At 42.0% G+C, this 68,418-nt stretch overlaps 1 protein-coding gene across 1 annotated transcript; it reads right to left on the minus strand.

The window, feature by feature from the left end:
• Positions 1–515: 515 nt before the first annotated feature.
• Positions 516–39,357, minus strand: LOC149063745 (inactive pancreatic lipase-related protein 1-like; the record flags this gene model as incomplete). Its single annotated transcript, XM_089255613.1, is given in 5 exon segments — positions 516–752; positions 854–1,078; positions 1,191–1,422; positions 2,223–2,821; positions 38,556–39,357. Coding segments are annotated over 5 exon segments (1,375 nt in total), but the record flags the coding sequence as incomplete, so codon positions are not given.
• Positions 39,358–68,418: the final 29,061 nt, after the last annotated feature.

Raw genomic sequence — 68,418 nt, forward strand, 5'->3', positions numbered from 1 at the left:
GCCCGCGGGGGGCCAGTATGAAGGTAAAGTGCAAGGGAGCAGCATTGTATGTGTTTTATGAAATGCTAAAAACTATTCTCTCTCTTCTGTTATGAAACTTGGAACAAAAACTGACTCCGCCCACTAGCATTTGATCTGATAGGTTGGAAGGGAGTGGAGAACACATGTTGGCGAAAAACGCCTGCTTTTACAGAGATCTCTGGGCTCGTCATTGTCGAAATAAGAGGGTTTTTATGGAGACGAGATATCAGATATACTGTCATTGCCGGTTTAAGGGTTAACACACGATTTGTTACTTCTCTCTCAGCTGCATTTTTTTCAGCTGCGATGTAAGATGTCTATAAAATAGTATGGGAATGCAGAAAAATAAAATAAATTCATTCCTTGTCTCCAGGCTGAAGCCCCTGCTAAGCCTTCTCTCCACGTGGACTTTGGGGGGGGGGGGTTCTGGTATTGGATATAGAATTGAAAAAAGTGAGGGGTGGGGGGGTTAAAAGTTAATGAAAGACTATTACCGCAAAAAGGTTCATTGTCCCTCGTCACGAGGTAATGTTTACCCCTCGCCGTCTTCGTCTTGTCGGCATAGTATCCCATGTTGGCGCACGTTTGTCCCGGGCAGTTGAAGCATTTTCCCTGAAGGAAACTGTCGTAGTTGTCGCAAGGGAACGCCTTGAACGTGCAGCTCGGGAAGATTGAATCGATGAAGAATCGGAAGGCCCTCCGGTGGTTGCATAGACTTTGCCACTTGCCATCTGTATCAAAGGTAAGAATGAAACGGATTATATTAATGCTCATTAATTTCCTGGGCCATTGGGTTACACCATTACACGTCCCCGCACAAGCACCCACTTACATATTATGTCGGTGAAAGCGCCGATGAAGACGTTATTGCACCCTATTTGGACTCTGCCACCATTCGGATAGAAATCGACGTGGCCCAGGGCCTCGTACATGCCCAGCCCGCCTTTGAGGAAACTGTTGCCGTTCGAGTGTATGACGTCGACGAAATCCGCATCCGTCGGGTCCAATCGGAACTTGGTGTCGTAACCTTCGAAGAGTGGTGAAGCCGGGTCCAGACCTTTGGGATATAAAACGATTGGGTAAAATACGGTATCACGAATATTTCAAAATCATTTTTTGGCTTTTCCTACAAAGTGAAGCCATTTTTTTTTCTTCATAAGTTCCATTACCTGTGATCCTGCTGATGTTGGCGCATTCCGTGCCGGCGAAACCGGCAACGTGAGCCCCCAACGAGAACCCGATCATGTGGAAGTCCTGGTTAGTGGTTCCCCTCTCGTAGTTTATCATCTTGATCAGAGCCGCGGTCTGCTTCCCGACGAGCTGGGTGTTGGCCGCTGCCTGCACGTAGTTCGGCAATGCTGAGCCTTTCTCCCAGTCAACTACGATGACGTTGACGTCGTCCTAGAAACAGAAAGTATAAGAGAGCTTCAATCGAGATCTATGGCAAATGGTACTGAAATATTTGAAGGGACCACCTATAAAAATCAAGCGGAAAGGTAGCCATAACAGGGGGTTAAGGGGACCACAATGACCTGTTACAAAAAGATTTATATATGAAAAAACTAAAGCTTTCTCAAGTGAAATATGGTCGGGCAAAAATGGGGCTACTTTAAGAATTCGGCAGAACCACCAAGAGAACTAGAGTCATTTTCTAAACATTAGGCCTATCTAATCTAGCCACATCCCAAGTAACATCGTGTCTATAAGAGGCCTACATGATGACATCTTATAGGGCCTACCTACTATGATTTAAAAAAAAAGCGTTTTCTTCACTATAAATTTGCTGGACAATATCAAATTATTAATTGAAAGGGCCTCACTCCTAAAGGGAGAGGGGGGGGCGCTGCTTAAGATAGGGGGCAGAGCCGTCTTCAAAGAATCATGAGCCCCCGGGAAATGTGTTTTCTAGGATTCGAACGCCTATCTGACTAAACTACCTGTTTAACTACTTACACACTTAATTTCGAAAATCATAGTGTATGTACCAAATCTCATGACTAGGAGGCCCCCCAGGGAGTGCCCGTGTGAAGCTTATGTGTTAAGACGGCTTTGACGGGGCCCACGGGTGAGAAAATTTAAGTGGCACTTTTCTATGGTTTCCTTGAACTGTAGAGTATGTTAACGCCGAATTGCATATCAATCAATTATAGTACCAGGTCACTTTTTCCTGTATTAAAAATATAATGATGCATGACACCTACCATATAGAGTAGAGCTTCGGTCATCTGGAGGACCCAGGCTCTTCTCCCGCTGCTTCCGAAGCCGTGGATGATGACCTTCACCGGGTTGCTGCCGTTGAAATGCGAGAAGTATAGAGTGGAGCTGTTGTCGTACCAAAGGACGTCGCCGTCCATGGGGTTCTTCCTGGTGTAGAGGACGAATTTGGTTCCGATTGCCTCCGGTGCTGCCGGTAGCGTGTCCAGGTAGTCGAAGGCGCCCTCGTCCCGGAAGCAACCGAACCCGCGGTAGCAGACCACTTCCTCGGCCCTCTTCCGGACGTGCGACTTGTGGACCTTCCGTTTCCTCATCTCTTCCCACCTGGCCATCGAAGTGACGATGGCCGACCACACTTCGAAGTCGCTGGGTTCCTCGAGACCGGTCTGTGGCCTCCGGTAGAACGCGGTGGTGGTGGTGGTTGTTGTTGATGATGATGGCTGATTTATCGATGACGACGACGACGTCGGTGAGGGCGACGATGACGGTTGTGGCGGCGGCGATGGTGGCACGTTTGTCTGATGATCGATGAAGCTCTTGGTCGTCGTCGTCGTGACTTTCACGGCGAACGTATTGAGAAATAAACCTGATCGGGGGAAAATAATAATTTTGTCAAAATTTGAATTGAATTTTACTGGAGACACGAATGGATGAAGTCGGTCGCGCTTAATCGGATAAACGGGTACCCCGCATAAGGAGCCATTCAAGTATTACGTGAGCAGACTTTCAGCCATTTTTGACAACTTCCTCCCCTTGTGAGTAAAACACTGACCCCCCCCCCCCTCCCGTCACCAAAATTTCGTCAACAGCTTGGAATATTTCATATCTTCAACAAAGGATGGTTGATGACGTGAGTAACCTTCAAGCCACCCTCCCCCACTTGTCATCAAAAGTCAGCAAATCCGAACCCCCCCCCCCCTCGATGCTGACGTAATACTTGAATGATCCCTAAACGGATAAAATCTAGCGTCAATTTCCTCCACATAGACAATGTTAAAGTTCCCCGTTAAAAATGGTAATTTCAACGACTTTTCCCCGCTTAATAGTCACACGTCACCTTTTAATGCACAACAATCGCTATACACATAATTTTGTTTTGTTGGAGGAGATCGTTGCATATATACCAGGATTCAGAGGGGCAGAGCTGATGACGAAATTTTGCTGACGGGGGGGGGGGGGGGTCAAAAATGGCTAAAAATTTGCTTACGTAATACTTGAACGGCCCCTAAATGCAGCGGCTGACTGCGACGCAAATTTTATGTTTCGTTTCCAAGTGAATCTATTCTCATTATCAACCAATAACTAAGAAATGGTTTGGCTCCCTGCGGTCACATCCCTACGGGAGGGGGAGAGGGGGTACGAGAACGAAGGACGCGTGCTCTGAAAACATACGCTCTCTTTTGTTCAATGCATTTTTTATTCTACCTGAACCTTTCATTTTACATGAAATGGTTTAAAGCGGGGGGGTTCTCGAACTCTTCCCCCCATCCCCCTGTGCCCCCCCCCCCATTTTTCCTATTCAATGGTTATCCGCGAGCTCCCCGGCTCCCCAGAGCTGTTTAACAAAACATATTTTCGAAAAATATTTGTCATGGTCGGCGATCCTGACAAAGGTTGGAGGCGCACTGTTTGAGAACCACTGGTTTAAAGAATTTCAGAAAGAGAAGAGTGTAGGTATACAGTCAAACCTCGTTAGTGCGTCACCCGGTTAACACGTCACTCCGCTTACCGGATCACTTTTTGGAAGTCTCAATTATCCTCAACCAGGAATTGGCACAGCTATGGCTTACTCCGTTTAACGAGTCACTCCGCTTATCAAGTCATATTTTTGCTCTCCCAAAAGTGACTCATTAACGAGGTTTGACTGTACTTGGGAAAAAAGATTCCGAGGTGGGCTCGAGTGACAGGTACTGCTGATGATTGGCGCTAAAACTCAGCTCAAGACGAGGCGGTTTTAATGTTAGCACGTGCATCCATATCAACGAGAATATTCGTTAGCCGAGGCAGAAAAATCACGAAGAAGAATCTTCGTTAGCCGAGGCATCATCGTACAGTACGGTGATACTCATCGGCTTACGAACATTTTATTCGTGATTTTTCTGCCTCAACTAACGAATACGGATTCCTTGATATGGATGCATAGTTGGATGCGTTGATATGACGTAAAACAGCCGCATCGTAAGCTGAATCGATGTTGCCCACACTTGTCTATCTAAAAGTTTTTGAGCAATTTCATGTAAAATAAAAGATTCAGCTGATAGAAAATGCATTGGAAAAAGAAAGAAAGAAAGAAAATGGGAGAGCCTTTGCTTTTTCAGAGCATGCTTTCTTTCATTCCAAGACTCCGAGCATCAAACTGAAATAGTCTGGTTATTCTAGGAGCTTATCTTTCCAATCTACATGTATCAGACATAGAAATGTGCTGGCCAAATCATCAATGGATAGGGCACCTAAGAATTCGGATTGGGTTGTGTCAATACAAGCTCCAGTAAACTAAGGCTGCGTGCTCATAGTGGAGCAAAGAGGTACGAATTGCGACTAGAAAGAAAAAAAAAAGCGTAGAGATATGCGCACGTGATAAAAGAGGAGCACGGATAGAGAAAATTATGATGATGATAATCCCTCCGCAGAAGAGAGAAAGAGAAAGAAAGGTAAAACAGACCAATAAGCAGATAGAGAAAATCAGCAGATCGAGGTGAAAACAAACATGCTTGTTCAACTCCCGCACCTCGTCGAATGGCCTCTTTCTTTTTTTCGCTTCGTTTCTCGAGTGTGTGCGGTGTAGTCAATCATCGTCGCTAGTCTCTATTACGCACTCCCGTACCTCTCGGTCGCCTCACTATATGTGCACGGCCTGAAGCTGGTGTTGGTTGTGAGTGTGCTTACATTAGGGGCCATTCAAGTATTACTTAAGCAGATTTTCAGCCCTTTTTGACACCACCCCCCCCCCCCCGGACAGCAAAATTTCGTCAGCAGCTTAGAATATTTCATATCTTCAAAAAGGGGTGGTTGATGACGTAAGCAACCTTCAAACCCCCCTCCCCCCCTGTCAGCAAATCCGAACCCCCCCCCCCGATGCTGACGTAATACTTGAATGATCCCTTAGCCTAAAATAACAAAGATCTTCAATATCTCATCTCATCTCTCCATTTAGTTGTTCGTTCGATTTTTAAGCTGCCTTCAGTCAGTTCTTTGCCTTTTTTATAGCGTTACTCGGTGTTTTAAAAAAACTTGTCTTTAAATTTTGGGCAGGACCTGGAACCATCGTCTATAGCAGCGTTTCCCAACCTATGGTCCGCGGATCAGAGCTGGTCCATGCGTCGATAGCATAGGTGGTCCGCAGGCAGAGTTGATAAAATTATTCTTTCATTGTAATTAATATTTGTAATATCCATATGGGTTTGAATAAAATTATACTTTCGTACTTTTGGTTCATTCTACATCATCGAAGAAAACGCAACAAATTGCAATCCTGAATAAGGTACATGACTATATTTTTTTTTGCAAAAAATTTCAATTCATTTGCTTTAAATGCAATTTGCTAATTACTGCTAAAATTGCTGAAGGTGTGGATTCATTTATCCTGCGATCCAACCATTCAACTTGTGACTAAAAATAATTTCATCATCCGTGCGAAACTCACAATACACATTAACAAAAAAAAAATGAAAGCGGACGGGCACTGCCCGCTCAAGAAAAAGCCTCAACCGTATCTCATATACCGCCCTCCAGAAATAATTAACTTCACCCTAATTTCTATAGAAGACCTTTTTCTTTCTTAAGTGCAGCAACGGTATTAGAGGGCGCTTTTTGCGTGTGTGTTTGTGCGTGTGAAAGCGCTGTAGTCACGCGTCGGCATCGAAAACATAACATTATAGAGGAAAATAAAACAAGAAGGTGGAAGAACACCAGCGATTGTTTATTTTCACGGTCGGGCAACGGCAGCTGGTGAACGTACCCTGCCTCTGCCCGAGTTCAGCAGGTCGCGCTGCCAAAACACTCTTTATTCAATAGCAACCAAAAACCTGCTCTTTTTTTTTCCGTATAAGAACCAGTCTCTTATGCAACGACAGAAGAACACGGAGCTTCCTTGGTGTGTTTGTAATTAAAGTGTCACTTCTCTCCGATAAGCTTATCTGGGAACGCCAAGCAAACCACGGTTTTAAACATTTCTGTTGTTGCATACATATAGCCAGTTTTATGAAACCGTGGTTGTTATGATTTGGGAGGGGGCCGACAGTAGATGCCGGTCGCTTAACGTCGCGTTGGAATGTAAACAAATCGGTGGCGTAAACATCTGGGGGAGCAGCAGGGCCCATCACCTGCCAGAAGGGTTTCCAAGAGGACTGTCGTAACTTGAACTGAAAAAACACTTTGATGCTTCAAATACTGCTGGGAATGTGTAGGGAGATTGTATACTCTCGATTTCTCTTGGCCCGTGCTTGGGTCTAGAGGGGCGCCATCGCCCATCCCAAGAGCCATAAAATGTGGAGGGAAAAAATTGTCCTGCGAAATACGGGATTGATTCAACGCACCCAATTGTGTCCGTCTCCATTGCATTCGCAGATAATGATGTCTGCGTCCACTACATTCGCATCTGGGCGCGGTAGCCTAGTTCGATAAGATACTCGCCTTAAGTACCAAAGGATGTTTAGAGGTGTCGATACCCGGGGTTCGTCCTTGTCAGAAATTTTCCCGACGCAAGTGTACAACAGAAACGGCGACATGATCACAGAAAGAGATTGCTACAGCAGGGATTCCCACACCCAGAGGTTAGCGCACCAACCTCTCTGTGAGTGTGTTCGGAATCGGCAATAAACTGTAGGTCCCGGTCTAATTAGTTCTCGTGTGCAGAAAATGGCCGTGGTGCGACACAAATGATCGCAGTTGATGGTGCCTGCCTCGGCTTCATTCACAGCCAATGATGTCAGCCTCCACTCAATTCGAAGCTGAATATATCCGTCTCAGCACCATTTGAAGCTGGAGGTAGCTGCCTCGGCTTTATTTGTAGCTAAAGGTGTGTGTCTCGGCTTTATTTGTAGCTAAAAGTGTCTGCCTCTGCTTCATTTGCAGCTGAAGTTGCTCGCCACTGCCCCATTCGCAGCTGAAGGCGTCTGGCTCCACCTCATTCCTAGCTGAAGGTGTCTGCCTCCACCTCATTCCTAGCTGAAGGTGTCTGCCTCTGCTTCGACAATAAACTGTAGGTCCCGGTCTAATTAGTTCTCGTGTGCAGAAAATGGCCGTGGTGCGACACAAATGATCGCAGTTGATGGTGCCTGCCTCGGCTTCATTCACAGCCGATGGTTTCAGCCTCTACTCAATTCTAAGCCGAATATATCTGCCTCAGCCCCTCATTCGAAGCTTAAGATGTCTGCCTCGGCTTCATTCACAGCCAATGATGTCAGCCTCCACTCAATTCGAAGCTGAATATATCCGTCTCAGCACCATTTGAAGCTGGAGGTAGCTGCCTCGGCTTTATTTGTAGCTAAAGGTGTGTGTCTCGGCTTTATTTGTAGCTAAAAGTGTCTGCCTCTGCTTCATTTGCAGCTGAAGTTGCTCGCCACTGCCCCATTCGCAGCTGAAGGCGTCTGGCTCCACCTCATTCCTAGCTGAAGGTGTCTGCCTCTGCTTCATTTGCAGCTGAAGGTGTCTGCCTCTGCTTCATTTGCAGCTGAAGTTGCTTACCACTGCTCCATTCCTAGCGGAAGATGTCTGCCTCCACCTCATTCCTCCTATCTGAAGGTGTCTGCCTCAGTTGCATTCGTAGTTGAAAATATCTGCCTAGGCTTTATTCGCAGCTGAAGATGTCTGCCTCGGTTCATGCGTGTATCCGAGGGAGGGGGGGGATGCGATAGGACAATTTCCTTTCTCCCGAGATCTAAAATAAGAAAAGAAATTGTCCCGTAAATCGGGGGCCGATTCAATGAACCTACACAAGAAATCGCCGCTCCCTTCTAACACGTCGCCCCTAGATCCGCGCCTGCCCTGCAGCCCTGAACTAAATGTTACGTACTTTTTATTTATTTAATTACGGTCTGTGTGCCCTTGAATGGCCTCTCGAGGAGTACGCCCTGTCGTAGGTCGGGAACCAGTGGTTTTGAAGGCCGGTCCCTGATTGTGTCTTGGGGATTTTAAATGGTGGGATTGTTATCAGTCCGTTTAGTTGGAAAGCCCCAAAATCGATACACACGCACACACACTCACCCGAGGGGAAGAAATAACGGTTTTGTCTATTTCCTATTTACGGGGGTTCCGTCCCAGATATGATAACGATTACCCCGTAATTAAACGAGTGATATATCTCGTTTCGGTAATTATGCAATTGAGCATGAACCGTGATTGATATACAGAACTAGTAACGGGTTATTTATTTTTTCTGTTGGAAATGGGAATCGGCCTCCGACGGACTACGTACGCATCAATATGCACCCATTTGAGATCCGGTCCCCGTTCCAGAGAAATTATCGATTGAGATGATGAACACGCGTAGCCGGTTGAGCATGTTTTGACCTTTTCGGAGGAAATCCGACACCACACAAAAAAGAAAAGAGAAGCAAGCGACCTCTTGAATCCAAATGAGGAATGAATAAACATTAATCTTAATGTATGCGTATCTATCCAATATGCGAGTCATTCATCAGTGTAATTAGCGCATTCAGAAATTGGTTTCGTATTATGTGTAAAAAAAAAGGCCAGAATCGAATTGATGTGCGGGAGGATGGCCCGATTTCTATTTTTATGTGTTTGGTATATCTTTTACGGTGAAAATGTGATAAATCTCGGTTATTATGCATAATCGCTGACCATATTTTGGTTTGATAAATTTCTATGAAGTTTTATCACTTTTACCTGCGGTTATGTGAAATACCCACGCGTCGTTGTTGAATTTGATAAATACTGAAAAATTATCATTTTTTTTTTAATTATCACTTTTATAATGACCCCCCCCCCAAGCGTCGATGGAAACATAATAATCGTGCTAAATTTATCACATTTGCCGGTTATTATGCGTAATTGCTATTTCGTATCTGTAAATATGTTTTATCGCTCTCATTGCCGTAATAAAATTTATTATTTAGATGACAGGAGTCCGAACCGGATTTAATGAACTGTTATTTAACGAATTTTTCTGAACATCCCTGAAATAGCTCATAACTCGTGTTTGATGAATTTTGAAATCGGACCTCGATATAATGAACTGTCATTTAACAAATCCTTTAAATAAATTTTTAAAATTTTTTCACGTATACAATAGGACCCCAATATAACAAACTCCTATTTAACGAATTCTCCAATCGGAGCCCGATATACCGTCGGACCTCGATATAACGAAATCAGATTTAACGAATTCCCCGATTCCCCAAATTTTTTTAAAAGTTTCTGTATACATTTAATCGCTACTCTGATGTAACAATTTTTCTGAGTTTAACGAAGAAAAGTTTCGGTTTTATCCCATTCGTTAAATCGGAGTTCGACTGTAATTGACTCTCGGGGGCCGTTCAAGTGTTACGTCAGCAGATTTTTAGCAATTTTTTACCCCCCCCCCCCCCACCCTTGTCAGCAAAAGTCAGCCTCCTCACCCCTCTTGTCAGCAAACTTTCGTCTGGGCCAAATCTTCCTGGCCTTTAATACACAAATTACACATATTATAAATAATAATTGCTTCCCGTAAAAGGGGGGGGGGATAAAACAGTGTAATTGTTTGTATAAAATGTAGTAGAGGCCCACAAGTTGTGGAAGATTATTAGTTGTAGAAAGATATTCTTTAAAAAGCTATATGATTGCACTAAATATGTAATTGATATGGGTACTTAAGTAAATATATGTATATAAATTATTTTATTATGATTATTATTATCAATTAATAGCAAGATATTGGGCCGTATTCACCGACATGGTTTAAAGTGTAGTCACAATTTTCGGATAAGAGATCAACTTAGATTGGTTTAAAACCTGAATTTAACCAATCCGTGTCGATCTCTCATCAAAAGATTGGGACTATAGTTTAAACCAGTGGTTCTCAACCTGGGGCCTATGACCCCTTGCGGTCCTGGGATATTCTAGGGGGGGGGGAGCCACGGGAGAAAATCAGAAGAAAGGTGACTCACGACAGGTGGTCGAGGGAGTCATAGAGAGCTGTGAAGAGAAGCTTTAAAAGTGAAACATGGTTGAATAATATTACTACTTTCAGAATCCATCAGATCCATCCATAGAGCCATGGGCATCTTAACCCTTGTAGGCATGACCTGGGTCTATAATGGAGGGAAGGGACTGCACTGTATGGGATCTGGTACTATTATTTTCATACGTAAGCTGTTCTTTCCAGATAAGTATGGGAGGGCCACCAGAGCAACGGTTGATGTGTTGGGAGGGTTGATTTATCGTGCAGGTACGTTGGATCGTTCCCGTAATTTACACAGACCGTTTTTTACCATAGTTTGACTCCTGGGAGAGATGATAATCCACCATTTGAATCCGTGCCTAGCCAGGATTCCAGAGATTGATCTGATTTATTAAAATTTCATTCATAATAAAAAATAGAAAGTATCTCACTCTTGGATGATGGTAGAGGTAGGCCGTGGATAGGGCAGAGGGCCACGAGAAAAAATGTGAACCATAGGGGGCCATGAGCTGAAAAAGGTTCAGAAACACTAGTTTAAACCATGTCGGTCGGTCAATACCGCCCATTGTATATAATATTTAAAAAATTAGGGATATGTATATAAATATGTTATGGCAATTTGCGAATTGGCCCTGATAAGATTCCTTTTTTTTTTAATATGGCAACTCATTTCTTCCTTTTCGGTTTTCCTTGGGGGAAAATGGAGGGCATGTCAATGATCCTGGGGTTTTGATTCTCGTATGTGTGTGAGTTAAACATCTAAAAAATAGTGACATAAATTCGAATACTGAATTTATAGCATTTAATAAACAAAATAAATCGAATTTAATGAGACGTACAATGTTTTTGTAGAAATAGTGACCGGAAAGGCGCGATCCCACCGTTGCCATGGCTGTATTCGTGCACCTTTGACTTTTTAATTTGCCCTTTTGGTGAGAGCTTTGAAAAATGGAAGCAAACTTAATAAATCTACGCAAAAGTCATGGCTTTAAAATACGCTTGCACCTGTAGATGGTGTAGGCTAGATAGGGAGGGTATGTAGTGCGATCATCGCATTTTGGTGTCTCAACACACCAAGGATGGGTTCAAGATAATTGCTGGCCAGAAACGTGAATGTAATAAACGTAACCCCACCCCCTATTTTTCATTCTGTTCCTTCATCTGACGTCATACACGTGTGTTATGTTCAATCATTTCCTCTTGCATAGCATCAGGCACATATCTTCGCTCATTCGCATAAAACTGCGGGCTTACTTTTGAAATAATCAAATAACATGAAATAATTAAAATACCAATTTGTGTAAAATCCCTCATCATCCAGGTCCTCTCAGCCGGTAACCTGAATTACAGCCTCGAAATCGCGCGTATACCTTCCTGAATTTTCACGACATTCAACTGGAATTTTTTATATAAGTTGCACTGCATATCAGGCAACCAAATTATGAGAAAATAAAATAGATATTTCTGCGCATGCGCGAAAGATAAAAAAAAAAAATCATCATCCACTAAAAATGCTCATATGTCATTGAAGAAGAAATTGTCACATATTCTAAATTCCTACACAGGGTGTCTCATATGCAGTGCCAATATTTTCTGCTGATTTCATAAAAATTGGTTGAAGACTCAGCATGTTATAAGCAAAATAACATGTAATGGAAATTAGAATTTTTATATAAAGCATTTATGTCTTTGTGAATATACTTGCTACAGTGGAACCTCCCCAAACGAACACTCCCCGTTAACGGACACCTTCATAGGCGGAGATAGACTTGGAAGTCTGGGGGGGGGGGCAAGATGATGATGATGACAATTCTCATATATGCATATATACATTAGATCAGTCGACTCCACCCTTGACGCCCTCCCCCCGTATCTCCGCCCATGGACACCTTTCTAATCCCGGTCTCGTGGAATAGGGCGTTAATGTATTTCACTCCCCGTTAGCGGACAGTAAAGTGAGGTAAACCGTAATTTTTTCCAAACGTTGATTTGTAAATTTTTGGTCAAACACCAAGAATTTATCATATTCAGCTGAGATTATGTTTATACGTATTCAATTAATTATTTAATTTATTGAATAGTGAACTCGAATGTTAATGTTGGTCTGTTGTTTGTTCATAACGAGTGAAGAAAGCCAGCAGTTTAAGACTGATAATGTTATCATGAGACTGTTCTTATCTTCACACTTATTTTAATTTCATTTTTATTGCATAATATGTGTAATGCAAGCATCATGTACAGGTAAAGATAATTAATTGCTTCAGTGAAGAGAAGAAAGGTTATAAATTTTTCCATATTTATCACACTTTCGAACTTTATTTGGGAATTATGCGTAATATCGCCCGTAAAAGTGATAAATGTAGTGAAACTTGATCAAACTGCCTTTATCGAGAGGATTGGAGATTATGCATAACCACCGGTGTATCACTTTTACAGTGTGTAACAACACATGTACATTTTAATGTTAAAATGTATATAGTAACCGATTTCGACCGAAGCCAAATGTCGTAAAAATGCGAAAGTCGTATAAACGAGGTTCCATCAGCGGACTCTCCCCCCCCCCCCATCAGCGGACAAAATTTTTTGATCCCATGGGTATCCGCTATCGAGAGGTTCTATTGTATTCCCACGAGAATGCGCACAAGTATTGCGCAATGGTAGTACAATATTTTGTGAAAGTTACAAATCATTTGCGGTTTTTTATCAGAAAGGGTTGATTAATAAGCTTTTCTTCTTATTTAATTTTTTGTCGGTCCTTTAAGAATCACTCGTGACTAAATTTTCACTGGAAATAATGAGTTCCTTCCCATAGGGTTCACTTGACCGAAATTCCAGAATTATCAGTATTTTTCTACAAATTCGAGAAAATGTCTAAACTCCACAAAGGACACAGACTTTTGGAAACATAGTGTATATGTCATTCTTGTCATGTCAGTCTGGCCCCTTCGTGAAGTGGCCAGCCCAAATATCCGAAATTCGAGCTTTTCGCCCGCCCTATATATATATATATATATATATATCGATCCCCTATGATGCGGGGTCGTCGTCGCGTTGGCGTATTTTTTGTGTGATAATTATGGCCATGTATAATTAGCCAAAGCTAACCATCATTATTACTGTTAGTTATGGCAACCCTAATGATCAAGGGAATCTGAATAGCGTTATCTTAGTGATACATATGTACAAGGGTCGGCGAAAGCCCGAATTTCGGACATTGTCCGGGTCAACTAGGCTGGCCACTTCGTGAATTCGCGAAGTAGCCAACTTCACACTTTGGCAGTAATATATATATAAACATCCAAACGAAATTTCTCAAGTTCTTGAAATTTTGAACATTCACGTCTCTGGCATGAAGGAGACGATGCATACGATCGTCGCGTTTCTCGATGTTGACGTCATTGGGGGGGGGGGGGGACCCACAAAGCCCTATCCGGTTGCAGTGGCCCAAAGATTTAGGCCAGTGACATCTTCAATAAAAATAAAATATTATTAAAAGAGAAATATATATATATAATGTTTTTATACCCGAAATTAGCGTGTGCCCTTGTTAGTAACGTGAACCGCAGATAGAGGATGAGAGAGAGGAAAAAAGAAATAAAAAGGGGCTGCCAACACACATTCGTTAATATTAAATAATAATAATAATACCTGGAGATTTTTTGATTCTGAGGTTTTCTTTTCGTTTCTTCATCCTCCTTCTTTGCAATTTATAGCGTAATTTTTCTTTTTTTTCCCCCGCTCGTGCTCTTTTGAATTGAGCTCGATTCGTGCAGCTTTCTCTGTTTTTCTTAACAAGTCGCCTTGTCTTTCTGTATCTGTGTGTACTTCTTTTTTTTATATATATATAATACTTGCACAATAAAAAGGAGGGAAAAAAAAGAGGTCAGACTCGCCCTTGAGATGATTTTTCTACTAGCGAATGGATGGATTGGACCACGACGTATGGGAATCGTCCGATTTGCCTCTCGTGATCGGTAGGTAATGGTCACGGAATGGTGTTCGGGAATTAACCACGCGAATCTCTCGGAAATTTTTTCTTTTTACTGCGGATATTTACGATTCTAAAAGCAGGTTCGGTACCTGATTGTACAAAAGAAGTCGCGAATTGCCAGTGAGAATGGGAGGGAGATATTTACTACAACTTTTTTTTCCCCCCCCCCCACAAATCAAATAAAAAAAATAATCACTAAATACACTCAATAATCACTAAATACACTCACTTCCAAAAGTTAAGCACGCGACGGCTTATATAACATAACGACACCACTTTAACCGTGTCGTTCTGGATTGGACTGTGAATGGAACACAAACGCGTGGTACTCGGGCGCGTAGTCCCTTCTTGTGGAGCTTTCGGTGCCCAGTACTGGCAAATATTGTCTTACCAAGTGATGCTGAAACAATGTATGTATGTATGTAACCATGGCCCCCACAAGGGGGGGGGGGGGCTGACAGGGATCTAGACCTGGGGCCCGGGACAGTTCTCATCATTTTTTGCTTTTTCACCCTATAATTTAACTGCGGAAGGGGGCCCCGTGAAAAGTCTGACGGGGGCCCGCAAAAGATTCCAGCCTGGGGGCCCCGCTCCAGCATGTGGGGGGCCATGTATGTAACAGTGGTGAAAGTCACTCGTGGATTCCGCTCGGGCACTATAGCAATATACCGATCATCAGATAGGTGTGGTAACCCTGGTTGACTGGACCCATGTATCCGGTCAGCTGTTTGACTTGCTTGGGAATTGTTTATTGTAGCTATAGTAGCTAAGCAGAATCGACGAACGACTTCCAGAACTGTTACTTCCAAGGTCGCAATATCACTTGGTAAGATATATCTGCTGGTACTGAGTGCCGACGGCTCCACGTGAAGGGACTGTACCACGCGTTTGCGTTCCACTAACCGTGCAATCTAGTGGGGCAAGATTAAAATGGTGTCATAATGTTATAGAAGCCGTCGAATGCTTAACTTTTGGAAGTGAGTGTGATTTGATGTTATAACTCCTTGATATCCAAAGATAATCTTTACCGCGATAAATCCATCTATAACAGTGTTTCTCAACCTGGACATTATGCACCCCTGTGGTTCCAAGATGTTTCAGGGGGCCCACGGGTAAAAATGGAGTTAAAGGGGAGCCATAACAGTCTGCTAAGAGGGGCCACAAACAGTTGCGAAAATAAATCCAGTTGTAAAGAAATAAAAGGATTCTAAATGAAAATGCCGCTGTGGTGGTCGAGTGGTTACAATGCCGGACTCGTGATGCGAGGATCCGGGTTCGAACCCCACAGTGGTGGTCGGCTGAAGTTGGTTTTCTGTGGTTCCCAACTTCAAGGCGCAAATGCGAGCCGATCTCCCCGTTAAAAAGTCTCGCCACAGAGAGCAACAGTCCTACAACGATAAATCATTCAACCATAACACTTCACTCATAGTTAGAAAAACTGGGGGCAGATGACAGCACTACACATAACAAGCATTACACCGAAACAAACTTTACGTCAGGTTGCACTACACGTACACTCACATTCCCGCATGTACCGATTCGTTGGGGGGTTCCGCGGGGGGGGGGTGCATGTGTGGTGTAGCAGTGGTAGGTAGGGACTAAAATGGCTCGGGGATCCATGATGTTCTTAAGTCAGCCACCTCGTTGGGCAATTTGCCTGTTGTGGCGTTGTATTTGTATTTGTATTTGAAATATGAAGGGAAAAGTATGACACTAGAGAGAGGTACATATACCGCTAGAACTAGTGCCGTCTCAACGGAAGGTCCCCATCCGAGTGCCTCAAGTGCGTGCGAGGGGTGGGTCATAATAATAAAATCTTTTACTATATTTTAAATAACTACGGCGTGTAATGCCGGCATTACTTCCAGCCAGGTAAGAGGGGCCATTCAAGTATTGCTGTGTATCAAAGGTCGAACTTGATGACGGGAAGGGGGGGGGGTGAATGATGCTTAAACGTAATCAACACCGCCCTTCCAAAAATATGAAATCATGGCATCTTGACTGAGAATGCCAGAAACGACAGAAAACCTTTCCCTTGTTCGTGGGCACATGAATTAACATCCCTCCCTTACTGATGTCTTCTACAGACCTCCTTCTCTAGTAGACCTCTGCATACCGCTCCCCCCTCCACGTCCTATCTCACTCATGGGGGGCGAGGGTCGGCAGAACTGTTTTGTGTCCACTCAACGTGTTACGTATGTTGTCCTTGAGTAATTTGCTGGACTCACGTACATAAGCGAATACATGTTCTTCAAAACGGGAGAGTGTGGTTCACCGAAGGGGTGTGCGGTGCTCTGGGAGAAGAATTGTCTACTTTCGCCCTGCCGCTCATGCTAATAATATTTTTTTTTTATGAATGGTGGATTACCACTCCAACCTCTGAACCATCTATGGTCTTCTATGACGTGGACGAGAAAACAAGCTGCGATGATTTACGGGACTAGCAATAAAACTACTACTCGTGAAAACAATTTCCTTCTTGAATGATGGAAAGCTCTGACCGCAACGGTTTTTGTGCGTAGGTGGGTTTTAAAAGAGAAGCAACCGTTTGGTGCATTTATTTACTATCCCCCCCCCCCCTCCCTCCCTCCCTGAGATACTTGATCTCGCGTTGTCTGGTCCCACCTTGCACTCGGAAAAAAGTTGGTAATCATTGGCTAGAGCCAAGATCAAACACATCCGCAATAATTCCATCAAATCGGCATTGATAGCTAAATATAAAGGAATTACATCAAATTACTCAAATGGTGGTTTTGATTCAACCATCTCGCCATTGACTGATCAACGTTTCTGGAATTTAGAGAAACCCTGGTGAAGGAGACGAGAGCTCAATGCTCGGTACTTCACACCACACAACTAGCAGCACCAATCTGTACCACTCCTTCAATTAATGCTTAACTTTAACCAGTAGCTAATAAACTTAAAAATAAAAATGTAATGTGTTCAGTCTATAATCATGTGAAAAATAATTCCCGTGCACGTGCACACATAGCAAAGTTCACTACAGCAGCGTTAGGCGGTGGTGGTCACACTCTCTATGCATATTCTCAAGAGGCAATCCAATCAGAGGCGTACGCAGAATCGACCTTTGGGGGGCGGGGCACAAAACGCTGAATGCGTGATGACTAAAAATCTACTGACGTAATTCTTGAACGGCCCCAGAGATCCCTGTTGCTATTTAGATGGCCCTGCATAAAACTGGGACTATCTAAATCATAGTTTCCCAAATTTTTTTTCTCCCATCGCCCCCTCCTTCAGAATTTTTTTTCTCCCATCGCCCCCCAACGCAATCTAACCCATAGGATCGTATGTTATACCCGTAGCTTCTACCGCCCCCTTGGAACATTCCATCGCACCCACCCAGGGAACTCCCACGTTGGAAATCACTGATCTAAATGCACAGATCTCGTCCGGGTACTCATGTCCGCCGAGGAGACCTTACGTGATGAAATCTGATACCATGATTTTCGGGATTATGTAAATTTATAAGCAGTTATTTCTAACTAGGTACGGGACCCCAGAACAAAGTTTTTTCCATGGTTTTGAAGCGGCCCTGCATAGAAGAACTCCCACAAGAATCCTTGCTGAATCTGGGTGTCCGGAGATCGAGCTTTTTTGAGAAATTTTTGTTCAGTGTAAATTCATTCAACAAATCAATTTACACATAGGAAGAGTTTCGTTCTTAGATGGGGGGGGGGGGTTTGAAGGGACCCTCAAGAGGGCAAGGAGCTCCACACGGGAAAAAAACCCGTCAATAGTCACCCAAGTCAGTCTTCATTACAATGTGATTAGTTCTGAAATAATTTTTTTCACCAATTCTGAAAATTTTTTTGATTATTTATTGATTAAATTAATTAATTCTGAGATTAATTTGAAATCATTTTGAACGATTCTGTAATTGTTTATTCGGTAATTCTGTAACTATTTATTTCGTTAATTCTGTAATTATTTATTTCGGTAATTCTGTAATTATTTTTCTTCCCAACATATCTTGAAATCATTTATTTCAATAATTATGCAATTATTCTTTTATTGATTGCGAAATAATTTCTATTAGAAATTGAGAAATTATTTTTCTCATTGATTTATGTTATTTTTTTTTACTAATTCTGCAATTATTTGTTTTAAAAATTCAAAAGTTATTTCTTTCGGTAATTCTGAATTTTCATCCATTCTGGAATTATTTTTTTCATCAATTCTCAAATTATTTCTTTCATCAGTTCTGGAATTATTGCTTTCATCAGTTCTCAAATTATTTCTTTCATCAGTTCTCAAATTATTTCTTTCATCAGTTCTGGAATTATTTCTTTCATCAGTTCTCAAATTATTTCTTTCATCAGCTCTGGAATTATTTCTTTCATCAGTTCTCAAATTATTTTTTTCATCAATTCTGGAATTATTTCTCTAATTAATTTTGAGTTTTCATCAATTTGCTATGAGATTATTTCTTTCATTGATTCCGAATTATTCCTTCCATTTATCATAGAACTAATCGTTTTCCAATGTTTTCAACCACATTCTGAAAATGACCAGCGGGCCACGACAAAAAGCTCCAAGGGCCAAATGTGGGCCGCGGGCGATGCGTTAAGGATCCCTTCATAAGTTTAATGTTATTCATTCATATGCATTGCCCCGTAAAGAAGTTTACCGTATTGCATTTTTGTGTGCCTTATACTTTACAGAGGAAGTGGCGATACCCACGGCCTCGTCAACATTTTCGGTGATTCATGGGGTGCAAAACACCGATGTTATTGGATGCTCTCCTCCCCCCCCCCCCCTCCGGATTCAGTAATTAAAACTAAATTCAAGATCGTTTTGAGCGGAATATGAAGAAACAATTATTGTAGCGGTTTCCCAAAATTTCTTCAAAAAATATATACGTATATCGTTATAGAGGGATTTATCGTAGTAGAGAATTTTATTGTCCGGAGAAGTGTTTAATATTAGACTATATGCCATTTCAAACAAGATTTGAAAAAAATAATATCGTTGCAGAGGGATTTGTCGTTTTATCGTTGTAGCGAGGTTTCACTGTACATCGCTTTGGTTCTCTGTGGTTTCGCAACTTCGAGGAACAAATGCGATCCGGTTTTCCCCTTTGAGAAAATCTCACCGCAGCGAGTAACAGGCGTTGCAAAATTTGCAACAAGATAGTTGGCCATAACTGGAACACATAAATGCTTAATTAAGTCCCATACATAGTCGGAGATAGACTTAGAAGTCTGGGGGGGGGGGGGGCACGACGATGTCAATTAATATATATATAAGATCAGTCGACTCCACCTTCGACACTGGCCTCCCCCCCAGTATCTCCACCCATGGTCCAATAATAATTTATTTTCCAACACAGCCACCTCTTCCGGATTAAAACAGTTGTAGAATGCTTCTGCGGCGATAGACCAGGGCTGTGTACGGTTTGAAAGAAAAATAGTATTTCGCTATAGAGTCATGGAAATAAGCATTGAGATTGATTAGCAACCTCCGACCGCAAGAACTAGCGATTCGATTATAAGTTAGCATTAAGGAACTATACGGAAACTAAACCTGTAGCATTTCAGTATCATCTAATCCACAAAAAAAAAAAAAAAAAAAAAATCTCACCGTTAACACTCTTTTCTATTGATTCTGAATCCACGCTCCTGGGATCGGTCTCTTCTACGAAGAACACCGGATTTTCGACTTCAAGACAGTTGAAAAACAAAAAAAAGATGTAGGTGAAAGTCAGAACGACCATTCACGTCCGAAGTGAAAAATAGGTTTTTCTCTTATTACTATTATTATTCCGAAAGTTGATCTCGATTTAGATGGAATGTCCCGGTCAACAGCCCACGGGGAACTGGTGTGGACCCAAAAAACGAACAACCATCATAAACAGTTGAAAAAAGAAGGTCCACAACCGGTCAACACCATCATCATCATCATCAACCGGAATTAGATGCGTTGCAACCATCACATGGCAGAGAAGAAGCAGCAGAACTACGCAAGTGTTGGCCCAATTTAATATTTTTAGAATGAGAATCTTCCATTTTTTTTTGTTTTTTTACCCATTTAGCTTCTTACTTACACTTCAACCAATCAGACGGAGAGAAATTATTCCCGAGGAGGCAGAGAGAACATTTTGCCCTTTCAACATCGTTCATAATCCCAACGAATGTTATTATGGAAATTGAACATTGAAATAAGTGAAGATGATTGGTCGTTGGACCGTGTAAGCTCCTTTCCATTGATCCGCGAAATGCGATGGCTCCGACTAATGAGTGTCGAACGAAAAAGGCAATTTATTGACACCTTGAGAAAATGTTAAGATTCTATTTTCCCCTCTCCAATTTATATGTTAATGTAAATGCGGTTTTCGAAATTGGGTCTGTTGTTCTCCTCGAATGGTCAGTGTTGCCACTCGAGGCGGCAATCCTCAGACTATGGAATCCGTAATGGAATAATTCTTCTATTCATTACACCAGAGATTATATGAATACTTTTTCTTTCTTACTCATTCGCGGCGACTTTGAGAACGAGGTTAGGTACTTGGGGCACCTTGGTGAGAATTTTAGTTTTCTGAACCCTTTAAGTGGTTTTTAAAAAATTCTCCTGATCCGCATTATAAGTGCCGCAGTGAAAACCACTAAACGTGTGTTCTAGAAATTTCCACCTATTTTCAAGAATATATTTTTCAATTTCGCTAGCTGATAAATGCTCCCCCACCCCACATACACACGCTAATAATAAAAACAACAAAGAAAAAAACTATCGCTTTCTGTTATTTATCCTGTAACCATAAACGTATACTACCTCGAACGGAAAGGATTCAACATTTCTGAAAATATTTTCCCTTTGAGTATGAATTTACATTAATTCTGGATTTAATTTCCCTTTGAATACGAATTTTTACATGAATTCTGAAGTTATTTTCCCTTTGAATATGAATTTCCATGAATTCTGGATTTATTTTTCCTTTGAATACGAATTTACATTAATTCTGAAGTTATTTTTCCCTTTGAAAATGTGAATTTTCATCAGTTCTGAAATTATTTTTCCTTTGAATATGAATTTCCATCAATTCTGAGAATATTTTTTCCCTTTGAATTCGAATTTTCATCAATTCTGAAAATATTTTCCCTTTGAATACGGATGTTTACATTAATTCTGAAGTTATTTTCCCTTTGAATTCGAATTTTCATCAATTCTGAAAATATTTTCCCTTTGAATATGAATTTTCATGAATTCTGGATTTATTTTTCCTTTGAAAATGTGAATTTTCATCAGTTCTGAAATTATTTTCCCTTTGAATATGAATTTCCATCAATTCTGAAATTATTTTCCCTTTGAATATGAATTTCCATCAATTCTGAAAATATTTTCCCTTTGAATACGAATGTTTACATTAATTCTGAAGTTATTTTCCCTTTGAATATGAATTTCCATCAATTCTGAGAATATTTTCCCTTTGAATATGAATTTCCATCAATTCTGAGAATATTTTCCCTTTGAATTCGAATTTTCATCAATTCTGAAATTATTTTCCCTTTCAATATGAATTTCCATGAATTCTGGATTTATTTTTCCTTTGAATACGAATTTACATTAATTCTGAAGTTATTTTCCCTTTGAAAATGTGAATTTTCATCAGTTCTGAAATTATTTTCCCTTTGAATATGAATTTCCATCAATTCTGAAGTTATTTTCCCTTTGAATATGAATTTCCATGAATTCTGGATTTATTTTTCCTTTGAAAATGTGAATTTTCATCAGTTCTGAAATTATTTTCCCTTTGAATTTGAATTTCCATCAATTCTGGAAATATTTTCCCCTTGAATACGAATTTACATTAATTCTGAAGTTATTTTCCCTTCGAATGTAAATATTCATCAGTTCCGAAATCATTTTTACTTTGAACATGAATTTTAATCAATTCTGAAATTTTATTTTCCCTTTCGAATATGAATTTTCATCTCTCAGTTCTCCCTTGAATATGAATTTCCATTAATTCTGAAAATATTTTCAATTTGAATGCGAATTTCCCTCCACTGTTTAACTATTTTCCCCTTCGAATATGAATTTTCATTAATTCTGAAAATATTTCCCCCCCCCTTTTTTTTTAAACTGAAATTTTATTAACATACACACCCACACATATATACAATACATAAAAACACAAATTAGATACAGTACGACACATATACGAATATACACATAGCGCCGTTTTAACGCATGGGCTTAGCCGGGGACCTCAAGAATAAAGGGTCCTCACGAAAATTGGATCTAAAATTTTTCTAGAATTTATCTGGTACGGCCTCAGAAAAAACTCTTGCCCGGGGGGGGGGGCGCCATGATGCTCTTTAGACGACCTCGCATACACAAACAACTTACATGGTCCACTTTTTGTTGCTCCTAAGGGATCAGTGCGATCCGTCCAGGGCAAACTATATAAAATATCTTTGTTGGTGGCAAGCACCCCCATAAAGCAGAGTGAGTAAAATAGCCTTAAATGTGATTTTCACACTCAATCCAATCACGTGTAAATTTCAACTTTATTATAATTTTAAAATGGTTTCTGAAGCTAATTATTTTCCACTTGAAGTTATAGAAGTTGTACGTTATTGGTTATTTATATGGATTTCTTAAAGGTTTTATCATTTTTTAAATCGTGGTTTAAGTTATTGTAGTTTCTGGGGGCGAGATAATGGAACTGCTTTTGGAATATGGGTTTTCTCGGGTTAGTGAATATGATAGGAAATTCCCCCGTCTGCCTTCTAGTTTTGATTTCAAACCAAGAGGGGGGTTTCTCTGTGCAGACATTAATATTTTAAACGTGTTTAGTTTGCTGAGATTGAAGCGAAAATCATTTTGAAAACGAGCTCTGTTTGAATGGAACATTAACTAGACTACAAAAGGCAACGAATATCTCAATCTCTCCTTGGAGCTCGTGTGCACTGAGCGGGACCGTACCTGGACGGTAGGTCCTAACTCAGGCCAAAGCTCACAATTGCTGGCACTGCCACCAGATGGCCGAACATGTCATAATTTTATATTCGTGAAAATTCGGAACTTGAGAAAATTTTAAATTGATGAAAGAGATAATTTTTTTTCAAAACTGTTCAAAATGAGGGCCTAATGATCTCAGAACTAATCTAAATTCAGGATTAATGAATTAAAAATGAGAAATAATTGGACGATATATAATTCCGGCACCAATGAAATAAATCCTAGAATTGATGAGAATTTTGAATTAAAATAGAAGTTGTCTACTATTACCGTAAGTGCGGGGCCCGGTGCAACCGTTCCTGTTGCATACCCGTAAGTGCGGCTTTGCGTAGTATTCACAATAACTTATGCTGTACATTAGGGGTGGATCGGAAAAGTATAGGAAAAAATTTTTTCCAAATTACTTTTCGCGTGGGGGCGGGAAAGTTGTGTATTGGATACATATATGTTGCATAATTTTTTTTATTGAAATCCATTCATATCTTCTGGTGGCCCAAGTGCCCCAAAATTAATTGAAAATTGACTTGCAAACGGTTTCCGGGTTGAAAATTCACATTTTTATGAAAATGTACTAAAAATTGTAAATTAATGAAAAATGTTTATAAATTTTGCAGAGTATTCAAGTGTTAAAGGTTGTAAATAATGTAAATAATAATAATTTTAAAATCATGAAGTATAAATTTAAAAATCAAAGCAATAAATAATAAAACTTATAAAAAGTGAATTTATATAATCTCTTTTTGATTCCATTTATTTGAAGATTTACATATTTCTAAATGTTTTAATGCTTTTTGGTATTAAAATGTTTGATACGGCTTCTTGATTTTATCCTATTCAATATGAAGCCGTGTCTCTTCTCTTCTCCACACACACACACACACACACACACTTTCCGACGCCTCAGACACTAGGCGAATGCATCTTTTAACTGCTTGGGGGCCATTCAAGTATTACGTAAGCAGATTTTAAGCCAGTTTTGACCCCCCCCCCTCCCCCTGTCAGCAAAATTTCGTCAGCAGCTTAGAATATTTCATATCTTCAAAAAGGGGTGGTTGATGACGTAAGCAACCTTCGAAACCCCCCCCCCACCCTTGTCATCAAAAGTCAGCAAATCCGAAACACCCTCGCCCCCCCCCCGATGCTGACGTAATACTTGAATGACCCCTTTGATATGGCATGAATATTTTGACCATTCCTTCCAACTTTTACTACACTAACTTGGAGATGTAAAATTCTCGAGAATAATCTTTTGGAGAATATTCTCTGGAAGGACTACTTTCATAAATTACTGGGGAATATTTTTATAGAAAATGATAAGAATTATTCTGAAGTTATTAATAATAGTCCTTCCAGAGAATATTCTCGAATATTCTCCTCAATGAGAATATTCTTCAGTTACCGAACTCTTTCCAGAGAGTATTATCAAGAATATATGTAATAACATGTATTATAATAAATAATCTCGATAAATAACTTGAGAATAATTATTATTCCCGATAAGAATATATTATCCAGTAATTTATAATAGTAGTCCTATATTCTCTGTCCCCGTCTCTCTTCCTGTCAAGGAGATGGGAATATTGAAGTTTGTAGGCACCACAATATTAAAGTGTGAAAGCAAGAAAATTAAACCAACATGACTGAATTGCACAACTTTTAAAGAAATGTGAATGATACAGAATTTAAGTGTATGTGCATTGAAGAGAACAAAAGTTCTGTATCTTCTTAGAATGAAGGGGATTGTATAAGAATAGCTTCCTTTATCAATCAACTTTGATTTAATTGCTTTTGTTGTGAACTTATTTCTGAAAATTTATCTAATTTTAAAATAATTTTTTAAGGTTTCAATATAAAGGTTTCTAAAATGTTCATACAACCAAACTTTTGAAACCTCTCATCATGACCTGGAGAATATTCTGAGAACTAAAAAGAAATACGATAAACATGTTGGGGTAAATCGAGAAGCTCTGTCCATACTTAGAACAAGACAACCATAAGTATTCTTTATGGGCATTGTATGATATTTATCACGTGTGTATATTGTTTATAATTTGTGTTAATTGCATTTTTAATTGGGTTGCTGTATTTTTGAAATATATGAAATCCATGTTTTTATGGGCATCTTTTTCTCAGCCACCTCGTTGGGCATTTTGCCTGTTGTGGCGTTGTATTTGTATTTGTTTGCTCCGAAAAAAAAGTCATAATAAATATTCAGACACACATTCAGAGCCCGACTTTGGCATCAGGAGCCCTGGTGTGTATGACTACAGTGTGTATATTTTGCCTGTTGTGGCGTCGTTGTGTTCCCAACTTCAAGGCGCGAATGCGAGCCGATCTCCCCGTTAAAAAGTCTCGCCACAGAGAGCAACAGGCCTACAACGTTAAAAATATTCAATCATTACACTTCACTCACAATTTGAAGTATAGATGGCAGCACTGAAATATCATACACGACGCTAGCTACACGCTCAGACTGTTAGGTGTACACACTCACTTTGTTCCAGACTCTGCCACAAAGCTGGGCTGGAAGAGATCTCGGCAACGGGATAAGTCCGGTGGCAGAGACCCTGGCGTTCATTCATTCATTGTTGTGGCGTTGTATTTGTATTCTCGAACTAAAAAGTTGTCATTGGGGGTGATTATACCAAAAATTGTTTTGATGTAAAAGTTTCACGCAATGAAAAATGATTTATATTTCACAATATAAACAAAATTAGTAAAAAAAAATTGAATTATTTAACAGAAAAATTGATATTCTCGATTATTCTCCAATTTTTACATCCAGGAGAATATTTTCATCTCACATCTCTACACTAACTAATATTATACATTTAATAATAAACGATTTTTTAATCTCTGCCTGTACTATTTTCCCTGTAAAACCGATTCTTTAACTAATTTTTTTTTTACTCAATTTTGCATAAAAATCGATTTTTGGCAAATATTTAAGTGTCTTGGGGCACCGGAAGAAATTAATTGAAGTTGCAAGAGAAAATTGCATTTATGCTACAGTAGTATGCTTAAAAGACAACTTTTGCTCCCCACGCCGATTCTTTTATCCACATTTTGATTTTTCGATCCGTCCTACTGTACATTCCTCGCTGAGCAGAATGTTTCGAATTATTCTGCAATGAGCCCTCAGCTGATCGATCGATAATGTTCTGCGATGAAATAGTGTTTTGCGTCGATGCCGCTTATTAGAATCACGAATAATGTCATCATTTGGGTTGTTGTTATCACTTTTGTAATGGATTAATATCATAACATGGGGGAAAAAATTCGTTTATAGTTATCGGGACTTCGGATAATGCTTTTAATTTTTTGTCCGTACTAAGTTTTTTTTGGCGCGTTCCGGAGGTAAGGTTTAACCAAACTTCTTTTTTTTTTCTTGTGGGTTATTGTTATCAGGCTGCAAGACTATGTAGGAGGCTACCCTTCTCTTATCTTATTGACGAACGTTTCCTTACGTAATGTCGTAATCAGTCCATAGTATTCGCTGTGATTCATATACGTGTAGAACTGCTTTTGCAATTTAGATAGACCTCCCTATGGTGAAGGCGAAAAAGAAGCGCTTTCCTTCAGTTCTGTCTGTTGACCAGATTCAAATTTCCTTTTCGAGGGATCTCTGAAACGTATTATATTAAAAATATATATACATTCGATGCTCGTTATAACGACTTCACGTTATAGCGACCATTCCATTGACCGGTAGGATTGAATCTGGACACAGTTATTCAGGGAAGCTAATCAAAGCGTGAATTTTGAAAGAAATATTTCGTAAAGCAAGTAATAGCCGTCGGCTCGTCGCGGAAGTGGGGCCCGGGTCATGGACATATTTCTCTGTCCAGACAGACATCTAGGATGAACGACAAGGGGCAATCGATGTCTTTTCCGTAGCTCTTCTCGGAAACATCACCAGCTTGTGGGGGGGGGGGGGGACATAATTTTTTATTGTATAATTAACTTTACCAAGTAAATATTATTTTTTTTTTACATGATTGACGGTGAACACACAAATATTTCTCATTATTAGCCTACGAGTACTCATTCACGTACTGGCACAGAGAGAGAGAGAGAGAGAGAGTCACTAATTCTCCTCATTTCACGCACTACCGAGTAATGGAATCATAAATTTATGGCATCGGGAAAATTGGGGAAAAAAACAAGAGCCATCTCGTGCCCATCACTGAAACTAATTGCCCCCCTTTTTCTTCTGCGAGATGTCTTGAAGATTCAACGCTTGACTTGAGACGTGTTTTTTCTTCTTCGAGAGATGTTTATTGCAGTTGTCCTTTTCTGCCGTCTTTCTTAATTTTAGTTGTTATTTACGAGGGCGCTCCGTCCGCGGAATACGTGACTGGTTGGTTCCCTTGGCTTACATTTTTTTCCACGACAAATAAATGCTCCTGCAATAATGCTCGTTTCAGAAGATAAGCATTTTTGTGTTTTTCCAATTTTAGGCCGATTTCTCTTATTACGATTATGTGAATGATAAGTGCTTGAATTCTGTGTCAGTTGTATGGAGAAGTCATATACTGGGTGAGACATGAATGTGAGATCTCGATGAAGAGACACAAACAAGGGCAAACGGGTCTTTTCATTTCGCGAAAATGAAAAACATTTGTGGTGGCAACTACTTCTCTCCCTCAACTCATAATAGCCTGGATCTAATGGGGTTTTTTTTTAATTCTCATGATTGATACTAGGTGTGTAAGGTGGCTAATAACTAGAGCCCGGAAGTTAAGGCAAAATGCCGTAAATGCTTTTTTCTTTGCTTAGGGACCGTTCAAATATTACGTGAGCAAATTTTTAGCCATTTTTGACCCCCTCCCCCCCCCCCTGAATCCTAACTCATATTTTCATAAAGGGTGGTCGATGACGTAAGCATTATCCAAACACCCCCTCCCCCCCTTGTCATCAAAAGTCAGCAAATCGGAAACCCCCCCTCCCGCCATCGATGATGACGTAATACTTGAGTGACCCCTCATTTTTAAACTTTTTTTTTTTTGTAAAAATGCCCCTTTTAGACCCCGAGCATTCATTTTTTGGAATTTTCAAAATGCTTTTGCGTGCATTTCTGATACTCAAAGAAGAAGAAAAAAAAATTGCATTTATAAATGTCAGCGAAACTTTATTTTTCAAATTTTAAAAAATATATATTTTTTTGTGAAGAAATACAGTTGAATCCCGTTATAACGAACGCCGAGAGACCGGAGGAATCGCTTCGTTAAAACGAAATTTAGTTATAAAGGAATTCCAGGTTACTCTAGCATTGTTCCTATGTAAGCTTATTTGGGGGATTAGAAAAGTGTTCGTTATAAAACGAGATTTTCGCTATAACGGTATTCGTTAAAACGGTATTCGACTGTAATTCACTTCGTTAAAACGATATTCGACTGTAATTCACTTCGTTAAAAACTTTTTTCATCCAAGATGATTCAAGACATATGATTCATCTTCACATTTCAGAATTAATGAAAGAAAAATCACAGAATTAATGAAAGAAAAATCACAGAATTAATGAAAGAAAAATCACAGAATTAATGAAAGAAAAATCACAGAATTAATGAAAGAAAAATCACAGAATTAATGAAAGAAAAATCACAGAATTAATGAAAGAAAAATCACAGAATTAATGAAAGAAAAATCACAGAATTAATGAAAGAAAAATCACAGAATTAATGAAAGAAAAATCCCAGAATTAATGAAAGAAAAATCCCAGAATTGATGAAAATTCAGAATTAATGAAAGAAAAATCCCATAATTGATGAAAATTCAGAATTAATGAAAGAAAAATCACAGAATTAATGAAAGAAAAATCACAGAATTAATGAAAGAAAAATCACAGAATTAATGAAAGAAAAATCGCAGAATTAATGAAAGAAAAATCGCAGAATTAATGAAAGAAAAATCACAGAATTAATGAAAGAATAAATCCCAGAATTGATGAAAATTCAGAATTAATGAAAGTTGATGGAAATTCTGAATTAAAATAGAAGTTGTCTACTATTACCGTAAGTGCGGGGCCCGGTGCAACCGTTCCTGTTGCATATCCGTAAGTGCGGCTTTGCGTAGTATTCAAAATAACGTATGCTGTACATTAGGGGTGGATCGGAAAAGTATAGGAAATTTTTTTTCCGAATTACTTTTCGCGTGGGGAGGGAAATTCACATCAATTTTTTCCAGAATTTCATTGTAGTATTTTATGTAAATAAATCACACTTTTCCACAGGAGGCACTTTCTCTCGAAAGCAGTCTTAAACCCCCCCCCCATTGAAATTTCAACTTTAAGTGCTGCCCTCTGGTGAAAGCCCCTAAAGTTCACATTCACCATATTTCAAATTCAAAACTTACATAACCATTCAAGTCAGTGCTTAACTCCCTCTGGCGTCAGAACAAAAAAAATTCTCAAGCCGAATCGCAATGTTACTGCACATGAAAGAGGTTTTGCGCTGAAAATTTTAACACATTTTTAACAAAATAACATACCGTTGGGTATCCATCGATCCTTCTTCTTTTAAGGTATCCGACTACCTTTCTTGTCACTTTTCTTTAAAATGGTACTGGAGTGAACTGTAATAACATTTTTTGATGTGACAGTGACAAATTTTGGTATACCTATGGCATTTTGTATGAAAAAGTCGTTTTTATGTCAAATTTTAGGCAAAATTCATGCGATATTCGAAACACGATTGCAAAAAATTTTCTTAATGAAATGCTTCGTGATTTTCACAGTGCATTTAGCTAGTAATGTTGCAGGTTATGAACCAAAATTTAAAGGATTGCATGATATGTTCATAAGTTACACCGAAATATGTTTAAGTACGTGTGAATTTTTTGAAATTTCATCCTAAATTTTGTCTATAAAACGCTGTAATTCAAAAAATATATGTGATAGACCTTAGGTTTTGGTTCATAACCTCAACAATGTATAGCAAAATATCACATTAAAATTTCGTAAGGATGCAATGAATCAATTTTTACAAATCATGTCACATACTCAAGTAAAATGTCAAAAATAGCATTCTTCGTATAACACGTTTACAGTCTTTATTCGCGTATTACTTGTAAAAATGACGTTATCAACGTAGTCGGATACCTTAAACAGAGCGCAAGTCCGGTCTACCGTTATTAGGCAATTCACTGCCATTTTATCCGCTCTCACATGTGAGTTGTGCCGAAAAAGTGTGTGTTTATGTTCTATAGCCAACTGCCACCTGAATGTACCTAACCGTCTGTGTGTGCATATCTAGTGTTGAACGTGAAGTTGGTGCTACTTAACCGGACATGCACCTCGTACACATTCCTCTACGGAATTTCTAATGAATTGGTACATGTCGCAATGTGCTTGTATGTGTTTTGAACTTAACGTCAAGTTTGTTTCTGTGTAATGCTTGTTATGTGTAGTGCTGCCATTTGCCATCAGTTTTTCGTAATGATTGAAGATTTTGCCTTTGTGGTCCTGTTGCTCTCTGTGCCGATACTGATGATAGTGCTGCCATCTGCCCGAGTGGCATGGCGGTAAGATGCTCGTCTACCATCGTGAAGGTTGTTGTCAGGGTCCCGGGTTCGAACCCAAGGGAGGAGGATATTGATAAGATATTTTCCCTAACGAACTCGAGGCGACCACCGATAGACAGCGCCTTCACTTCCAACCCATCTCACTAATGGCAGTAAATTGCACTATAGCGATATGGCCAGAGTTTGTGTTTGGTGAAGTAGTAGTGCTGCCATCTTTGTCTCAAATAGTGAAGTGTGACGCTTGAATATTTCTACTGTTGTATTCAGGGCAGCAACTACAAGAGGGCAGGGAGAGGCGATATGGTGCTCTGTTCGCTGGACAAGGAAGTGCGCCAAGTTTGATTTTTGTTCGTTCAAAATTACGAGGAAGGGGTACCAAATGGGTACTTACCCCGTTCGACAGAGTCAATGTATGTTGTGTTTAGGTATGATGAAAATGCATTGAAACGCGACGACTTCGAGTGTCGGCAAGAATGAACGAATAGGATTGGAGTTTCCCTTCAAAAACATATCAAGAGGATCCAACAAAGAAGTTGTTGCTCAAAATTCAAATTTTTTTCCCCAAAAAAAACAGAGAAAAAGGAAAGAAAGACGAGAATTTATTGTAAGTGCCATACTATAATCGCTGAAACAAAATGGCTACAGATTGAAATTTTCGTTATAAAATGACCAAAAATATTATCTATCTCCTGAAAATTCCTAAAATACAACTCGATCGCTCAAAAAAGTGTTAAGATATGGCCAATAGCTCGAAAATGCCCAAAATATGACGTGCTAATGAAAAATCCGAGCCCTAATAAGTTATCCATTAGGAGATAACTTATCTTTTCGAATTTCTTCATCTCCATTAGTTTGATGTGTAACTAATGCAATATTCGTAAATAGCTATGTTATGAACTAACAATAACTCCCTAAGTTTTTTTATGGCCACTGTAGATTTTTCTTATCGAGATTTAACTGTATGTTGAGCGCCTTCACCCAGCGTCAAAGGTGGAGTCGACTGATCTAATGCATATGCAACGTTGTATGTATTGACATCATCATCATCATCGTGCCCATCCAGACTCAGTGCCATCTTAGGGCATGGGCCCCACTACTACTACTACTAAACCACACATGCACCTCGTCCATATTCCTCTGCGGAACCTATAAGGAATTGGTACATGCGGGAATGTGTGTACGTGTTATGAAACCTGACGTGAAGTTTGTTCCTGTGTAAGGGGTCATTCAAGTATTACGTCGGCATCGAGGGGGAGGGGTTTCGGTTTTGCTGACTTTAGATGACAAGGGGGGGGGGGGGTTTGAATGTTGCTTACGTCATCAACCACTCCTTTTTAAAGATATGAAATATTCTAAGCTGCTGACGAAATTTTCCTGATAGGGGGGGGGGGCGTCAGTGATTTGCTGACTTTTGCTGACAAGGGGGGGGAGGGGGTCAAAAATGGCTGAAAATCTGCTTACGTAATACTTGAATGACCCCTAATGCTTGTTATGTCCATCTGCCACCAGTTTTTCTGTGAGTGAAGTGTAATGATTGAATAATTTATCGTTGTAGGCCTGTTGCTCTCTGTGGCAAGACTTTTCAATGGGGAGATCGGCTCGCATTAGCGCCTCGGAGTTGGGAACCACAGGAAACCAACTTCAGCCGACCACCACTGCGGTGACGGTGGGGTTCGAAACCCGGATCCTCGCGATGCGAGTGTCCGTCATCATAACCACTCGACCACCACAGCGGCGGGCATGGGCCCCACCCTCTACCAGCTAGAGGGTAGGTCAGTGAGTGACCAAAAAGTGACCTTAGAGAGTTTGCAAGCACGTGAGGGAGCAAAAGAGTTACCTAGAGGTCGTACAATGAATGAATGAACGCCAGGGGCTCTGCCACCGGAATTATCCCGTTGCCGGGATCTCTTCCAGCCCAGCTTCGTGGCAGAGTCTGGAACAAAGTGAATGCACCTAACAGTCTGAGTGTGAAGCTAGTGTTGTGCTTGATATTTCAGTTCTGCCATCTGTACTTCAAATTGTGACTGAAGTGCAATGATTGAATATTTGTAACGTTGTAGGCCTGTTGCTCTCTGTGGCGGGACTTTTTAACGGGGAGATCGGCTCGCATTCGTACCTTGAAGTTGGGAAACACAGGAAACCAACTTCAGCCGACCACCACTGTGGCGCCGGTGGGGTTCGAACCCGGATCCCCGCGATGCGAGTCCGTCACTATGACCACTCGACCACCTAGAGGTCGTACAAGCATGTCGATGACCAAAAGAGTGATCTAGAGCGTGTGCCAGCTGTGAATGACCTAGAGCATGTGTAAACGTGTAAAGAGTGACCCAGCAAGAAACCAGTGTCAGTGAGCAAGCAAAAGATTGACCTAAAGCAAGCGTGGTCAAGAACGTGAGTGACCAAAACAGTGTGAAAACACGTGAACGATTTAATGAGTCGCTTGCAGAGTGCGTGTGAACACGGGAGTGACTTCGAAACACGGGTGTACTCGCAGGAGTGGGGGAAAGGCCAAGCGGGTTATTGCACAGGGTGGCGAATTCGAGGAAGGAGTAGTCCAGAAAATTAGACTAGAATTGGGGGGGGGAGGGGGAGGGCGCAAGTGGCAAAACCGCCTCTGAATGCGTAACGCATATTGTCATAAACATTAATTTTGCGCTGTCAATTAGTTGATAATTTCGTTATTAGTTAATCAAAATGCGACCAGGACCATCTCGTCCACCTTGTATTTTGCACACTGGCTCTTGCGCACAACTCTCATTTCGAGCGAAGAATATTTCAAACGTGAACCGCTTTTATTTATTTATTACTGTGTTTTTTCTCGATAATTTCAAGGGGGAAAAGAAAAAGGCACAGTCTCGTCTATACGTTCAGAGGATGGAATCGTGCGGAGCCTTTTGACTGCTGCGGTCAAGGTCAAGTTTACTTGAACGGATCAGAGCGCGGATCGGAAATGAACGAGACGTTTGGTAAGTATATTATTAAAATGGAAATTCGTACGGCCATTTAAAAGAGGGCGGAAAAATAGTCATTATTGAGCAAAAAAATAAAACAATGAATAAACGTAGATTTGATTATTTCCGGGTAAATTTCGTAGGTCAATGCCCGCGGTGGGTTTTTTTTTTTAAGGGTAGGAAAACAAAAACTTGAGTTACACAAATACAGTCGACGCGCCTCTTATTAGAATCGCGGATAATGTTATTATCATTCGGGTATTGTTATCACTTTCACAAAGAACGGAACTGGCCAGTATTACAGTATGGAAAAATTCATTTTTAGTTATCGAGACTTTGGATTTTGTTATCAATTTCCCCCCCCCCCCCGCCGACAGTTGCGCATTCTGTGTGTGAAGTAAAGGTTGACCTCCAAACTGATTCCCGCCCCCCCCCCCGTGTGTAGGTCATCGTTATCAGGCTATAACACCAAACATGGCCCCCGCTCTGTCCCTTGCGGGATATAAGCGGATTACCTTGCGGCTGGGACATGCTGGAAGAACTCTCCTGACACACATCCAGGCCCGGCGAACATCCCCCAACTCGCAAACCACCGGGTCCGTCCCGCCGGGACCCCACTCCATCCAAATCGTTATCAGGCTGCAAGACTACGTAGGAGGCTAGAGCAGTTGTTCTCTCCTCCCTCCCTTGTTGACAAACATTTCCGTACACCGTAATCGGTCCGTAGCTATTAGCTGTGATCCATATGGGGCCATTCAAGTATTACGTCAGCATCGGGCGGAAGGGGGGTATCGGATTTTTGCTGACTTTTGATGACGGGGGGGGGGGGGTTTAAAGGTTGCTTACATCATCAACCACCCCTTTTTAAAGATATGAAATATTCTAAGCTGCTGACGAAATTTTGCTGACAGGCGGGAGGGGGCGGGGGGTCAGTGTTTTGCTGACTTTTGCTGACAAGGGGGGGAGGGGGGTCAAAAATGGCTGAAAATCTGCTTACGTAATACTTGAATGGCCGCTATACGAGTGACGCTGCCTTTGCAAAGGCCTTCCTATAGTGAAGGCAAATGCATAGCGAAAAATACAGCCCTTTCCTTCAATTCTTTATCAGTTTCTTCCTGTTGACTAGATACGAACTTTCCCCCCCCCCCCCCGAGACACATTCTCCAGGGATTTATGAAACCTATTTTGCATTTTAAAAAATGCGTCGTAATTTGTGATATACAAAGACAGTTAAATTATTATACTATAATTATATTATGTATTATTATTATATTATACATTGGACAGTTCCATTCTAATGCCAAGAAAAAAATTCAACGTGAGATCTCGCGCCATAGAAGTGAAACTTCTAGGTTTGGCATGGCTAGATTCACCTAAACTAAATTTAATCTTAAATATCTAAAATCGAATTTAGAAATTTTCAATTTATTTTTGAATATGATGGGGGTCTTGTTGACCCCTTATCTTTCTCAAGCCCCTCCCTCTCCTTAAACTTGACCTACCTTATTCAATTGACCGCTTAAACTCCAAGACACCATCCCACCTCTTAGAATTCTTACGAGTTCAGCGTCTTACGGAATAATAATCGAACGCGCTGTGAATCCCATGTGTGGCAGATTTATTTACTAAAACTTTCTGGCAGGGGTGGCTCTAAATCAGAGGGGAAGGGGGAGGGGGTAAAAAAGTGAAGCGCTCTCTGTGTATTTATTTATTCCGCGTTGTGACAGCGCAGCCAATTAGGAGCTGGCACTGTGATGTCACAAAACTTGCGTTCGCGTGCGAAATATACTCTCGTGTGGCCCGGCGTCACGGGGAGAAGGGAATGGTAATACAAATACAACGTCACAACAGGCCCAACGAGGTGGCTGACTTAAGAACATCATGGATCCCGGAGCCATTTTTTGGAGGCCCTACCTACTACTACTACACCACACATGCACCCCGCCCAATGGGGGAATCCCGAGACGAAGATTTTAGATATAAAAAATCTGTACCACTACTGACTTAAAAGTCTATCGGTTGCGGCACAGATACATCAAAATCAGACGGTCATCAAACAAGACATTTCTTTAAAAGTGCTATACGTGAGTACATACCATATTACTTAACCTTTTAACCGGTACTGGGGAGATACCTCTGCTCCTTGGAAGCTTCTCATTTTTAGCATTGACAAGCTCAGATATTTTCAACAGTGATTTCTAAATGAAACACATTTCCGTATAATTTAACTGAAAACCATAATTGGTGATACCGGGGGGGTTCCAATGGGTAGTTATAACCCATCAAAAACCCCCTTTCATCAGTATTCTTCCGACTCAGTAGCAGTAGTGCGCTTTGCCATAGGAGTTTGTATGCATTAAGTTGGTGAATCCATACGTTCACCTTCACATCCTAAAGGGATAACTATATTTATTATAGCTACAGTCGATCCCGCTTATAACGCTTTTCAAGAAACCGTAACTAAAAACGTTATAAGCGGGAAATGTCTATAAGAGTGTATTATAAGACATAGTTTTACGCAGACCATAGCTTTTTTATGCCGTAAAAATCCGGATAACATCAAACATGTGGCACATTTTCTTGCCTTTCCACAAAATATCGAAAAGTTTCCAGTCCTTTAATTTCTTTTGCAAGTTTTGCAACTGAAGGTGACTGGTTATCCTGGAAATCCGATTTTTCTAATCTGAAGAAGCCGCTTTTAAATGCTACTTGATGCTGGCGTCTGAAAATGTCAAGTTGTTCATTTTTCTGTGTCCAATTGCTGTTGCGGCTTAATTTTGTATCAATAAATCCCGCGGAAGCCCGCGGCCCGGTTTCATTCATTTTTATAAGTGGAAGGCCCGGTCAAACACATGATTAACGGAACATGAATGTGGGAAAAGGAAACGGCAGATCAGTCGCGGCCCGGTATGAATGATGTCACGGCCCAGTACTGGGCCGCGGCCCGGCGGTTGAGAAACACTGCGCTAGACCGTCTCTCATTCCTTTGTTATATGCAGTCGTCATTACACCACTGTGAGAAGATTAATTTTTTGGAATCGATTTAGTAGTATGGCAAATTTGAATAGGACCGCAATGGAATAAAAAGTTAACCTCTTCTGAGAACTTTTTCTAGATCTTATCTGTTGTGGGGTCTCCCTATTCAGAGACATGACTTCGATCAACCTTATGTATTTGGAGTAAGGGGTAATTATTAGGGATACGTAAATTTCGTATTTACGAAATAACCGCGATAAATGAGAAATTCATGAAATAAATGCGATAAATGCAAAATTTGCCAACTTTGACGAATAAATGTGAAAATTTGAATTTTTACTCCCGTGTGTTTCCAAGCTCTAAAAGCTATAATTGACACCTTAAAAAAAAAATAAGAACTAAACACGAAAATGAAGGATCTAGTATCAGCGGAAAAGAGTTAAAATAAATTGACTTCACACACGGCATCTAACCAGTGTCGTCTTAATGCATGGGTCCGACCGAGCACGGCCCGAAAACCTCAAGTTCAGAGGGGACCTCATGAAAATGAGATCTGGTTCAAATTATCGAGAGTAAGCATTTCTAGCAAAGTAAGGGGAGGGGGCCTCGGAAAAATCATTTTAGTCGAGGGCTTATGATGTGTTTTTTTTTTTTTTTTTTGCGAAATTTACGTATCCCTAGTAATTATGGTCTGCACACTAAATGAGAGAACGGGGAAAAAAGATTTCAGCGCTATCACACACACACATAATCACCGTTTTCGTTTCTTTACATGAAAAAAAGGCAAAAAGTGTGCCGATTTCAAGGGAAGAAAAATTCGATGTGAATTTTCCGAACGTTGTAAGCGGGAATCGCAACAAATTTAAACGTTGTATCCCGGAGAAGTTAACATTTTCAATATAGGGAACAAGTAAAATTCATGAAAATTAGTCGTAGTAAGCGGGAATGTTATGAGCGGGATTGACCGTATCACATATATATAGTTAACTATAAAATAAATAGCTATAAATTAGCTATATATATATACACACACACACATATTTCGTGTTTCGACGTATAATTTAAGCAGTGGAATTTTTAGTTTTGATTGTCGCACCTAAATTTAGAGCCGACTGCTACAAACGTTACAAACTCAATAGAAATATTTCAAAAATTTTAATAAATAATTAATAATTAATCATCTTAATTTAATAAAAATTTTCCCCCAAATAGTTTTTCTTTCATATTTCATTCATGTTATCATTTTTATGGAGTTTGTTTTTTTGGAAAAGTGAAATAATAGAGTTTTGGCATACAATATGGGTTAAAAGGCCGCCTATCCGTAGGGCTGGTTCACTGAGGCGAACGACCCTTTCAGAAAAGTTTAGCAGTGTCATGTTTTTACTTCATGCACGTGGAGTCAAGCATAATGTTTCACATTTTGCAGTCAATATATAGACTTCTGTAATCATATTAATTGCCGTTTTGATTCTGAACTGTGGAATGGGAAATCTTTGGCTTTCGTTCTAGCGATTCGATAATGCTTTTGCATTTAGTCATTCATTGGCAATGCAGTCAAATCATTTGTTACTTTTTTTTTCCGTTCGGAAATTCGCTCTCTATCAGTATGGAACGCGTTATATCTTGATGACCATGAAGCATCTGCAGGTTACACTGTTCGTATGCGATTACCGAGATAAAGCGTCTTTTTTTTCATTTTTTTTCACAGGCATTCTATGGGAAAAAGGTTTCACTTTCGTGAGGTAACTGTGATAACAAATTGAACAAAATTGCTTACCTGGTAAAATGACTAGAATGGCAACGACGGCGACCAGTTGCCGTCGTCGGTGGCAGCCGATTCGGCCGTAGTTTGCGCTCATCGTCCTCAGTTTACTGTCCTCGGTCTTTTTCTTTTCTTTTCAATGACCGCGTATCTACGCTAATCCCTTTTCAGTGGCGGCGGTGGTGGTGATAGCCATGTCCGAGAGGAGAAGACATTTTTCCGTCAACGGCGTCACCGGCCGAAGCAAGCTGAAGAAATACCATATTCCGTTCTTCACTTCTCGCTTAGACATTAAACGGCAGCGAAAATAAAATAAACAAATCTGAAACAACACCAGCACGTTTTTTTTTTTGCAAATGACGTCGCGCTGTGAAGGGGTTGTTGTTTTTTTTTGTTGCCGTTTGATCTCGAAATTACGACGTGTTTTCTCGGAAGTTTAAGAGAAGAGAAGAATTCCTCCCCTCTTATGCGGAAGAGGACATCGCGCAAGGTCAATTAATTTCTCTCGAGATGATGATGAAGAAGAATCGCATTTGTGTCTAAATGCCTCTTGTTTACAACAACGCATACCCGCGGACCCATGCCGTACGTCAGTCGAGTCAAGAGAGCCAAATAACCGCACTCGACTCGGTTCGTAGACACTTCGGGAACGGCCGACCGAGAGACCGACCGACCATCGACTTCTTGTTGCTCGCTTGCTGGTCGACCGTTACTTCTTCCTTTTTGGACCGACCCAGTTCTTCTTTTCTTTTGGAAGAAGCCGTTTACGAGACGTTGCTCTCACTCCAAACAAAAAAAAAAGAGAGAAAAAGCTTAATATAATATACTAGTACCGCGAGTTATTATTATTATTTTCTTTTTGTTTCGGAAGGATGAATCCTTGAAGAAAAATGTTTCGGAGGTGTTTGTAAACTAGTCGTAGTAGTAGTAAGTAGTAAAAGAAGACCAACCGAGACCGAATGCGGTCAAGACCCGAATTAGTGATATCGAAGGCTTCGGGAGGGGCTAACCTTTTTTTTTTTTTTAATTCGGAGAAATAACTAGTTGTGAACTAGTATTTGACCCCCGCGTGTGGTACTTACTCTTCTTCTTTAAGGGCCTACCTTTCTTTCTGTTTTTTCCTTACTCTTGGAAGAGTCTTCTTTGAGCAAAACTCGTTACCGGAAACAACAAGGTGATGTTTCAGGAACAATATTAATTAGGCCTTATTATTTTTAAGGTGCGCCTGTAACATCATTAACGGGGAATGAAAAGATGCAATGTATTTTCATTTTCGTTTCGGGTTCCTTACCTCTTTCTTCGGCAGGCGGGATAATGGAATTTCGTCTCCGGCATTTCGCCTGCCCTGAGCGTATGAGTGACCGAGTGTGCGAGTGACCGTATGAGTGGCCATATAAGTAGGTGAATGATTGTACGAGTGAGTGACCAGTTCTGGATTGTTTCCGTAAGAAGTGCGATCCGGCGGTTTGTGAGGAAATGCATAGCCTGTGTTCGCTATCGCGGCGCTGCAGCTCCGCTAATCACGGGCGATCTTACGGCTGCAAGAGTAACACCATCTCTCGAGGAATTTTCGGATTACCAAATTCTCGCGAGCGATATGTATAAAATTGATTTTCTGTCTGTCTGTCTGTGTGTGTGTGTGTGTGTGTGTGTGTTTTTTTTTTTTTTCTCTATACAAATCTACAATTTTGGATCGATCGTCGCCAAATTTTGCATATATACCAAATGGGACCCGACTTGAACGATAGGCTACTTTAAAATTTCGTCAGAGTAGGGCAAATGCCCAAACGGGCAAAAAACTGTTGGGCAACAATGGTTTTTGGGCCTCAACAATCACTTTCGGAACGTTTACTTTGGTTACCGTGGTTCCCTAGCAATGCGTTTCAGACGTGTATATGCCTTTACAATGGTTTGTCACTTCTCTAATCCTGTTACCATATGTATAATAGTTTATGCCTTTATAATGGTTTGTGCCACTTTTTCAATCCTCCCAGTAATGAGACTTTTTGAATAGATGCCATAATCATTATCAGCATCACTTTGAGGGTCAGGCAAAGGATGATCCCCATAGAAATCAGTGTTAAAATTGTCGATTTTACTGGAGAAATGCGGAAATTTGGTGGGGTTTTCCGCCTCATCAATAATTTTAAAAATTTTATTGAATTCTAGATTTTTGAAATATTCAGTTCGCTTAGAGATATACGAAGCCCAGGAGATTAAATATAAAGTAATTAGAGCCAAACCTATACTTTTGAGTTGGATATTCATGCAATGACATTGATTTCAACTTTTTATTTACATCTTCTCGAAGCACGAAAATTAATGTCACCGTATTGTCTTTTAATATTGAACTGCATAAATTCATATAGTTTAGGTTGTTTTAAAATTAATTATGGGCCCGTAAAAAGTACATCGAAAAAATTCCACAGCTTTAATTAAGCATTTTTTGAAGCAGAAACAGGCAGAGAACTTGAAGTTCAAAAGGGGGGGAGGAATACCTAGCACCCTTTGAAAAAAGAAAAATATATACATTTATTTTTTTTGTTTCTTTAAATCTAGATTTGTTCGTTTCATGAATCGTGCAGGAAGTCGCCATATTGGTGAACTTGGACACGGTTTGCATGTCCCTCAAAGAAAGAGGGAGATATCACGTGATCCAAAAAAGCCTCATTGAAGAAAACCCGGGCAACGCCGGGTATTATAGCTAGTATATATATATAATGACATGTCCTGACTGATTCTCTGACTCATCATCGCCCAGCCGAAAAAATTTCAGTAGTTTTAGTTTGTAATGTAGAAACTCACACAACATATTGTTTATATTATGAATTTCAAAATTCAACATCTAAGGAAGAACATGTGTGTGTGGGTGGGGGGGGGGGGGGGGAAGGTACTAGTACCTTATATTGGTACTCACAATTTTTTAGTGAAAATTTAGTTACGAGTGCATTTAGGGGACTTAAATTAAATACGCGCATTTAAATTAAATAAGGAAAAAAAAAGTTTTTGATCTACACTGTATCTCTCTCTCTCTCTCTCAGAAAAAGCTGCAAATAACTTGCAACTTAAAAAGATATATTGTACTGACACTGTGCAATACTTCTGTGCATTTTCGTGAGAACAGCGCGAATATTCACGAATCTATGAATGTTTTCTATAAAAATTCCAATTTTCATCTCATGTTTCTTTCGGCTTAGAACATACGGAGTCTTCAGCCAATGTCTATTGAAATTTACAGAAAAAAGAAAATGGCTCAAAACATGAGACATTCCGTATATAAATTTAAATTGTAAAAAATCATTACCCAATGAGATGTGAGTATTTTTAGTAAACGATTCTTAATTGCACATGCGCAGGAAATGTAAATTATACTTCTTTTTATAATTTGATTGCCAGATATGTAGTGCAACTTATGTGAAAATTCCAGCTGAATGTCGTGAAAATTCGAAAAGATATCGGTTGTACAGTGAGCAGTAATTTCCAAACTTTCTGGAAGTAACTGAATAATAAGGGATTTCCCACAAATTGGTATACGGTTGTTTTCTGTTTTCCTACTAAAAGCGTCACTAACTATACATTGTATTTACGACAGTCCCCCCCCCCCATAACACGCAGACACTAGTGAGCTGCGTATTTTTTTTCTTTTTTGCATACCGTTGTCCATCCCTGATAACGTGTCACTTCATAATATGGTTGCTTGACAAACCAGGACTTATCCGCCATATTGTTTGGGCGAAGCTTGACGTCAGTATCGCTGTTTCCCTATCCAGCTTTTTTTTTTTTGAACTATCAAGCCGGGTTTTTTCCTAGAAGTAGGATTTCTGCGCCGCGTACAGCATGAATCACGCAGCGCGAGACGCCGTCCACTCACCAAGTCAAGTTCGATCTGCCCGTTGAAAAGTCTCGCCGCACAGTACAAATATTGAAATCATCAGACTTCACTCAGAATTTGTAATATAGATCGCACCGCTAAAAATTCACGTAAAATGTTATATACGCTCTAAGACTGTTGCGCACAGGTACCATTTCGGTTGCAAGAGAGGTATTCCGATAACTATCAGACCATACGTACACATACTCACATTTCCGGCACAATTCACTAGGCAGCAGGGCCGTCTTATAAGAGTATCATGGGCCCCCGGGCCAATTGATTTTTCTGAGGGCCTAGCAAATAACTTCTCGAAAATTTCAACCAGATCTCATTTTTGTGAGGCCCCTCTTCGGTTGAGGCCCTCGGGCCGTGCCCGGGTGGGCCCATGCCTTAAGACGGCACTGCTAGGCAGCAGGGCCGGATTAAGATGTTTAAAGGCCCGAAGCACTCGAATGATATTTTTGTGCCCCCCCCCCCCATTGTACGTATATTTTACACAATGTTGAATCTATCAATGGAAAAAAAAAACATTGAATGAAACTGCATTTCAGAAGTAACTAATCTGAGACCAGCCGTGGATCCAGAAGTAGAGTGGGGAGTAGTCACCCCTCCCAAAATCCGGATAATGTGGTAAAACTTGGCCCGTCCCGTAAAATACGGGACAATCCTACAAAAATAATAAACAATTAGCCACCCCCCTCCTGACTCATTGCTGTGGTCCCACGACTGTGTCTGAGGTTGATCTGGATGTTTCTGAGCACTTTATTTATCTCTAAAAGCTTTCTCCTACTTTTTTCCTAGTTCAAAGTCTTTGATAACATCTTTAAAACTAATGCTACTTACAGCATTTGTGTCTATATTTAGTAGAGATATGAGCCATCATATATTTTTACATACGTTAATCGAGGAAATGGACCTTCCAATCACAAAGGGGTTTTTTCCACATTATTTGCGTCTTAACGCATCTTAAATTTTCGTTTCAATGTTTTGATTCTGGCTTTGAAATTACAATGTTAAATATTATTGCATTTTACATCCCCAAATTCAGCGCTTGATCCCTCTCTATACTTTTCTTGATTAAAAATTTGTTAGAAGATCAATTTTCAAAATTATGCAAGATAGAGACATGCATGTGTCAAATTTTACTTTTTTTTTGAATTGCCAAATATCTTCTGGCTGGAAATGCTCACCTAATAATTTGTATGAAAAATGCTCCGAAAAAAAGTTCATCAAATACTATTATTCTGAGCCCCCCCCCCCCCACTTCCACCTGGGTGCACCCTGATCCGTAAAAGGGCAGGCACAACTGGAGTCCTGCCTCGAGCAAATGGGGGGGGGGGGGGGGGGGGGGCTTACAAAACATATAGACTTATTTTGCATAATAATAAATCTTTTCAAGAGGGCCCCAAGAAAGTCTGCCCCGGGGGCCCCGAGAAGGCACGTCCCTGGGTGGACTCCCCCCCCCCCCCCCCCAATAGGCTCCTTCCCACAAGCATGGTCGCAACAGGGTCGATACTTGGTCAGCCGGGCAAGATCACATTTTGACGCCCTTTGGTACCCTCTCTGGTCCGGTGCCCCCGCTTGCCCACCCCCACTAGTTGCGGCCCTTCCCACAAGAATAAGCAGGACTGCAACTAGATGCTTAGTCAGCCAGGGCAAGGACGCGTTTTGGTGTCTATCCACTCGGATCCGACGCCCGGGTCACAAGACACGCTGTTCTCGAGGGCCGCAACTGGAAGGGAGCAGACACGGGACGATAATTATCTTTTTTTTTTTTTTTTTGTGTATTTTCCCAAATTATAAACTTACTACCGAGGGGGAGGGGCACGAAAAGTTTGGCCTGGAGGCGTACCAGAGATCCCAGCCTAGGAGCCATGCTGTAGGATATGGAATCCATGGTTTTTTATAAATTCATCTGGAGGGTGGAGGGGCTGATGCACCAATATGCGTTAAAATCAGGGGTGACTCGAGAAGATATCTGTTACTTGTGCGGAACCTATTTTTGGAGTCCCCTGCCCACGTTTTTTTGTTGTTGACAAAGCTCCTCACTTTTTCAATTCGAATTTCGCACTCTTTTAGAGCAGTGCCCAAGTGCGATCAAGACGGGGAGCGATCGCCCCTCCCAAGAGCCGAATAAATATGGGAGAAATTTGTCTGTCCCGTGAAATACGGATGATCCAATGCACAGGAAGTCGCTTCTCCGACACATCGCCCTGAATCCGTTTCCCTTCACTCCATTCGAAGCTGAAGATCTCTGCCTCCACTCATTTCGGAGGTGAATATTTCTGCCTCCACTCATTTCGCAGTTTAAGATGCCTGTCTCAGCTTCTCCCAGCTGAATATTTCTGCCTCTGCTCCATTCGCAGCTGAAGATGTCCGTATTTGCTTACGAATGGATCCAGGGGTGGGGGCGATAGCTAAGAACCAAATAATATTGGAAAATTTTGCTGTCCCGTAAAATACGGGACGATCCAACGAACTTACACAATTCGGTTCTCCCGACACATCGACCTGGATCCGCACCTGAAGGTGCCCCATACAGCCGCGCAGGTCGCACGGCCAAAGAACCGTCCCTAGTTAAAAACACTGATTATGGTTTCCAACTCTTCTTGCTTGACAAAGCTGACCAAACCTCTAGTTGTGGCTCCGGGTCTACGATGGTCTTAAGGTGGCCTTGGCCTTGATGTTCAAATGGGTAGGGGCAGAAAATAGAAAGGAATCTCTGCCCGTGCGGTATCTATTTTTGGTGCCCCCGAGAGAGGACTCAGCTCAAAAATTTTCTTTTACCTTCCAACTCGGATTTGGCACCCTTTCCCAGAGAGGTGCCCCATGTAGCTAGCTGCACAGGTCGCACAGCCTCTGTGGGGACTAAAAGGCTTCAGCCTAAGTTTCTTATAATTTTTGTTTTTTTCATACTGTAAATTCTTTATCGAGGGACCAGTGAAAAATCAGGCCTCTAAGACCCCCTAGTGACCCCTGCTGCTGGACGTGGGTGCGGTAAATGCATCCAATCTTCCCGCTAGGCCTATTGATATTGTATGTAGGAGGTAATGAGTCCCATATATACCGGGTGACGCGAAACGTTACGCCGTCAGCCAATAGCAGTTTTTTTTTGTTTTTTTTGTCTTGTAGCATTTGCAGCGAATTCACAATGGCACTAACAGTTTTAAGGGAATTAAAATTAATTTAATACTCTAGAATACTTTAAGACATTCATTTTTTAAAATATTGTTGGTGCTGCTACCTACTTTCAAAATCAGAAATGCCTTATGTGGTGATAACGAAGCTCAGGTATAAAAAACTAAATTCTTCATTCAGCTTTGCTCCTTATAAACAGAGCTTATAAACTGACCTGAAAGATCAAACTTCCAGTTCAATAATTTTTTCAAGACCCAAGGAGACATCCAAAACAAGAGACCACCACAAAACCAGACGACATGTAAGATCGTAAAAAGTGAATTTTTCCACACTACACTTTATAGTAATGTGCTGCCATCTAGTCTCAAATTTAAAAGTGACTCACGTGGTGATGTGGAAGTTCAAAGTGAAAAACTATATTCTTTATTCCACTCGTCTCCTTATAAACAAAGCTCATAAACTGAACTGGAAATTGAAACTGAAAGTTCGGTTATTTTATTTGAGCATAAGGAGACGTCCAAAACAAAGAACCTCTTAATGAGCAGACGACAGACAAGAAGTCGGTTCCCTACAAGCTAAGCTCGCAAACAGAACTGGAAGTTTGAACTGCCAGTTCAGTAATTTTTTCAGGACACAAGGAGACGTCCAAAACAAGTAGCCTGGAGAGAAGCAGACGACAGAGATTCAGAGGCTTGGATCGAGCTTATATTACTGGAGGGAGCAGCATCCAGCCGCCGCGACAGCAGCGACATCAAATACGAGGAAAACAAAGTTCCCGCCTGGCAATTTGCTCATAGAAATACAGTACGGTCTCTAAAAATTGCGTTTTAAAGATTAAAAAAAGGATAGAGAACTCATCTAAAGGTGAAAAAAGATTAAATCATTTATTTCATTAATTCTGGAATAATTTCTTTCATTAATTCTGGAATAATTTCTTTCATTATTTCTTGAATTTTCTTTTATTAATTCTGTAATTATTTCCTTTATTAATTATTATTTCTTTCATTACTTCCGGAATAATTGCTTTCATCAATTCTTGATTTGTTTCTTTCATTAATTTTGGAATTATCTCTTCATTAATAATGGAATTATCTCTATTTCATTAATATTGGAATTATCTCTTTTTCATTAATATTGGAATTGTCTCTTTTTCATTAATATTGGAATTGTCTCTTTCATTAATTTTGGAATTATCACTTGACAATGATAATCTCTTACATTAATTCTAGAATATTTTCTTTCATTAATGCTGAAATTATCTCTCTCATTAATTTTGGAATTATCTCTTCATTAACAAAATTCGTAAATTTGCAACAATCGATTTTTATTATGTAGAAAAAATAATTATTTCTTTCCACAAACAAATTCGGACAATACGGATGATCGAACAAATAAGTAAAAACACGGATGATGTGGTCTTCAGATAGGGTTACCAGATTCAAAACTGAAAAAGGGGAATGCCTGGTTCTGGTGCGAACCTTGGGCAGTGCCGTCTTAACGCATGCCTCCCCCACCAACGGGGTCGTGCCCGAAGGGCCTCAAGAGAAGAGGTGCCTCAGAAAAACGAGACGTAGTTGAATTTTTCGAGAATTTTCCAGGTAGGGCCTCCAAAAAATCTCTTGGCTCGGGGGCCGATGATGCTCTTAAGACGATCCTGCCTATCAAACCCTTGTGTTATGACTGTTCAATGTGATTCGAGCCACGATGTCAGCAGGTGGACCACGCGCTAATTATTATTAATAATTAATGAAATTATTTGTAAAATTAATTTAAATGCCGTTCCCTCTCAATTGTTTGATTACGATCCAGGCTATCAACGCGTCCCTTAAATAATGAGAAAAAAAATGAGTGTAATAGAATGCGCGTTCTTAGTGAAAAAAAATTTCCCCTTCAAGATTTATGTTCGTAACTCGAAAAGTTTGTAAGTCGGAGAGCAACTACATAAAAATGTTTTAGAGGGGCCCCCCGCAAAAGTTTTTTCTCGCATTTGGCCGCGAAATTCTCCTAAGCCCGGACCTGTCTCCGATTTTTGAATTTAAATATCTCAGGGAATAATGCAGTTAAAAACCTGTAATTTCTTTTTTGGGATCAGAAGAGAAAGAGCAACACCTGTCTAATAGGAAGTTAGAGGACAGGGGGTGGGGGATCGTATAAAATTTACATTTTTTATTTTGTGCACACTGTATTTTCATCCTCAAAACTTGTACAGGGTGATTTCTGGTCACATTTTGAGAATTTTTAAAATTAGAACTATACCACTACGACGAACGGTTGATGACTGTAACAACACTCCAAGGAGAAACCATTGAATGTTAGAATGGCCATAATATTACCAATAGGAAGGGCCGCAAGTAGTGAGGGGGGGGGGGGAGCAGGTGGGTGCGGTGCCACGGGCGAGAAATTCCGAAAGGGGGCGCAAATTTCACTATTCAACCTATCCTTCAGCATTACGAGGGAGGTGCCTAATAAATGAGTAGTTGGCCCGACTAACCAAGTATCCAGTTGCGGCCCTGCCAGTAAGTACCTTTTCTGATGAATCACCGTTATTTATCACCGGGTAACGAACTCGTCGCTCGAGTTCGATACCCGGTTCGTCCTCGTCAAAAAGTTTCTTCACCACATAAGAAGATTGCTAAAGCGGTGAGTCCCACACCAAGGGGTTAGCGCACCAACCTCTCGGTGAGTATAGGGTCGTTCAAGTATTACGTCGACAGATTTTTAGCCGTTTTTAACCCCTTCCTCCCTCCCCCCCTTGTCAGCAAGACATAGGGGGCTCGTGCACCCCCCCCCCCCCTCCGCAGAAGATCAAAAATTTATTTATTTTTAATTTTAAAAAATATTAAATATATTATCAATATACAGGGTGTTTCAAAAAGAATCGCCCGATTAGAAATGCGTATACAGTCGAATCCCGTTTTAACGAATACCGTTATGGCGAAAATTCCTTTGTAACCAACACTTTTCTAAACCCCCCCCCCCCAGATAAGATTGCATAGGAACAATGGAATTCCTTTATAGTGAAATTTCATTATAACGAAATGATTTCTCCTGTCTCTTGGTGTTCGTTATAACGGGATTCGACTGTATTACGAAAAATATTGAACAATAGACACTTAAGATTAATTTTATATTACATAGCTAATCATAAAGCATCCACTGCTTCTGTTATGCGTATCTTCAGTTCAGCTGATGTTGCTGGAAGGGGGAGGCACATAAACGTAGTCTTTTATAAACCCCCCCCCCCCCCACAAGAAGCAATCGCACACTGCGAGGTCCCGCGATCTTGGAGGCCAGTGATGTTTAACTGAATCGTCAGGTCCCGTACGGCCGATTCATCCTTTAGGAATGCGATTGTTCAAAACGCTCTCGATCGTCCAAGCTCCAGTATGGTGGTGGTGCCCCGTCCTGCTGGAAAATGAAGTCAGACGAATCGGTTCCTAACTGTGGGAAAAGCCAATCTTGAAAAACACTGAAGTGGCGGCCGGAGGAAGAGCGTTAGCGCTACCTGTCGGCAACTGCGTGAGAAACTCAAGATTTCCCCTCTTTCTACCCACACATTATTCGATCAAAAGGGATTGAAAGCTGAATATTTATGATTTTTTTCTAAATCGGATGATTCTTTTCATGAAACACCCTGTACATTATTTCGGAAGAAAATACATCTTGTATGTTTTTATAATCGATTTCTGTTGATTCCATTGCTATTTGAAGGCTAAGTTGAAAACTAACCAGAAATTCCTCTTGAAGGATTTCATTGTGACCCCACCCTCTAAGCCATATATGCTATACCCATGGCCCTCGGGGTTATCTGATGAGGCCCGCCACCTCAAACCTAATTTTGTAAAAATTAACCAAGCGCACATTTGCAGATCGCTTAAGTGACCAGTAGCACAATTCCAGAGCATTTAAGCGGCCCGTGGCACATTTAAAGATCTCTTGAGTGACATGTGGCATAGTTCTGGAGCACATAAGCGGCCCTCATTGCAGTTCAACATCATTCAAGTTACCCGCGGCACTTTTTCAGATTACTTAAGTTATTCGCGGCACATTCCCACTTTAATTAAGTTATTCGCGGCCTGATTACGGATCACTTGAGTGGCGCGTGACACAGTTTCAAAGCATTTAAGCGTCCCGCCACACATTTCTCGAACACGAGTGTCCCGGACACATTTTCAGCTCACTTGAAGGATCAACGGGACATTTAGAGATCACTAAAATGGTTCTGTAGGGAACTTATCAATAGGGAGAATGTTATTTCAGGTGCCCACAAACTACGGAAAGGTTTTTCTTGTTTTTTGGCACACCGAGTTGGCACCACGATGTCAGCAGGTGGACCACGCGCTAATTATTATTAATAATTAATGAAATTATTTGTAAAATTAATTTAAATGCCGTTCCCTCTCAATTGTTTGATTACGATCCAGGCTATCAACGCGTCCCTTAAATAATGAGAAAAAAATGAGTGTAATAGAATGCGCGTTCTTAGTGAAAAAAAATTTCCCCTTCAAGATTTATGTTCGTAACTCGAAAAGTTTGTAAGTCGGAGAGCAACTACATAAAAATGTTTTAGAGGGCCCCCCGCAAAAGTTTTTTCTCGCATTTGGCCGCGAAATTCTCCTAAGCCCGGACCTGTCTCCGATTTTTGAATTTAAATATCTCAGGGAATAATGCAGTTAAAAACCTGTAATTTCTTTTTTGGGATCAGAAGAGAAAGAGCAACACCTGTCTAATAGGAAGTTAGAGGACAGGGGGTGGGGGATCGTATAAAATTTACATTTTTTATTTTGTGCACACTGTATTTTCATCCTCAAAACTTGTACAGGGTGATTTCTGGTCACATTTTGAGAATTTTTAAAATTAGAACTATACCACTACGACGAACGGTTGATGACTGTAACAACACTCCAAGGAGAAACCATTGAATGTTAGAATGGCCATAATATTACCAATAGGAAGGGCCGCAAGTAGTGAGGGGGGGGGGGGAGCAGGTGGGTGCGGTGCCACGGGCGAGAAATTCCGAAAGGGGGCGCAAATTTCACTATTCAACCTATCCTTCAGCATTACGAGGGAGGTGCCTAATAAATGAGTAGTTGGCCCGACTAACCAAGTATCCAGTTGCGGCCCTGCCAGTAAGTACCTTTTCTGATGAATCACCGTTATTTATCACCGGGTAACGAACTCGTCGCTCGAGTTCGATACCCGGTTCGTCCTCGTCAAAAAGTTTCTTCACCACATAAGAAGATTGCTAAAGCGGTGAGTCCCACACCAAGGGGTTAGCGCACCAACCTCTCGGTGAGTATAGGGTCGTTCAAGTATTACGTCGACAGATTTTTAGCCGTTTTTAACCCCTTCCTCCCTCCCCCCCTTGTCAGCAAGACATAGGGGGCTCGTGCACCCCCCCCCTCCGCAGAAGATCAAAAATTTATTTATTTTTAATTTTAAAAAATATTAAATATATTATCAATATACAGGGTGTTTCAAAAAGAATCGCCCGATTAGAAATGCGTATACAGTCGAATCCCGTTTTAACGAATACCGTTATGGCGAAAATTCCTTTGTAACCAACACTTTTCTAAACCCCCCCCCCAGATAAGATTGCATAGGAACAATGGAATTCCTTTATAGTGAAATTTCATTATAACGAAATGATTTCTCCTGTCTCTTGGTGTTCGTTATAACGGGATTCGACTGTATTACGAAAAATATTGAACAATAGACACTTAAGATTAATTTTATATTACATAGCTAATCATAAAGCATCCACTGCTTCTGTTATGCGTATCTTCAGTTCAGCTGATGTTGCTGGAAGGGGGAGGCACATAAACGTAGTCTTTTATAAACCCCCCCCCCCCACAAGAAGCAATCGCACACTGCGAGGTCCCGCGATCTTGGAGGCCAGTGATGTTTAACTGAATCGTCAGGTCCCGTACGGCCGATTCATCCTTTAGGAATGCGATTGTTCAAAACGCTCTCGATCGTCCAAGCTCCAGTATGGTGGTGGTGCCCCGTCCTGCTGGAAAATGAAGTCAGACGAATCGGTTCCTAACTGTGGGAAAAGCCAATCTTGAAAAACACTGAAGTGGCGGCCGGAGGAAGAGCGTTAGCGCTACCTGTCGGCAACTGCGTGAGAAACTCAAGATTTCCCCTCTTTCTACCCACACATTATTCGATCAAAAGGGATTGAAAGCTGAATATTTATGATTTTTTTCTAAATCGGATGATTCTTTTCATGAAACACCCTGTACATTATTTCGGAAGAAAATACATCTTGTATGTTTTTATAATCGATTTCTGTTGATTCCATTGCTATTTGAAGGCTAAGTTGAAAACTAACCAGAAATTCCTCTTGAAGGATTTCATTGTGACCCCACCCTCTAAGCCATATATGCTATACCCATGGCCCTCGGGGTTATCTGATGAGGCCCGCCACCTCAAACCTAATTTTGTAAAAATTAACCAAGCGCACATTTGCAGATCGCTTAAGTGACCAGTAGCACAATTCCAGAGCATTTAAGCGGCCCGTGGCACATTTAAAGATCTCTTGAGTGACATGTGGCATAGTTCTGGAGCACATAAGCGGCCCTCATTGCAGTTCAACATCATTCAAGTTACCCGCGGCACTTTTTCAGATTACTTAAGTTATTCGCGGCACATTCCCACTTTAATTAAGTTATTCGCGGCCTGATTACGGATCACTTGAGTGGCGCGTGACACAGTTTCAAAGCATTTAAGCGTCCCGCCACACATTTCTCGAACACGAGTGTCCCGGACACATTTTCAGCTCACTTGAAGGATCAACGGGACATTTGAGATCACTAAAATGGTTCTGTAGGGAACTTATCAATAGGGAGAATGTTATTTCAGGTGCCCACAAACTACGGAAAGGTTTTCTTGTTTTTTGGCACACCGAGTTGGCACCACGATGTCAGCAGGTGGACCACGCGCTAATTATTATTAATAATTAATGAAATTATTTGTAAAATTAATTTAAATGCCGTTCCCTCTCAATTGTTTGATTACGATCCAGGCTATCAACGCGTCCCTTAAATAATGAGAAAAAAAATGAGTGTAATAGAATGCGCGTTCTTAGTGAAAAAAAATTTCCCCTTCAAGATTTATGTTCGTAACTCGAAAAGTTTGTAAGTCGGAGAGCAACTACATAAAAATGTTTTAGAGGGGCCCCCCGCAAAAGTTTTTTCTCGCATTTGGCCGCGAAATTCTCCTAAGCCCGACCTGTCTCCGATTTTTGAATTTAAATATCTCAGGGAATAATGCAGTTAAAAACCTGTAATTTCTTTTTTGGGATCAGAAGAGAAAGAGCAACACCTGTCTAATAGGAAGTTAGAGGACAGGGGGTGGGGGATCGTATAAAATTTACATTTTTTATTTTGTGCACACTGTATTTTCATCCTCAAAACTTGTACAGGGTGATTTCTGGTCACATTTTGAGAATTTTTAAATTAGAACTATACCACTACGACGAACGGTTGATGACTGTAACAACACTCCAAGGAGAAACCATTGAATGTTAGAATGGCCATAATATTACCAATAGGAAGGGCCGCAAGTAGTGAGGGGGGGGGGGAGCAGGTGGGTGCGGTGCCACGGGCGAGAAATTCCGAAAGGGGGCGCAAATTTCACTATTCAACCTATCCTTCAGCATTACGAGGGAGGTGCTAATAAATGAGTAGTTGGCCCGACTAACCAAGTATCCAGTTGGCGGCCCTGCCAGTAAGTACCTTTTCTGATGAATCACCGTTATTTATCACCGGGTAACGAACTCGTCGCTCGAGTTCGATACCCGGTTCGTCCTCGTCAAAAAGTTTCTTCACCACATAAGAAGATTGCTAAAGCGGTGAGTCCCACACCAAGGGTTAGCGCACCAACCTCTCGGTGAGTATAGGGTCGTTCAAGTATTACGTCGACAGATTTTTAGCCGTTTTTAACCCCTTCCTCCCTCCCCCCTTGTCAGCAAGACATAGGGGGCTCGTGCACCCCCCCCCCCTCCGCAGAAGATCAAAAATTTATTTATTTTTAATTTAAAAAATATTAAATATATTATCAATATACAGGGTGTTTCAAAAAGAATCGCCCGATTAGAAATGCGTATACAGTCGAATCCCGTTTTAACGAATACCGTTATGGCGAAAATTCCTTTGTAACCAACACTTTTCTAAACCCCCCCCCAGATAAGATTGCATAGGAACAATGGAATTCCTTTATAGTGAAATTTCATTATAACGAAATGATTTCTCCTGTCTCTTGGTGTTCGTTATAACGGGATTCGACTGTATTACGAAAAATATTGAACAATAGACACTTAAGATTAATTTTATATTACATAGCTAATCATAAAGCATCCACTGCTTCTGTTATGCGTATCTTCAGTTCAGCTGATGTTGCTGGAAGGGGGAGGCACATAAACGTAGTCTTTTATAAACCCCCCCCCCCCCCCCACAAGAAGCAATCGCACACTGCGAGGTCCCGCGATCTTGGAGGCCAGTGATGTTTAACTGAATCGTCAGGTCCCGTACGGCCGATTCATCCTTTAGGAATGCGATTGTTCAAAACGCTCTCGATCGTCCAAGCTCCAGTATGGTGGTGGTGCCCCGTCCTGCTGGAAAATGAAGTCAGACGAATCGGTTCCTAACTGTGGGAAAAGCCAATCTTGAAAAACACTGAAGTGGCGGCCGGAGGAAGAGCGTTAGCGCTACCTGTCGGCAACTGCGTGAGAAACTCAAGATTTCCCCTCTTTCTACCCACACATTATTCGATCAAAAGGGATTGAAAGCTGAATATTTATGATTTTTTTCTAAATCGGATGATTCTTTTCATGAAACACCCTGTACATTATTTCGGAAGAAAATACATCTTGTATGTTTTTATAATCGATTTCTGTTGATTCCATTGCTATTTGAAGGCTAAGTTGAAAACTAACCAGAAATTCCTCTTGAAGGATTTCATTGTGACCCCACCCTCTAAGCCATATATGCTATACCCATGGCCCTCGGGGTTATCTGATGAGGCCCGCCACCTCAAACCTAATTTTGTAAAAATTAACCAAGCGCACATTTGCAGATCGCTTAAGTGACCAGTAGCACAATTCCAGAGCATTTAAGCGGCCCGTGGCACATTTAAAGATCTCTTGAGTGACATGTGGCATAGTTCTGGAGCACATAAGCGGCCCTCATTGCAGTTCAACATCATTCAAGTTACCCGCGGCACTTTTTCAGATTACTTAAGTTATTCGCGGCACATTCCCACTTTAATTAAGTTATTCGCGGCCTGATTACGGATCACTTGAGTGGCGCGTGACACAGTTTCAAAGCATTTAAGCGTCCCGCCACACATTTCTCGAACACGAGTGTCCCGGACACATTTTCAGCTCACTTGAAGGATCAACGGGACATTTAGAGATCACTAAAATGGTTCTGTAGGGAACTTATCAATAGGGAGAATGTTATTTCAGGTGCCCACAAACTACGGAAAGGTTTTTCTTGTTTTTTGGCACACCGAGTATATAGGTTACCATTAAGAATGTCTCATATCTTCGTAAAGGGTGGTTGATGACGTAAGCATCATCCAAACCCCTCCCCCCCCCCTTCAGCAAATCGGAAACAACTGCCCCCCCCCATCAATGCTGACGTAATGCTTCAATGTTCCCTATGGAAGAAGAAAATTCTGCCGTTCGGAATTGGCAATAAATTGCAGGTCTCAGAGTCTAATTAGCCCTCGTGTGCAGAAAATGGCCCTTGTGCGACAGAAATGACCAAAAGGAAAGTAGAATATACGAGTACGTAACAAAAGTGAAGGGGTCGTTCAAGTTTTACGTAAGCAAATTTTTAGCCATTTTTTAACCCCTACCCCCCCGTCAACAAAACTCTGACCTTCCCCCCTCCCCCGCTTGTCAGCAAAATTTCGTCATCAGCTCTGCACCTCTGAATCCTAACGCATATTGGTGGGATCAGAGTCGTACACGGGGGGAGGGCATAGGGGAGGATCGTGCCCCCCTCCCACGATCAAAAATTCATTTTTTTAATGCAAAAATAATATGTTTTTGTTGTAAATTTGAAATTTCAGAAGAAAATACTTTTATATGTTATTATAATCAATTTCTGTTAATTTCAATGTTATTTGAAGGTTTTTTTTTTTTTCAAACCGAGCACAACTCAGGTCTATCGCCATAGGCAATTCACTACCTAGTGAGTTGTGTCGGATGTGTAAGTGTGTGTACCTAACAGTATCTAGTGTTGTGTATGATTTTTCAGTGCTGCCATCTATATCTCAGAAGTGAAGTGAGTGATGTGTAGTGACTGAATATTTGTACTGTTTGTAGGCCTGTTGCTCTCTGTGGCGAGACTTTTTAACGGGGAGATCGGCTCGAAGTTGGGAACCACAGAAAACCAACTTTAGCCGACCACCACTATGGCGACGGTGGGGCTCGAACCCGGATGCCAGTCCGTCGCTATGACCACTCGCGGCAATATTTGAAGGCTATGAACTCAAAATTTATATCTTTAATAAATTCATTGCGACCCACCCTCTAAGCCATATAATGATAAATCGCATAAAGGCCCTTGGCCCGCAGACCAAATATGGCCCTGGGGGTTGTCTGATGCTGCCTGCCCTCCTCAAATCTAATTTTGTAAAAATGAACTAGGCGGCACATTTACAGATCGCTTAAGTGTCCCATGATACAATTCCAGAGCATTTAAGCGGCCCGTGGCACATTTTCAAATCACTTAAGTGACCCGGGACACAGTTTCAGAACACTTAAGCGATCCGTGACACATTCAGAGATCCCTTGAGTGACATGTGACGTAGTTTTAGAGCACTTAAGCGGCCCCACAGTGCGGTTCTACTCACTCAAGTTACCCGTGGCACATTCTCCGATTATTTAAGTGATCCGCGGCATAATGAAGGAGAATGTTTCTTCAGGTGCCCACAAACTATATAAAGGTTTTTCTCGTTTTTGGCGCACCGAGTAAGATGTCATTAAAAATATTCCATATTTTCATAAACGGTGGTTGATGTCGTAAGCATCTTTCAAACCCCCCCCCCCCCATCAAAGGCAGCAAATCGGAAACCCCCCCCCCATCGATGATGACGTAATAATTGAACGGCCCCCGAAAGAGGGAGGTGAAACGCACGGCGTAGACTTGACTCCTCCAGAAGTATTCGGCCAATCACGTCTGACGCAAAGTGCCGGAGTGAGGCGTGTTGTGCTCTGAACGGAAGCTATCCTATTGGTGAGGGGTCGGGTGTCACTCTGGGCGATTCACGTTGCACAAAGAAACTGAGTCCAGGTGAACCAGGCTTATGAGCGAGTATTATTGCGTTCCTTCAGATTCAATAGTCATTGTTTTGACATAAAAGATGGCGGATAAGTTAGCGGGGGGGGGGGGGGGGTGGGTGTCAAAGATCCCCAACCAAACCCACTTCTACTACACTACACATAAGCTTCGTCTATATTCCTCTCCGGAACCTCTAACTAATCGGTGCGTGTCGTGAACCTAGCGTGAAGTTTGTTTCTGTATAATGCTTGTTGCAGTGCTGCCATCTATTTCTCGAACTATGAGTGAATTGTAATGACAACTACAATCCCACTGTGGAAAAAGTTTGGCATGATCAAGAAAAAAAAAATTCTTTCATCGGAATCGTAACGAACGGAGCATGTCTCCAGAGTTCCGCGGACCTTTGCTTGGGAAACAAGTTGTCTACGCTTAAGTTTATTCCTTCATACCCCCTACCATTTTTATTTTTCGTTTCCTCCACATAGTTCTACCCCTCCCCCCCCCCTTGTCGGGGGATCGAAATGGATTCAACCATCCAGTCAGGTGACTATCACGTCTGTCTTGGACGGAAAGAGATATCCTTATCCAACATGGAGGTGAAGATTGACACGACGAGAGTGCTTCCGCACCGAGACCACGTGCTTATGTCTTGTTATCAGTATCCAGTGCAGCATCGATGACAGTTTCAACAGCCAAAAAACTCCGAAGGCAAAACTGTGTGTGCTATTGCGTACCTTTATAAATGCCGCTACACCCCATAGATCTTCACCCATTTTGCTTTTTTTGCTTATTGCCGTCTTCTATCCAATCGCTGCGGTTTTGTAAAAAGTTGTGTATAGATGGCACGTGTCTCATCATCATCATCGAAGTAAACGACGCAACTCGAGCAGGTGTCTCTCCAGTATCTCCCCAACCCCCACTTCTCATACGCGTGCTTGCTGAGTTCGTAACTTATCCACTCCGTATTGAGAGGACATCTCTGACCGGTAATTAAATGCCAGTGGCTGTGTTCAATGGCCTCTTGGAGACATCTCTGTAAAGCCATGCCGGAACCTACGAGGAGGCCGTCTTGCGTGGGCACCTCTCGAAGAAGGAAGGCAAGTTCTCTTTCAAAATGTTTACTTCTTTCCTGCCATGTCCGTTATATATGTACATGCTTGCGCGACGACCACGTGTTTATTTTGCAATTTCGGGTTTTAAATTAATTTCTGCCCCTGTTTGAACCTCTGTATAGCGAACATTTCTGGGAAAGCCCCCCCCCCCCCCATCTTGTCCAATAACGTGGCTGGTTGTGTTTCCTTTGAACTTCTGTATAACGACCAGTTCTGGTACGGGAAGCTTGACTAGTTAGTGCGGTGTTTCTCAACACGGGGCCATACGGCCTTTCGTGGTCCGGGGGGATATGAAATGGGCACGGGTTGTAATTGCAAGTTAAATTAATTCCCTTTTGAACCTCTCTATAGCGACCACTTCTGGTTCGGAATCATCCATCTTGTCCAATAACGTAGCTGCTTATATATGGGGGGGGGGGGGGGGTTTCCACCTACCCTAACGGGTGGGTCTGTTTCTCGCATGAGGAAACAGGGCACTTCCCAGGATCCCAAAATTGATTGCCTTTTGTATTATAGGCAACCGGGCCCCCCCCCCCTCTCGCTCCTCCACACTACTCAACCTCAAAGAATACTGTTATGTGTACATGAGGGTGGTTAACTTGTTGCCCCAAAAAAATCCATATTTGCCCAGGGGCGGAACTTATGGGGAAACAAGCCCTGCTTGCGGAAGGGATATTCATTAAAGGTACGTGTGAAAATTCCTTGTGTTATTTATTGTCAACAAGTTGGACCAATCACGGTCCTCGATTTCGGGTCGTTACTTTGGTCTTTATGTTTTGCGTAGCGGGATTAGAAACTGCGTCGTAGGAGCTGTAGAGGTGTGGTTCCTTGCTTGGGATATTCTAGGAGGGGCCACGGACTAAAATCGGGGGGGGGGGGGGGTGGCGGAAAATCCGAGTTATAGAAGGTAAAAAATAAAAACTCGACGGAATATCGCAAGGGTTGAGATTTTTTCAGCAATGGGTTCCCCCACAGAGTTGAATTTTTTCACCAGTGGCGGCAATGGGTCCCGCACGGGGTTTAGTTTTTTCACCAATTTCTTCAATGGGCTCCCCACGGAGTTGAGTTGTTCACCAATTTCGTCAATGGGTCCCACCACAGAGTTGAGTTTTTCACCAATGGCGGCAATGGGTCCCGCAGGGGGTTTAGTTTTTTCACCAATTTCTTCAATGGGCTCCCCCACGGAGTTTTAGTTTTGCACCAATTTCTTCAATGGGTTCCCCCACAGAGTTGAATTTTTTCACCAATGGCGGCAATGGGTCCCGCACGGGGTTTAGTTTTTTCACCAATGGCGGCAATGGGTCCCGCACGGGGTTTAGTTTTTTCACCAATTTCTTCAATGGGCTCCCCACGGAGTTGACTTGTTCACCGATTTCGTCAATGGGTCCCACCACAGAGTTGAGTTTTTCACCAATGGTGGCAATGGGTCCCGCACGGGGTTTAGTTCTTTCACCAATTTCTTCAATGGGCTCCCCCACGGAGTTGAGTTGTTCACCAATTTCGTCAATGGGTCCCACCACAGAGTTGAGTTGTTCACAAATTTCGTCAATGGGTCCCACCACAGAGTTGAGTTTTTCACCAATGGCGGCAATGGGTCCCGCACGGGGTTTAGTTTTTTCACCAATTTCTACAATGGGCTCCCCACGGAGTTGAGTTGTTCACCAATTTCGTCAATGGGTCCCACCACAGAGTTGAGTTTTTCACCAATGGCGGCAATGGGTCCCGCAGGGGGTTTAGTTTTTTCACCAATTTCTTCAATGGGCTCCCCACGGAGTTTTAGTTTTGCACCAATTTCTTCAATGGGTTCCCCCACAGAGTTGAATTTTTTCACCAATGGCGGCAATGGGTCCCGCACGGGGTTTAGTTTTTTCACCAATGGCGGCAATGGGTCCGCACGGGGTTTAGTTTTTCACCAATTTCTTCAATGGGCTCCCCACGGAGTTGAGTTGTTCACCGATTTCGTCAATGGGTCCCACCACAGAGTTGAGTTTTTCACCAATGGTGGCAATGAATCCCGCACGGGGTTTAGTTCTTTCACCAATTTCTTCAATGGGCTCCCCACGGAGTTGAGTTGTTCACCAATTTCGTCAATGGGTCCCACCACAGAGTTGAGTTTTGCACCAATTTCTTCAATGGGTTCCCCCACAGAGTTGAATTTTTTCACCAATGGCGGCAATGGGTCCCGCACGGGGTTTAGTTTTTTCACCAATGGCGGCAATGGGTCCCGCACGGGGTTTAGTTTTTACACCAATTTCTTCAATGGGCTCCCCACGGAGTTTTAGTTTTGCACCAATTTCTTCAATGGGTTCCCCCACAGAGTTGAATTTTTTCACCAAATTCTTCAATGGGTTCCCCCACAGAGTTGAATTTTTTCACCAATGGCGGCAATGGGTCCCGCACGGGGTTTCGTTTTTTTCACCAATTTCTTCAATAGGCTCCCCACGGAGTTTTAGTTTTTCACCAATTTCTTCAGTGGGTTCCCCACGGAGTTGAGTTTTGCACCAATTTCTTCAATGGGTTCCCCCACAGAGTTGAATTTTTTCACCAATGGCGGCAATGGGTCCCGCACGGGGTTTAGTTTTTTCACCAATGGCGGCAATGGGTCCCGCACGGGGTTTCGTTTTTACACCAATTTCTTCAATGGGCTCCCCACGGAGTTTTAGTTTTGCACCAATTTCTTCAATGGGTTCCCCCACAGAGTTGAATTTTTTCACCAATGGCGGCAATGGGTCCCGCACGGGGTTTAGTTCTTTCACCAATTTCTTCAATGGGCTCCCCACGGAGTTGAGTTGTTCACCAATTTCGTCAATGGGTCCCACCACAGAGTTGAGTTTTGCACCAATTTCTTCAATGGGTTCCCCCACAGAGTTGAATTTTTTCACCAATGGCGGCAATGGGTCCCGCACGGGGTTTAGTTTTTTCACCAATGGCGGCAATGGGTCCCGCACGGGGTTTAGTTTTTACACCAATTTCTTCAATGGGCTCCCCACGGAGTTTTAGTTTTGCACCAATTTCTTCAATGGGTTCCCCCACAGAGTTGAATTTTTTCACCAAATTCTTCAATGGGTTCCCCCACAGAGTTGAATTTTTTCACCAATGGCGGCAATGGGTCCCGCACGGGGTTTCGTTTTTTTCACCAATTTCTTCAATAGGCTCCCCACGGAGTTTTAGTTTTTCACCAATTTCTTCAGTGGGTTCCCCACGGAGTTGAGTTTTGCACCAATTTCTTCAATGGGTTCCCCCACAGAGTTGAATTTTTTCACCAATGGCGGCAATGGGTCCCGCACGGGGTTTAGTTTTTTCACCAATGGCGGCAATGGGTCCCGCACGGGGTTTAGTTTTTACACCAATTTCTTCAATGGGCTCCCCACGGAGTTTTAGTTTTGCACCAATTTCTTCAATGGGTTCCCCCACAGAGTTGAATTTTTTCACCAAATTCTTCAATGGGTTCCCCCACAGAGTTGAATTTTTTCACCAATGGCGGCAATGGGTCCCGCACGGGGTTTCGTTTTTTTCACCAATTTCTTCAATAGGCTCCCCACGGAGTTTTAGTTTTTCACCAATTTCTTCAGTGGGTTCCCCACGGAGTTGAGTTTTGCACCAATTTCGTCAATGGGTTCCCCCACAGGGTTTTTTTTGTTTTCCGAAAGGCGCCGCACGGGTTTGAGATTTTTTTTCTCCGGGGCGGGGAAAAATTCGACTTCTTTTTAGAATCCAGCAGAGCTTCCCTTACAACCAGTGCTCATCTTAACACATAGACCCATTCGTGCATCGCCGGGGGCGGGGGGGAAAGAGGCATCATGTCCTCAGGGAGCCTACATGAGGAGATCGGGTACTACAACATACAAGTGCAAGTGTGTAAATGGTTCCTTCCAACTAAGTATAGGGTCCGTCGGAAATCACTTCGCCCGCGTACCCATGATGTTGAGACGGCCATATCTCCCCGGGAAAGAAGCGCAGTGGAGCCCCAGTGTAGGACCCCGGTCAGGAGGGGAGGAAGGGCATTTAACGTCCATGGATCGTGCTGTATTTTACCAGGCCTCCCCCATGTAGTTCGACTCGTAGGGAGGTGATTCACCCTCGGCTCTGGGAACCCCCCCCCCCCCGCCTGGAAATCGGTGACTTATTGTAGCAGTTTTGTTAATTACAAATTTAATTTGACTTAATTCGGTAAGTAGAAAGGGTCTCTCCCCTGCATCGGGGTGGGGAAGGAGGGGACATGGAGCGCATGGCCCCTCCCACATCCTGGAGCAGGGTCCCTAGGCTGGGATCTTTGGCGGCCGCCCCCCCCCCCAAGCCAGACTCTTCACGGGCCCTTCTATAGTAAATTTATGGCATGAAAAAAAAAACTACGGTAATTGTCCCGGACCCTGACAGCCCTACCCTTGGGCGGCCAAGCATGGGCGTGCACGTTTTTTTTCTCACCGAAATGATAAATCTCGAGCCAGACCCTGTGAACATCCGTGCTTAATCTGGGCCGGATTTACGTAGGGCCATGTGAGGTATATGCCCGGTCGGAAGTAGGGTACAATAACCAAGCTTTTTTTGGGGGGGGGGTCCAAGTCGTGGTGCCCTTTCGTCCCTCCTTGATGCCTGTGCCTCTTACTGCTTTGGCCCATCCGGATAAAGGCATATGACGGAGACATGTGAATTCTCAAGCATTATCCCCCCCCCCCCCACAGAAACAAAAATCGCCTACCCGGGAGCCTTTGACGCTCTTGAAACGACCCTGATCGATACTTGATTTTCCCAGGGTCATCATCTTGGTTTAAAAACGTTTCGCGGGCGGCTAAAGTCTTGTGTCTTAAATGCATCGTGGCCGCTTGCGAGATCTTTAACTTTGCCACAGGTAACTCAAGTGACGGATAGGGCCCTCAGGAAAAAAATCGCCAGCCCGAGGGCACATGATGCTCTTATAAGACGGTCCTGCTTGATACTTGTTTTGCCTGGGTTATCGCCGAGGCCCTGCTTTCCACTGACTGTAATTCGGGGCTGGGGGGACCAGACCAGACCAGAATTAAATTTTATCTCCCGGGCCTGGTTCAAGGGAACCATCTGCGGGCTTACAAACTGTAGCCACGGGGACTACGTATGAAGAGAAAGACAAGGGAGTATGTGTAAAAAAGTGCATGTGTATTGGAAAGTTGTCAAGTTTGGGAAAGATGATAAGGTCATGGTCCTGTTTAAATTAATATTAAATTTAAACGAATTTTGCAGGTAAAATGCTGGCATCAACCTTCGTGTGTTAGTTCTATTACGATTATGTTCCGCTGTGAAGAAGACGGTGATGCGACAAGGTATCTTCGCTATCTGCTCGCACGGGATTGGCTCGTGCGGTCTCGATCCCTGGTTGGCTGGATCTGTAATCGATATAGATTAGTCACAAGAAGAGAAAATTCAGAGATAGAATTAGTATGTTATTTTACAAAGTCCAGAAAATGGTAGGAGAAGTCAAAATAAAATAAAAAATACAATTTTTTTTTTTTCCACAATTTTTTAAGTTTTTTTGAAGAAGGGTTTTTTGGTTTTTTATAGAAAAGATGGGTGAAAGGAAAATTAGAAAAGTTGAGAATTTTCCTGAAATAAAAATATGAGAGCATGAAAATCTAGTCTTTCACCAAGATATTTCCTGCATCGACTAGAAATTTATCGATGATGGCTCTCCTGTCTTTTCGAGAGTTCATTTTCATGATATCCTCGAAGCAAGCCTTGGCAAATTCGAACATCTCGAAAGTCGAGTTATTGCTGCGTATCGAGTCCGAGTCCGATGAGTCCGCATAGTTGTCTGCGGGAGAAGCCGTGGGTGTCTCGGCATGGTGCTCGGAAGAGCTCGTGGGCATCTGGCTGTTCGAGGCTGCTGACTCGCGAGAATTTGCCAAGTTTTTGCAGAAGTCCGTAGATGATCTCAAGTCCGTAGGGTGGGACTTCGAAAATTTCTCGGGTCGTTTCTCTTGAATTTTGTCAGAGATTTTCACCGCTTGTTTTTCCAAGTTTTCCACCAAGTCGGTAGATCGTGGAGCACTATAGTCCGTAGGGTTGGACTTAGCTTTTTTCGCCGTTTTTTTCGGGCGGTTTCCATCGTTTTTTGTCTCGATGTTGGCTTGCTCCGGCGTCTTTCCCGACAGGTTTTTTCTGTTGGACTCTGCAGAAATGTCACTGGTGCTGGGACGGGAGTTGTGAAAACTCTCCCAAACTACACGGGGGAGGAACGTCGTGCTACCGTAGTTTTTTGCAGATTTGGAGACGGTTAGATTTGGGATATGATCCTTTGGCACATGTTGACCGTGCCCTTTAGCCGAAATTTGAGCGTCAGCTTTAAGTTTTTTTGCCGCTTCCTTGAAGGCAACACAGTTCCTATAAGAGGCCGGGTGAAGTTTTCCACAATTGACACACATTGGCGGGTCTTTCCCGGACACACTTTTACACGGGACGTCTGGGTGAGATTCCGTACATTTGATGCACCGCTTTGGGAAATTACATTCTTTCACTGAATGTGTCCAACGTTGGCACTTAATGCACCTTTTGGGCTCAGGAGGCCTGGGCCTTTTTTTGAAGGGGAGCACTGAAATGATGACGTGTCGCAACCGTTTGAGCTCGGAAAATCTGCTGGATTCTTCCTTTGGGACCGAGACTCTCCAAAGAGCGAGCTTTTTACGACTCCGTCGCTGTGATGTGAGCTGAAATATATTTGAGATGTTGAACCCCTGACTTTCAAGTTCTTTTTTGATATCTGTTACTTCAGAGGCAGCATCTAGGCCTTGGAGCACAAAGTTGGCTGTGCACTGTTTCTTCTGCATGAAGTTCAGTATCTCTATTTTGTTTTTTTGACAGAGCGCCAGGACGGCATCATGATCGTCAGGAGTTCGCAAGAAAATTTTAAAGCTGTGGGTATGAATTTTGACGTCGAACTCTTCCTTGCAGACCCTCTCAATAGATGGCGCTAACCGGAACCAGTTGCCATCGTTTCGAATTTCCACTGGAAAAATTTTCGCCGTGCGTCCGCGATCTTCCAAGGCTGGAGGCGAGACCTCGTCGGGGCACCCATGGCACGATTGGACGGTTTGAATCTCCGGGGCGGATCTTTCCAGAGTTTCCTCGTACTCGTTCCGCTGCCGCAGTGATTTTTCCCGGTTCTCACTACGCATGGCCGCCGCTTGGCTGGTCTCTTTCCTCTCGTCCGCGTTGGGCGGAGCTTCAGCGTTGCAACTCTGATTTGATTGGTTGCTTGTTTGCATCGACAGGGAAGGTGCGATGCTCTTCTGAGAACTTTTTGGCTGTTCTTCTGTTTTCCTGGGGGGCTCCTTGGTATCCGTTTTTCCCGGAAGTTTTGTCACCGGTCTCTTCTCCTGGACTATCAGGATTTGTCTGCATACTAGGGTGTCAGCATGGCTAATGAGGGATTTCTCGTTGCGAAGGTTACAACCTCCAGCCACAAGGAGTTGTTGGAAGTCATTCCACAGAGCCGAGTCAGCTTTGCTTGGCAGTGATTCAATGAGTTTCCGCTTCAAGTTCACCAAGATGCTACGAAGGATCTCTTCGCTTCGACAAGACTGGTGGTGTTTGAAATCTTTCTTCATATTTTGGAAGTTGAAGAATAGCTGCTTGGAGAATTTAAGCAGTTCTCTGACGGCATCGGCAAGCCTGGCGTCATCAGAGTTACCCTTGGCTAGCAGGGTTATATCGTTCCATCTCCAGTTTTTAGCATCTCTCATAACATCGTGCACGAAGCATCGAAAAATTGGGTTGGCTTTAGATTTAGACATTGAAAGTGAGGCTATTGACTATTTGGGGGAACAAAAAATTATTTCGTTACAAGATTAAGTATTACGGATGGGTTAGGCACCGACTGGGTACGGGCCGTTGTGCTAAGGTTAGGTTAGCATTTTGGGAGCAAGGAAATCATGCGTCCGTTCCCCACGGAATCTGGGGCCCTTGTGTTGATTTAAGTTGGGGGCTGGGGGGGGGGGTGCTCCAAGCTTTTGGAGAATGCGGGCCACTTCATTGATTCAAAAACGTTTCGCGGGCCAATTAGGTAATGTTTAAATATTCCTCGAGCCACTTGAGTCATGCGAGAATGCGTCGCAGGCCGCTTGCGGGGCCGATCTTGTCGTTTGTGCCGCGGGTAACAAGTGCAGGGCTCCCACTCGTCCTACTTTTCCTACTTTTTTGGTAAAATGTCCTACTTTTGTCATACTTTCTCGGTTTTGTCCTACTTTCTTACCAAATCCTATCGACAAAATTTGTGTAATTGATTTTAATTGAGCAGGAAATCATTGATATATTGCCAAATATTACAAATGTTGGAGAATGCAACTAATGATTCTGCCAAAGCAGAAATTGTATCATTTTTAAGGTTGGTTGGGGGGGGGGGGGTGTATGTGGACCATTTGATTGATTAATTTAGGTTTGGTGATTCTGATGCTACCCAATAGCATTCAGTTGTCTTCTGTATTTTTAAGGCATGAACAGGCATAAACAATATTTACAATGCTCAGCAAAGAGCTAGAAATGGAAGTGCTTCATTCGTCAAAAATGATTACACTGGCATTGAACGGTAAAATGTGAACAAAACAGAAAATTTTTAAAAATGATGAGCAACGCAGTAAAACTATCTGGTTCACCTTGCCTTATACAGTCAAACCTCGTTAATGAGTACTTTTGGGAGAGCAAAAATATGACTTCGTAAGCGGAGTGACTCGTTAAGCGGAGTAAGCCGTAGCTGCGCCAATTCCTGCCTGAGGACAATCGGGACTTCCAAAAAAGTGACCCGTTAAGCGGAGTGACGCACTAACGAGGCTTAACTGTATACGTCGGATCTTATCTTATTAACTGTATACGTGACCCGTTAAGCGGAGTGACGTGTTAACCGAGTGACGCACTAACGAGGCTTAACTGTATACGTCGGATCTTGTAATTTACACATTTTTTTTGCATTGTGCTTTCGAAAGTGGTCCCGAAGGTGCGTCATTCTTAAAAAATGTATGTCTTCGAAATTTGCCGTGCCTTGTCGAAGAGAGTTGACAAGCTCGTCACTTTGGAAGACTCCAAAAAAGAATGGAATACAGTCAAACCTCGTTAGTGCGTCACCCGGTTAACACGTCACTCCGCTTACCGGGTCACTTTTTGGAAGTCCCAATTGTCCTCAGGCAGGAATTGGCACAGCTATGGCTTACTCCGTTTAACGCGTCACTCCGCTTACCAAGTCATATTTTTGCTCTCCCAAGAGTGACTCATTAACGAGGTTTGACTGTATATATGAGGATAGACAGCAAAGAATTATCTGTGGTTGCTAGTGCACGGTTTTGGCCAAAAATTGGGGCAATTTGAGGGGGCATTTTCCCGACTCCTCATAGTACAAAGTGTAGCAAATAACTAAGCTTTTTTTGGTTTCAAGTTGTTTAGTTTCCCTACTTTGATGGCAGTGCTGTTAAGACGGAACAGACCTACGGGCCTACTTCGGCACTACCCGGGGGCATGCAATTGGTAAGCTAATGCTAATTGGTTAGCAGACAATAAGCCAGGTAGAGGCCTCAGAAAAATTTCCTGCCTAAGGGGGATGGGCAGTAATCTCGAGCATTCTTGGGACGGCCCCGCTCTCCATTGGGTGCGTTACTCATACATGCTCAACCCATGGCTCGCGGGCCAAATGGGGTCACTTGAGTGGCCCACGGCATATTTCAGACCACTCAGGGGGCCCGCGGCATGTTTCAGATCGTTTTAGTGGCCCGCGGTACATTCGCAGATCACTTTTAAGTGACCCACGTCGCTTGATCGGCACTTGACATATTCCCACATCACTGAAGCGGCCCGCGGCAGATTTGAAGATCACTTTTGTGACAAATAGAATTTTTATAGATCACTTGAGAGTCACCTGCGGTACGGTTCGAGGTCACTTGATTAAGTGGCCCGTGAAACTTATTCAAATCAATGAAGTGGCCCGCACGCCACTACAGGTTGAGCACTCTTGGTGTAATTTTAGGGTGTTCAACCTTTAGAGAGTGCGAGCGACGTCACTGGTCACGTGCCACGGTCCATTCAAGTGATCTGGAACTTCACACCGCGCTCCGCTTAAGTGCTCTGGAACTGTGCCACCAAGTCCCTTAAGTTATCAGTAAATGTGCCTCGGGTCGCACGAGTGCTCCGCCACTGTGCCGTGGGGGGCACTTAAAGTTATTTGGTAATGTGTTGCGGGCCGCTTAAGTCGTGTAGAACTGCACCGTTGGCCCTTGAGTGCTCCGGAACTGTCTGTATCCAGTGACGTCTTAACGCATGGGCACGGCCCGGTAGGGCCTTCATAAAAATTAGAACTGGTTGAAATTCTCGGGAAATAGCCAGGTTGGGCAGATCAGTTGGCCCCTGGGCCCTTAAGACGGCCCTGCCTGTATCACAGGCCCACTCAATTCGTCGCGGATCACTTAAGTGATCTGCAAATGTGCCGCTCATTTCATTTTTACACAGCTAGG

Source organism: Pholcus phalangioides, unplaced genomic scaffold, assembly GCF_987345545.1.
Source record: "Pholcus phalangioides strain wild (caught in Gottingen) unplaced genomic scaffold, Ppha-v1.0 ptg000043l_1, whole genome shotgun sequence".
Classification (NCBI taxonomy): domain Eukaryota; kingdom Metazoa; phylum Arthropoda; class Arachnida; order Araneae; family Pholcidae; genus Pholcus; species Pholcus phalangioides.